Source organism: Syngnathus typhle, linkage group LG7 (assembly GCF_033458585.1).
Source record: "Syngnathus typhle isolate RoL2023-S1 ecotype Sweden linkage group LG7, RoL_Styp_1.0, whole genome shotgun sequence".
In the NCBI taxonomy this organism is placed as follows: Eukaryota; Metazoa; Chordata; class Actinopteri; order Syngnathiformes; family Syngnathidae; genus Syngnathus; species Syngnathus typhle.
In genome coordinates this window covers 11,064,648-11,119,189 of record NC_083744.1, presented here as the reverse complement: position 1 = coordinate 11,119,189, position 54,542 = coordinate 11,064,648, and the positions used below count along the sequence as shown (strand labels likewise).

The window sequence follows — 54,542 nt, the reverse complement described above, 5'->3', positions numbered from 1 at the left end:
GGTGTCTATTTGTTTTGGTGAAGTACTTGCAGGACACTAGGGCTCAGGGGCCATGATCAGGATGGACCCCCAGAGGACAATAAACAGACCAGAGAGATGCTGGGGTCAGGAGCCAGAGTCAAAGGTCAAGGTCTGCTAATTAAAAGGCTATTTCCAGCCATTCCCCGGTGACCACTGGCTGCAAAAAGTGCCCAGAAAAAAAACAACAGTAACGTTCTAAAAAAGAGATGAGTCAGCAAAGGTGCAGAAGAGGAGCACATTTCACTTCATGGAAATGTTACATTGTACATAATGATAGTCTGGAATGTGGAGCAAAAGCAAGCAAATTTCTCCAGCTGAGAGCTCTGATGCAGCAAGAGTTGAATGATTTCTGCCCAGTGAGTGAGTCTCCACATTTTGGAGGGAAAGTCGCTCTGAGCCGTTTATGCTTCGTGAAAGAGTCTGTAAGCGAAGCTTTAGCATAAGAATGGAGACAGGGGCCTGTGAACTCCTCTGAAGCCAACCATCCTCCCACTCTGAATAGTGGGCCATTCATTTGAGCCTTGGCCCTGGCCTAAACTCCCAATCGAGCTGATTTAACGTATCCTACAAGGTGCTCCTCATGTATATACGCCTTCCACACATTTAGTGCCTCGCCTTGTGAGTGAACACAGGCACTGAAAAGCCAAGGGGGGGGCTTTCTGCCATTGGGTATTTGTGCAATTAGGTTTTCTCTCAGATAGTCCTCAATAATCTGGATTCTTTAAAATTTTTAGTAGATTAACTATCTTGATTTAAAAAACATTTATTTGGGTTTGCCTAGGGGAGTCATTGCTTAGTTCTGGCTTGCATTTGAACTCCTGAATGGAGCTAAACAAAACAATCAAAACACTGTTAAATCACAGAGAGGTGTTTATCTTTGTGGGGTCTGATTTTTTTATCCTATTAATTCTGCCATCTTTTCATTAAATACGCAGTCAACAATGTGGGTTCACATTGTTAAAAAAACTGTTGATATTCTACTCAAAAGAAAAAAAAACAGGGGTTTGCAGCACGCATTCAATGAACTTTGAATAGTTCAGATTTTTTTTTTTTAACCCATTTAGTCTGAGGTGCATTATTCAAGATATATTGATGAAATATTATGCTCAAGAGACCACTGTTATGATTGGTTTGGAATTTTAATTATAGTTAATTTGTATTTAGTTTTTACTTTTAATTTTTTTAACGTTAGTTAGTTTTGATTCGTTTTCAGGGTGTCTTTGTTAGTTTGTATTAGGTTTTTTTTTTCAAAAACACAGTTTTAGTTTAATTTTGGTTAGTTTTAGTAATAGGTTTTGTTCTTTCTTAAAAAATGTGTTTTGCTTGTGCGCAAGAATAAAACAACACCATGGTAAGTAGTAGGTGTAGTAAACATTCAACAAAAACATTACATAAAACATTTTGATAATACATATATATACATTTAAAATTGAGCCCAATGGCTCGTGTATAAAATGTATTGCAATAGACGAAAACGAAAACGAAGGACATTTTTGATTCAGTTATAATTAGATTATAATCTAAACAGATTAACGTTTCAGTTAGTTTTCTTTTTTTTTTAAAGCATTTTTTATCATTTTATTTTTTTTAGGATTTTTTCATTCAATTGTAGTTTAAATTATTTTGTTAGTTTTCGCTCACTTAACTAACCTTGCAAGGATTTGGATCTGTGCAAGCTACAAGTTACCGCATGCTAATAGTCTGTGATTGGCTGGCATTCACAGTCAAGAGCTGCAAGCTAACATTTGCACAGCAAACTGAAGGCATGAAAATATATCATGGTCTTTGTCTTTAAAAGTTAAGTTAAAAGTTAAAGTCCCAATGATCGTCACACACACATCTGGGTGTGGTGAAATTTGTCCTCTGCATTTAACCCATCCCCATGTGATTTTGATCCATCCCCTGGGGGAGAGGGGAGCAGTGAGCAGCAGCGGTGCCGCGCTCGGGAATCATTTGGTGATCTAACCCCCCATTTCCAACCCTTAATGCTGAGTGCCAAGCAGGGAGGCAATGGGTCCCATTTTTATAGTCTTTGGTATGACCCGGCCGGCATTAAGACAGTAATGCATACACAAAATGATTTAAGAATATAAAAAGATACTACATGTCGTTATATTTCCCTGCCATCATTTTGAGCCGTGAAAGCACCTCAGGAATTCAAAGGCACATTCCAACAGGCTGGTTTTAGGTCATTTATCATTCAGCATTTATATGGACGCAGGGGACTCGAACCGTGTCTGATGTGTGACTGCTGTGTTAGCCTTTGACCCCAGACTGTCTGGAGGGCCGTGGTGACAGAGGAGTCAAGGTCAAGGGGAAGGGGGTTGGGGAGACGGGAAAGGGGACGGGCGGCATCTGACGAGTGGAAGGGATCTGTGTCTGGGAGTGCAGAAGTCAGACAGTCTCAGGCATCTAAGTGAGGCCAGGCAGGGTCCTTCGTGGACCCCTTTTACATCCAAAAGGCTGCACTTTATCTGCTGCACAGCCCTGGAGGGAGAACTGATGTCTGCACAAAACACAAACACTCACTTATCCTCCTACATGCAAATCAACACAAACTCATTGATTGAACATTAGGACTACAATCAGCTGTGTTTGTCTCACCTTCATCACTGTTCTCCAAGGAGGGTGGTCCGGTTCCATGCTTAAATGCTGACTCAGTATTATTTTCCTTTTACGATGAATTGTCGGATTTTACGGCTTGTGATTTTGCAGGTATACCGCATAGATAATACAAACAATTTGACTGAGATCTGTGCTGTTGTTTGTACGCGTGTATTTTGAGTGGTGAAAAATAGCCGTTGCGGTCACTTTCTGTTTGTGACATGGCAGCACACCCATTCAATTAAGACCTCTTTCTACTCTTAAAATGCATCAGCTTCAAAACTAGTTGTTCGCAATAAATTGCCAGAATGTCAGTTCAACACAGTACAATTTAAATGAGTTCAACGATGTTTATAATTGTTATTCCAATGCTTCTGCATAATTTCCCAATAGTAGCACTGAGTAGTACTTTAGTGTTCTAAAAAGTTCTTATTTTCCCAAAAATATCAAAATAAGATTGTCACTACAAAAAGACCCCAGAAGCGGCTCCGCAATAAATAATAATTGATGCTACTTTTTGAATTTATTTACATAACGCCATCATATACTCCGTCTGCTCTCACTGCATAACTCACCAAAGTGCGCACACACACCCAGTCACAGATATAATGTCACCTCCCTCAGACCTCCTGGGTGATCTGCAGCGGAGCGTGTAGCCACCTGTCAATCACTCCTTCTCGCCCGCCTTAAGAGAGACATTTGGCCTGGGACAACAACAGCCCTGTCCCTCCCCATACATTCTGCCTCTCTTAGCAACCATGGCTGGGTGACTGGGAGGCTTTGTCCCCTCACAACAGGAGCGCGCCATTGAACCCAGATGCCCGTAGCAACCAGAATTAGAGGTTGCCAAAAAGGGGTCTTTTCTGTGAAACTAGGGTAGGGTGAAAGCTCTGTTCTCGTCCATACGTCTGGGATTCATATCACAGGTCTGAATGGAGCCCCCTCCTCTTTTCAAAAGCTGGTGGAACGGACCGTAAGAAGGGGCTTGCAGGGATCGAATAGGATCATGCTTAATCTTCTGTTCCTCGCCACTGTGGTCTGATCGAGACATTTAAACAGCCTCCGTTGACAATTAGTGGAGTGGGTAGATACCTGGGGCACACACAGGTGGGAGCTTTCACAGATTTTGGGTGTGTGTTTCGGGAAAACTAAAGCCTACAAAACACATGGAGCGAAAACAGAAAGGTTTTATACCAAGGGTCCCAAACTCAATGTTGGAGCCACTGGAGATAAGTCTGGCTGTGTCTGGGCCACATCGAGTATTCCACAAAAATTCGGTTTGAGTATGAAAAGAAAAAGTACAGCTAGTCCAATCTTAAACAAATAAACAAACAAACAAACAAACAAACAAACACCCAAGCAACTCCAAGACAAAAAACGTAGGGCCGCATATCATTAAACTTGAATGGCAAGTAGGTGGCCGCAAAATATTATCCAAATGGCCCATGGGCCGGAAGTTTGAGACCCCTAGTTTAAATACCTGTAGTTTCTAAAAAAATGTATGGACTTGCGTAGGGCTTCATCAAGGCATTTTATGGCTCAGTTTGTTAGACTCATAACACAAATCCCTGAAAACATTAACAAGTGCCGTTAAACCTTGGAAGGTTGATCTTGCTAGTTAATAGACACAGTGGAACTTTAAAGTTGAAAACAACCCTGAGGCCATCTATTTCAGAATTTTCCCAACACGTTCAGGAAAAACATGATAGTTGAAAAATTAAAATATCATAACATGCCATTTAGCCAACAGTATCTTAGAAATGTATATTTGTTCAGATTCGTTGCATGGGTAGCACTTAAGTATTTTTGATTCACTCTTTTTTTTTGTTGCACTCCGTTGTTAGAAAAGAAATTTGTGACGGCAGCTTTGGAGCAGACATTGCTCCACTCTGTACGACAGCAATGCATTTAACACTGCTTGACAAGCTCACTCGCCCAAGCTGTCGAAAACAAAGATGAAAAATGTGCATAAATAGGACGCTGCCTATTAATTTGTACAGAGATAGTCCACCTGTCCAAATTCGCCACATTTTATGCGATCCACGGAGGTGGACCTTCCAGGGCTGTGAAGGACCCAGCCTTCAAACCGGCCTTGGAGGATGCAGCCTGTGAATTTGGACGCAGCTAATGTCTGGACCAAGGGTCTGAAACTGCTCACCTGAATGTTTAAGAGGTTCCTCTCCTGCTGATTCAAATGATCAGCTAATCCAATTCTGCAGTAGCCTGATAATGATCCTGACTATTTGAATCAAGCAATTGTGTTTCCACGATTTTCAATAGGGAAAAAAATCTCAGAGGTTGCCCCGCAACACAAGGCAGACCTCGAACGTTCCACTGTACTACTTTTGCCATGAATGGATATCAGCAGGCACCCTCCCACAACCCCCCACAATGTTAATTCTGTCTTTCTATAAATTTCATAGCCATGTGTAAAGGATTACAAACTAATCTCAACCTGCAAACACTATGACTGGCACACAGCGTAAACGGACATTTACTGGCGTGCTCTTTATCAGTAATGAGCGTCTCTGTGGCCCCTTGTTTGGAAGTATGTTTTGTGCACTTTCCATTCTGGAGGCGTTGTTCTGTACTCCTTTCCCACCCTCTCTATATCCCCCCCCCCCCACACCTGTCAATCAAAACATCATGATAGAGCCATTTGAGCCCAAGACGCTCAACTTGGGTCTCATGAGGCCCCTGGGCCTAGTGCACCTGCACCTTTAAGGAGGCTCACTGTCATGTAAACAATGCCTTGAATTAGTTCTGCATTTGTCCTTTAAGTAGATGGAGAATAAACATGAGTCAAGTTGGAGCGGGAACTGGGATCCAATGTGAAGGGCCGTGTGCGTGTGTGTGTGTGGTATCAGTGCAGAAATGTGGGAACCGTTTCTCCCAGTAGGGCGGCATCTCCTTGAATTGGAGCACTTGTGGCATCATTACCTCCTTTACTCAAACATGCTCCTGAAGACAATAGAGGAAGACTTAAGATGGAAGCCCGTTTTTGTTACCACTGAATGTGGAGATAAACTCCTTGCTGCTTTTCATTGGTGGGAAACATCTAAATGAATTACACAATGCCTGTTTTCCGTACTGGTCATCCTCTGTCAGATCGATGGAACGAAACACTGACTTTGATCTTTATTACTTGCTGCCCATTGAACTGAGGTCACATTGAAAAGGCAAGGGCATGTTTAGTCACCATAGTGCCCCTTACATGTGTTGGAGCCTTCTTCACAGTCTGTCTGACCCCTGGCAAAAGTGAGATCTAGGAAATGCCTTTCTTTTTGTGTATAAACCAACATTTTCTTTTAAGAGCATTTGACACAGAGTGGATAGACCTTGTCCATTCGTTGAAAACTCAATTTTGATTCTCAAGATAAATGACTGAATAGAAAAACAAAATCCATTTATAAAGATGTTGAGAAATAGGCTGTGTCCTTATGTCCAAAATATTCTTTATATAATGCACTATATAGGCTTTACGCCATTGACTAAATGTGCAGTGAGAAAAACAATAGTGAACTCAGATTTTGCCACAACATACTTGGAACATTCGTGTGCATCGATGGTCACTCAATCGGTTAATGTAGACCACAATGCGTTGTGAGCAGGAAGTGTGGCGTCAGTGAATAAGGAATTGGGGACACCACCATCGTCTTCACAGACTAATGAGCCTTAAAAAAAGTAATAGAAACATCTCTTGGTGCAATTTGATATAGTAAACTAGTTAAAATATTTCGAAATTCAACACCTTTTTGACACTTGAGCAAAATCAATCAAATCTGGAATTTATAAGTTGCAAATATTTTCTTTACATACCATGAACACACAGCAAAAAAGATGAACTTGTCCAGTGACTCATTGAAGTTGACGATTTTTATACATCCAAAAATAACATTTACCTCCCACAAAAAATCTCACTAAACATTAAAAAAAAAAAAAGTCTCACACGCACCAGAAATTCTCTCACTATACCAAATAACAGGCAAGCAGACAGACTGGCAGACACACAAAAACCTCAAAGTCGTACATCAAAACATCCATGTGAAAAATGAGACGACTGTTTTTAGGCCTATACAGTACTTCATAATTTCAACCCAAAATTTAAAACCATGACATCAAGCAAGTGTGGCTGGATTCGACACACAAAGCGAACCACAAGCGAACAATGCAAACAGCGTTCCAGTGATCCATTCTAATTTTACCCGTCATCACACAAAAAACATTTTATCCGGCATTAACATCATTGCAATCTGGAAATCTCAGACAACAACAAATCAACATTAGATCAGAAAAGATCAGAGTTATTGTGTCCTGCTTGTTTAAGGGGCCAAATTCGTACTGTGAATTCACTTGAGTAAATACTGTCTTGAATTAGACCATGGAAACCATTTAACTAAACAAACTGATCAATTGACCGATTATTTACACGTTAGATTGTTTATCCAACCTAAATTTCTAGAAATATACTCACTGGTTGGACAATACACATTTTTTTGGAATGAACTATTGTATCAGCAAGATTATAAAAAGGGACTAACAGAGACCAGCAAACCACCATCATCAAGACATTGGGTCAGTTCTGCTCCATGGTGAAATTTGACTCGGTTCTAAAAATAAACAAATCAATAAAGGCACATCATTAAAAACACATTTAATAAACACCAATTATACAGTAAAATGTGTCACTTCAAATGTATCATTGACAAAAATAAAATATTTCATATGTCTCATCGAATGAGGTTATTTACCGTCAACGTTGCATCTCCAAGGTCATCTTGTGCAAGTTGCATGCGCGTGCGTGTGTGCGTGCGTGCGCGTGTCCGCGTTCATTTCTACTAAAACCAGTGCTGCCACCAAGAGGATAATAAATGCAACAATAGCACCTCGCTTAAAATATTGTACTAATGTCAAACTAGTACAATTATATTTTAGTGTGCGATTATTATTTTTGTTTTTGGTGCTCAACGTTTATAATTTGGGTAAAACGTTTTTAAAAAGCTTTTTCAGTGTTAAGAACTTGAAGCTGAAGAATATTGCACAATATCCACAAACTATGTGGTGCAGTTATTGAACGATTGAATGACTATATGAATATATTCATCTAACCTGAACATTGTTGGCCTACAAAATAAAACACTTACATATCTTTGTTGAGCATGTGATTGTTGTACTGTAGGACTGGTGGAATACTCTCCTCCTCATCAGGCACCTGCAAACAATTTCAACATCAGTCAGGGGTAGCAACTCTGTTAACTGTCATTTTTACCGGTAAAGTCGGAAAATAGAAATTAATAATGCATAATCACAGCTGCTTTCTTCATCGCATTTTATCATCGATGAAGTTGCACTTTCTGTCATTTGTGCGAGAGCGGAGCTCGTTCCTATTTATTACATCGCAACTTTGTTCTATTCAACTTAACTTAGTGATTTCCTGCTAGTCGTCGCTCCAATGAGGTGAGTGAACAACCGTCGCTGACTCTTGGTTACTATACTATACTGAAATGTGTTGTGACTTGTGAAAGGGACTTATGACATTGGTGGAGTCACCAACCTCCCAGTAGGGTTCATCATCAAAGCAATTGTCATCCGCCGGGTCGCCCCAGATGGGTAATCTTAAAATAGAACCTGTAAAGGATGCAAAGACGTCATGAAAGTGCACCAAAACTATGTAAGGACCTGGAGAGTTTTGCGGTGTATTTAGCTTACCAACCATGATGCCTCCACCCACACCAAAACAAACAGCCACACAGATGCCTGCAGCCTGATGACCACCTTGCCTTGTGGGGGTCATGTGTTCAAAAGCACCCTCAAAGTCAAAGGTGTTGATCAGTCTTTTAAATAAAAAAGAAAAGAAAAGATTCAGGGTGGTCAAAAGTCTGACTTCATCTAAAATCCCATGATGCCGACATGCTTCTCACCCTTTTTTACCATACACCGACTCAGAGGCAGCTGCAGCAGTAATAGCGCCCACAATGCCACCTATGAGCCCTGGCATGGCGTGGAGGTTGTGGATTCCACACGTGTCTTGAATCTTCAGGTGCTTCTCCATAAATGGCTGTGAAAGAAGTGTCACAAAGTGCAGTTCAACAACTATGAAGTCACACCTCTACTACAGGTGACAGCATTTTGACCCTAATCAAAAGTGGCTGATGACCCAGTTCCATGCTAAATTGTATCAATTAAAAATAAATCATATTTTAAAAAAATAGGATTATGTGGACAATTGCATATTTGGGCCTTTTTTTGTTACACTGAACTTTCCCCTAATGAACAACGACAGTGACAAAAGTATTGGTACACCTTTTTAATTAACTGTACGTCTTGTTATCTGAGGGATTCATTGATTTTTTTTCAGAATTAACTAATCCATCAACCCCTTCATGTCATGTTGCTTGCATGCTTTGTACTGGAACAGAAATGGTATTTGCATACTGTTCCCACAAAGTATAGAAGTGTACAATTGGCTCTTGAAGAACCAAGAGAACTGAACTTGACCAACATCAAAATGCTCGTTAAGATCAAATCTAAATGTGAACAATACCGTGAGGAAGATATAACCCAATGTGGAAATGACACCGCAGCAGAACCCAACTATCAGAGACCCGTAGGGCATCAGCATAAATTCTGCTGCAGTTCCCACCGCAACACCACCAGCCAAAGTGGAGTTTTGAATGTGGACCTGTGCAGAAGACAAACAAAAATGTTCGTGAACTAAATTAGATTCTCATCAAGTCCCTCGGGGAGTGTTACCATGTCAAGTTTGCCGTGCTTCTGGAAGAGGCTCGAGAAAGCCACAGTGGTGAGCACTGTTGAAGCCAAAGCCAGGTAAGTGTTGATGGCGGCTCGGTGCTGCCCGTCGCCGTGGTCGGCGATAGCTGAATTGAAACTGGGCCAGAACATCCACAGGAAGAGAGTTCCTACCCATATATATGTATATAATATTAGGAAGAAGTCAGACCAACAACAAAGCATTTGGTGACGCCAGCCAACCTATCATAGCAAAGACATCCGAGTGGTAAACTGAGCCCTGAAGACGACTGCTCTGATCCAGGTTGGGTCGATAGAGCATCCACGAGATGGCAAGGCCATAATAAGCGCCGAATGTGTGGATCACCATGGAGCCTCCCGCATCTCGAGCCTTAAGGTCAACAAGGGTTATTTATTAGTCCCCAAACAGGTTTTTTGATCCGTGCATTCCTTTCAGAACTGAGCCAGACTTGGTTTGCTGGTCAGCCGGAGAGAAACAACCACTCAAACGAGTTTTCCTACTCACGTGTATAACAGTGAGGATGATATATTCCTCCACAGCAAACAATGTGATGCCAAACAGGGTCAAGACCATCAGCTGGACTGGACTGACTTTACCAAGCACGGCTCCATAGGCAATCAAGCAGCCCGCCACACAGAAATCTGCATTAATTAAACTTGAAGAGACAAATAGAACATTGAGGAGTCACTAAAGTTGTAAATACTGATCAGCTTTCTTAAAAAAAATCAAAAACAAATTTGAGAAGTTAACTGTTTTTCTTTCTGTGGAAACAGTTGGTGGAATCCATCAAACATTTATTCGGTATCAAAAAACTACTATGAGCATCACTTGTTTTAAATAATTGGATAATCCAGTAATTACAATTTGGTTGAAAAAGAAATCGCTCTATCGTACTTTTCAACGCCAATTTTGATCTTTCCATCAGTGTAATCCAGGGAGTGGAACCAGCCCTGCATTAGGAGCGCCCATTGGAGGCCAAATGCTGCGATGAGGAAGTTGAAACCCACGGCACCAAAACTGTAGCGCTTGAGAAAAGTCATCAAGAAACCAAAGCCCACGAAGATCATCACGTGGACATCTTGAAAACCTTGACAAAAAAGCTGTGTTAGGATCGGTCACGCACAATAACGACACAATAATGGCACAATAATGGCTCATTATTTAACATTTGTATGACAGGGGGAAGAAAAACGGTCAAAAAAGCCTTTAAAGGGAAAGTTAATCCCAAATTTTCCTTGTAATAATATGTATGTTCCGTGTAGCTTGTCAAGTCAAAACAGTGTTCTGGTTACTGTTTCTTTTGTGGAATATGAATTCAACAGGCAAAATCCACTTGTTTTTACCCATGTCAGGGGGCGGACATTATGCAACTTGCTGGAAGTGGCAAAATGGCAGCCCCCTCAGATACAAATGAATTCACCAGCTTAATTCACATTCCACAAACGCAATATTAATCAGAATGCCGTGTTTAGGCTAATAGGGGGCACATACAACATATTATTATAAAGAACATTTTAGGGTTGACTTACCCTTTAAGGTTGCAATCCTTTGACCCTGTGACAATGATTTTCAAAAATTATTTTCTAAGGAGGAATAATTGTTTGGAAAGGTGACCAAAGTCAACCAAGGTCCTGGACTGGAGTGTGTTGCACTTTATATTGCATGTCTTTAAAGTCAACTTATAAAATGTATTTGCTCGCATTTTTTTTCCTTACAGAATATGAATATATCCTGAAACTTGGTCAATATATATTTAGTTTTTATGAAGACTAAAAAGGTGTGTCTATTTCATAGTTATTTCATAAAATTATTATTTATACATTAGATTTCCTTTTTATTTTTAGTCCGTTTTATTAATACAAGTATTTTGTGACTTTACCTTTGTACATTGGCAGTGTAGATCAGTGATCATTGTTATCTATTTGAAAGGGGATTTTTTTTTAACAAGTCCTGCTATTGGCTCTCTGATGGATACCAGCATCACCCGCTGGTGTCCTTTACAAAAACATGACCACAAACCATTTGAGACATCTACTGGCACAATATGTTGTCACTGTGAAACATTAGGAGACATTAGTAACAGCATAGTGTAAAGTGGAATGCAGGTAAAGAAAACGGTCTTTATTTGCCTCAATAATAATAATAATAATAAACAGTTTCTTGACAATATTACAATACAATTTTACCTATGGTTATTTGTGACACAACACAACAGGTTGTTATTGATCTCATCATGAAAAAAAGAGAGTATAAAACCAGGATGTTACATTTATTTTAGCAAGCCTGGTGATGACGCTAACAAACTAACCTCAAGAGAAATAATCACCTGTTGACGTCAGCAATGTCAACTCATTGAATATAAATCAATTGATTCCAGTCCATTGTAAAAAGTCATTTGAAATTATAATCTAAAAGTAAAATACAGACACTTCATTCACAAATACTTCAAGAGCAGAGGTTGTATTGAACAATTTGTCATGGAAAAAAAGTGACACTGATTGATATGAATTTACTTACTTGGGTATCTGAAGTAGAAGTCATTCTCAATGTCACTTGATATATTTTCTATTTTCCGGTGCTCTATCCAGTGTGCATCGGACTCCTCATCATAACGAATAAAAACTCCAAACAAGATAATCATAGCTGTTTGCCAAACGATACACACTGCTGGAAGACTAAGACGAACATTTGTATTTTTAGTACGATCACAGAATTCTCTGAAGCTTTGAACGCTGCCCATCCTGTTGAGTTTTCTGGGGTTTTTCTTTTGCCAATTTTGTTTAGAAGTTGATTGATTCAGCTTGGATATGCTCAGGCACAGTTCCTAACAAACTGAACGCCAAGCCCATATGAAGGTGAGCAAAGATGAGAGGACACTCCCACAGTTACTCCCTCGACATTTTCTGGAAGGCTGACATGCAGTGCCAGGAGGTAACCGAGTACAAATAGTATTTATGTACTTACAGGAAGTACATTTTTCAGGTATCTGCACTTTGATGCATTGCTGTGTTTATTTTCCAGATGCTTTACTTTTACCCCTGACCTTTGAAAATAAATGTCAGGACTTTTTACTGCTTTGTCATATTAGGCTTGTTACTTCTTTTTACCCAAACTGACGATGAGACAAAATGATGTAAACACAGGAAGGTGAAGTCACATGCTGTTCATATCTTCATTGATTGAGATATTGGGAACTTATAAGGCAGTTCAATAATTCTCCAAATAGAAAAAAAACACGAGGTGTATTTTTCCATTTTGTGTTATAAATTTTAAAGTGATAAAAGAACAACAAATAGATTATTTTGATATCAGAGGTCAAGCCAGCTCGTTAGGTCTTAAAAATTGTGTGAATTGTTATATCGTTTTTCCCTCTTTGTCTCAGTACGAGACTGTGAAAGTTTATAAAAAAGGGAAAATATCTTGCTTGCTCACAAGTTTTCTCCCCTTAGTTTTTAAAACAGGTAGCATACATACAGTTGAATAAAAAGAAATATGTGTATATTAGCAAACAATGGTTCCATCTTTGAAATGATTTTTTTTTCTCAAAAATGAAAGCATATAAACACTATTTGAGGGGATAGTATTGGTTACTCCTCCCACATCACAGTGTGCATGCATGTTTGTGGTGTGTGTGTGTGCGATGTAATGGAGATTTCATGGAGGGGTGGGGGGTTGTTCTCATGACCTCAGTAGTCAGACCCTGTCAAGCATACACTGTAAATAACGTTTCCCACAAGACATGAGAAAGGTGCTTGACAGGTTTGACTCAGTCAACCATTACAGCACCGGGCTCAAGGTGAATACAGGTGACCACAGAACAGTTAAGTTAACACACAGAGTCAAGATTTGATGCAAATCCTGTCATTGACACAGCCAGTTTCACATTTTCACCATTAATTTAATTATTATAAATGTATCAGAAATTGTTCATAATGGGCAGCACACTAGTTGGTGGGTAGTGACGAGTAAACCAAAGTTTAAGTCGTAGTCTTATGATTTCTTTGATCAATTATGTGTTTTGATATTGAGGAAAAACAAGGTCATCATCAGATGAAAACACACCTCGCTGCACTAATCATTTGTGTTGGCATCACTGTCTTGGTGATGTCATTCAAGCACATGATAAAACTCCATTGGGATCATGCTCGACTTTGATTCATATTGGCCTACACGCTGATTGGGAAGATTTGGTCTTAGTATAGAGTCCTGTTATTCAATATATTGTAGGCTACTTTGGTTCATATCATATATTGGGTTTCTGATCAAAAGATGAATGTAACCCAAAAGGTCAGAATTACATCTTGTGATATTTACTGTACACATCAGTATATCTACTTATACCCATCAATCACTCAATATATGTAAATATTTTTTCCCTTTTACTGAAAAATAAATAACGGCCTCCTTAACTACTCTCTCTGGGTTTTATCATTATTTGGGAAAACTGTTGGCATCTTTGAAAGTGACTGCACACACACTCTTGGCAAAGTTTAAATGTGTCATTTATTAATATCATAAGGACTGAGCAGAACTCAACATGTTTTGTCAAATCATTACAGTGTCATTAAATGATGAGTAAGCTGCTTTTCCAATTGTAGGAAATCTTCATGCGGGAGAAGATAACGCTGAATGATTTCTATAACACGTGACTCAGTGGTGAGCTCATAGTCCTTCTTGTTCTTAAATGGTAGATGTCCAGCAAGCTCGCATAGTGCAACATTGAGAGCGGACTCCTCTTTGGTACCAAAACAAGCTACTCTGGGCCACACGGCAATGCGTACGCCTTTTCTTAATAACTTGTCATCATCGTCTTCGCAGGGTGAGGCTCCTCTGGTCATGAAGAGGTTGTGAGGGACATTGGCCTCCACTAGAAAGTCAGTGACATGACAGATGGCACTGGCGACATCCTTCATTCCCTTGGATTCAGTGTAGAATAGAAAACCTGCAGGAAATCCTCCCAAAGTATAAAATCCTTTGTCGGGAATAAGCGGACGGACAGGAATAGTTTCAATACTGAGCTTATACTTCAAGTAATATCCATGAAGATGTAAATGATTGACAGATGCAAATGCTCCGAGACTGTTGAAGCCTACACGAAAAGATGGATCAGAGCTGAGCAGGACCGATTCAATACCAACTTCAACGGCAAACCTAGTGAGGATTTGAGGAAAGCAGCGTGTTGGATCTGGAACAAAAAGACAATGTCCAAACTCCAGAGGACTGACATTGACCAACACAACAGTCTTACACGATTGAGGGCCAATTTCATGCCCTTCCTCAGATCCCTTAATCATCTCAAATATGATCTCATCTGGATTGACTTTGTTAAAATTAAACAGCTCAGCATTGAAATCTTGCTGAATACTTAGGATCTCTTGAGGCTTTCTTCGCTTTAGTCCTCTCTTGATATTTAACTGGGCAACAAAACCACAGGGGCCAGGCAGGATACGTGACTGTAAATCCTCCAAACGGTAGCGAAGGAGCCCCCTCTCCATCCTGTCAATCCATCCAGCTTGAATGGCAGTGTCAAACCTCGATTTCCATGCAGACGTGTTATTGGTACTGACGGGCACATCTTTTATAAAGTCTTGATTCCAGTAAACAAACTGGACTGGCATGGCTGTGGAGGTGGGGTGGAGGGTGTTGACGTTTTACATTGCTTGCGGAGATAAACAGGCTGGCGTCTTTTTGCGTCTAGTGGTATGCCAGGTGTTTGGTTCCAATTCATAGGATGAAAGGACAATAAATATTTCAGTCAAAATATCAACTACAAAGTAAATCATACGTATGATCACGCAAAACAGGTGACTTACATTTGTGCACGTTTAACTAATGTTAAGCTCCTGTCACTTCCCGAATAGTTACGTTGGTTCTTCGTCGTTGGTATTCGTGTTTCCGGTTTGAATTGCCAAAGTAAAAGCTATCCACAGTTGTCCGGCCGTGACTTGACCGTTAACTGTGTTTATTTGTCGTCATCATCACGATAATATGAAGCGAGTAAATGTTTGAATAAGATATAAACAACAGTATTGTACATATATAGGCAAACAAAGCGCGTATCCTGTATTATTTTACAACTGTTCAGCTCCTGTCACGTTTCTATTCTTTCTATCGGTTACACTTGCATTTCCTGCTTGAGGTGCCAAAATAAAAGTATTATAATATTAGTAAGAATGCTATAAATTGAATTTCAACTTTACTGTATTGTTACAGCCCCATGCAATACTCATCTTGTTTATTCACATTGCTAAAATACAGTACAACTTCGGATCTCAACGCTAATTTGTTCTAGAAAGAGTGTTGAGAAGTGAAACAGTTGAGTTCCGAAGCAATTTTCCCCATTAGAAATAACTGAAAACGTATTAATCTGTTCTCAGCCAGCAAGTGTTTACCCTTTTATTATTTTCGGAGCGAAAATGCATAGAGTTGAATATGTCTGCTTACTGTTTTGTAACCCATGGTTTGGCCTAACTTTAGAAGCAGCAGCTGGCCACTCAGTCATCTGTCTATTTTAGCGGCTGAGTAACTGCATGCTTTTGGAGATAAAGCAGACTGTGACTGCTGGAAGTTATATGAGTTCGGCTGCTTGGGAGCACTGCTTCATTTCATTGTATCTCAAACAGCATTAAATTAAATTGTTTTTGTTTGTTAGGTTTTTTTTTTCTTGCCGAGTAAAAGGACAACTACTGTAAAATAAGGATGGAAGCAGGAACAGACAAAGAAGTAAGTCCTTTTTTTAAACTTATGCAAAAAATATAACAACATTGTATGCATTTTAGCTTGTATATTGTTTAGAGTTTGTATCTTTTCATCTTGGACAATAATGCATCTGTTTATTAAAATACCATGCCATACTTTAACACATTAGCATATTAAAGTTTTTCATGGGACCATGTAAGAATTACGCATCAGTACTTTAATTTAATTCACTGACATCGATCTATTTTGTAGACAGGAAATGAAAGAAATGATACAGCTCAGCCCCTACATGATACTTATCCCGAGTCATCCACCTCTGCTATTGTTGAAGGTATGCAAAGCACACATCTAGTCGTCATAAAGTTTTCACTGTAAATTTGATTTATGACTGCATCTTGAAAATATAATTACAAACTCAACATTTCTTTAGACCGTTTAAATCGTTGTGCGATAAAGTCTTACATGATGTTTTATTTATTTGCTTCTACAGGGCAGATGACTGGGTCTGTTGAAAGGAACACACAAAATCCCAAAGACCAGTCTGCTGTCGATACAGCAAAGGAAACAGCTTTAAAACCAACCCTCCAACTGACTATTACTACGTTTACAGTGAAAAACGGTGATGATTTGAAAGTCGAAATACCAATACTGGGTAATCCAGCCCCAAAGATAGAATGGAAAAAAAATGGACAGGCCGTCAAAGAGACATCCAGGCTGCAGATCTCAACTACATCATCGATGACAGTTTTTCATATCAGACACGCTACCAGGGAGCATGTTGGTCAATACTCCATCACAGCAAGCAACAATGCTGGAAGCTACACAGGAGAAATCACAGTGGTCGTTCTTGAAAAGCCTGACCCCCCCCTTGGGCCTGTGAAAATTGATGAAGTTAGTTCCGACTATGTGTCCATTTCCTGGGAGCCCCCCGAATACACAGGAGGCTGTCAGCTTGACAACTATGTCGTGGAGAAACGTGACATTACTAACATGGAGTGGCAAACCGTATCAGCAACGACAGTGCGGACAACAATCAAAGTCACCAAACTAAAGACTGGTAGTGAGTATCAATTCAGAGTGTTTGCAGAAAATAGGTATGGAAAGAGTGCTGCCATCACATCTTCAATTGTACTTGCACAGTACCCATTTAGTGTGCCCGCGGCTCCTGGTACACCTTTTATATCCACGGTGTCAAAGTACAGTATGTTAGTTGAATGGGCACCCCCAAGTAGAGATGGAGGTAGTGCTGTCACTGGCTATCATCTGGAACGAAAGGAGAAAAACAGCATCTTGTGGACCAAGCTGAACAAACTTGCCATACCTGACACCCGATTCAAAACGACTGGCCTGGAGGAAGGCATTGAGTATGAATTCAGAGTCTTTGCTGAAAATATTTCTGGACTCAGTCCATCGAGCAAGGTATCTGACTGTTATGTCGCAAGAGATCCCTGTGATCCACCTGGTAAACCTGAAGCTGTTGTCATTACAAAAGAGAATATCACACTCCAGTGGGCCAAACCTGGCTATGATGGTGGCAGCTCTATTACAGGCTACGTCGTTGAAAAGAAGGAGCTCCCAGATGGCCGATGGATGAAAGCAAACTTCACAAATGTTATTGAAAATCAGTTCACAGTTACAGATCTGACGGGAGGCCAAAGTTATATGTTCAGGGTCACTGCCAAGAATGGTGCAGGTGTCTGGAGCAAACCTTCTGAATGTGTAACCATCTTTGCTGAAGATGTAATTGAAAGACCTTCTGCGATTATGGACCCCAAGTTCAAGAGTACAGTTATTGCTCAGGCTGGGGAAACACTTATAATTGAAGCGGATTACTTTGGAAAACCCCTTCCCGAAGTAAGGTGGCTGAAGGATGGGGAGGAAATTAACAAAGCTACCCCAAGGACTGATGTAAAAAACACCATCACTCATACAACACTGACTATCAGAGACTGTACACGAGTGGACGGGGGATGCTTCGTCCTGAGTCTCACTAACATTGATGGAACAACATCCATGCCGGTTAATGTAAAGGTGCTGGACAGACCCGGTTCCCCAGAAGGACCTTTAAGGGTGAAAGCTGTCAGTGGTGAAAAGTGTAATCTTCATTGGAACCCCCCTTTAAATGATGGCGGAGCCAGTGTTTCACATTACATTCTTGAAAAAAGGGAGACAAGCCGTGTTACATGGACAGGAGTTGATCCTCATGTTGAAACTGTCAGTTACAAAGCAACCAAGCTGACACCCGGGAGAGAATACATATTCCGTGTTTGCGCCGTGAACAAATTTGGTGTCGGGGAATATCTGGAATCAGAACCTTTCATCGCACAAAATCCTTTCAAAACACCCAGTGCTCCTTCTACCCCTGCTGCCAGTGCTGTGACCGGAGACTCTGTCATGTTGACGTGGGAAAGACCTGAGACTGATGGGGGCTCTGAGATAGATGGCTACATCCTGGAGAAACGTGATAAAGAGGGTGTTAGGTGGACAAAATGCAACAAGAGAAGACTGAGTGACTTGCGCTTCAGATGCACAGGACTCACCGAGGGACATTATTATCAGTTTAGAGTATCGGCAGAGAATACTGCTGGTGTTGGTGCACCCAGTGAGCCAAGCGATTATATTAAAGTGTGTGATACATCATACCCTCCCGGTCCCCCTACCAACCTCAAAGTGACAGACCATTCGTGCAGTACTGTCTCTCTATCGTGGTCCAAGCCTATCTATGATGGTGGCGCATCCATTAATGGATTTGTTGTTGAGATGAAAGAAGCAGCAGATGATAAGTGGCTAACATGCACACCAAACACTGAAGATACAAAAGACACCATAAAAGGTCTGAAGCAAAATGCGGAGTACAACTTTCGGGTGCGCGCAACAAATGCCAATGGAGTTGGCGACCCGGTGGACTCACCAGGGTCTGTGGTTGCAGCTGAGAAACTAGAGCACCCCGAAATTGAGTTGGACACAGCTTTGAGAAAGCTAGTTAGTGTTCGAGCCTGTTCAACATTACGTCTCTATGTTGCTATCAGAGGAAGGCCGGAACCTGAAGTCCAATGGTCAAAGGAAGGTGGTGCTCTCAGTGAGAACGCACAAATAGAGGTGACAGGCACCTACACGTTGCTGATGATTGAAAATGTGAACAGAAATGACACGGGGAAATATGTATTGAGTGTTACGAACTGCAAGGGCTCTAAGTCAGCATTCGTCAATGTGCGAGTGTTGGATACTCCCAGTGTACCAACAAACCTCCAAGTGAAAGATATTCAGAGAGATTCTGTGCTCATCACCTGGGAGGCTCCTCTCATTGATGGAGGAGCAGTGATTTCACATTATGCCGTGGAAAAGAGAGAGGAGAATAGAAAGGTCTTCACAAGTGTGTGTAGTAACTGCACAAGGAACTCGTATAAAATTGACAACCTCCAAGAGGGATGTTTTTATTACTTCCGTGTCTTGGCTGTAAACGAGTATGGAAGTGGACAATCAGCTGAAACAAAAGAGCCTGTTAAAGTTTCTGAAGTTTCTTCTCCTCCTGGGAAAATCACACACAGCGATGTCACCAATGACAGCGTAAAACTCTCATGGGAAAAGCCAGATCATGACGGAGGCAGCAAAATTACATGTTATATTGTCGAAATGCAAGCAAAAGGACATGACAAGTGGAGAACTTGTTCTGAGAGTAAAACACCGGAAACAGTCATTCATGGGCTGACAAAAGAAATGGAGTATTTCTTCAGAGTTAGTGCTGTGAATGAAAAGGGGAAGAGTGAGCCCAAGCTCCTGTTGACACCTGTTATCGTGAAAGACACAAGTGCTCAACCCATTATTAGTTTGCTGTCCAGCACATTTAGTGTGAAGGCAGGGAATGATTTGAAAATTGATGTGCCATTCAAGGGTGTACCACATCCCACCGTAACGTGGAAGAAAGATGGCAACATACTCAAAGAGACCTGCAGGGTCAATGTGTGTACATCAGAGACATCATCTCAAATCATAATCAAAGATGCAACAAAGATAGACGTTGGCCTGTATGAGGTAACCGTCACCAATTCCGCTGGAACGACATCTGCTGAGATCCATGTGAATGTTTTTGAAAAACCTGGACCACCGTGTGATTTCACTGTGGAAGAAGTGAGCGCTGAATTTGTGGGTCTGAAATGGCAGCCCCCTCATTATTGTGGAGGATGTCAAATCTCTAATTATGTTGTTGAGAAGAGAGATACAAACAGCACAATCTGGCAAACTGTGTCAGCCACCGTTGCCAGGACCTCGATAAAAATATCCCGTCTGACACAGGGCACTGAATATTACTTCCGTGTTGCTGCAGAAAATCGCTACGGGAAGAGCTCCTTTGTTGAGTCTGAACCAGTTATTGCTCAATATCCTTTCAAGGTTCCAAGTCCACCAAGCAATATCTCTGTTGTGAGTGCCTCAAAGTCTGCGATGGTCATTACATGGGACCCAGCGAGCAGTGATGGTGGCAGCCCGATTATTGGCTATCATATTGAACGCAAAGATCAAAGTAGTATTCTGTGGACAAAATTAAACAAAAGTCCAGTGACAGAGAACAGATTCAAAGTTACAAACGTTGAAGAAGGCCTGGTATATGAATTTCGGGTCTATGCTGAGAATATTGTTGGTGTAAGTCCCTGCAGTAATACCTCTGAGCCTGTTGCAGCGAGAGACCAGTGTGACCCCCCACGAAACCTCACAGTTTCCAACATAACAAACTCTTCAGTTTCCCTCTCCTGGGAGAAACCAAACTATGACGGTGGGGCTAAAATTATTACTTTCATTGTAGAGCGGAAAGAGCTTCCGGATACATGTTGGCTAAAATGTAACTTCACCAACTTAGTTGATACCTTTTGGGAGGTGACTGGTCTCACAGAGGGTGAACAATATGACTTCAGGGTTCTTGCAAAGAATGCAGCTGAGCTCTTCAGTGCACCATCTGAGGCCACAGGACCCGTGACTGTACAGCATGATGTGGAGCCACCTAAAATTATCATAGAGGACAAATTTAAACAGGTTTTGGTTGTCAAAGTAGGTGATCTCCTCAGAATAGATGCTGACATCTCAGGTCGCCCAAACCCTACAGTGTTATGGTCAAAGAATAGTAGAGCCATTGGCACAAAGGGTAGGGTTGAGATTACAACAACCAAGACGCATACGTGTCTGTTAATCCGGGAGAGTGTTCGAAAAGACTCTGGACAGTACACTCTGAGCCTCCAAAGTACTGCGGGTACCACATCTATTGAGTTTACATGCAAAGTCTTAGACAGGCCTGGTCCTCCAGCAGGACCCCTGCAAGTGTCTGGACTTTCAGCGGAGAAACTGAGTTTATCATGGGGACCCCCTCACGAGACAGGTGGTGCAGAGATCATGCATTATATCATTGAGAAGTGTGAAACCAGTCGTGTGGCCTGGACTCTTATCTACGGTGACTTGATGGCAACTACTTGCAAAATAACTAAGCTGCTTAAAGGGAATGAATACCTCTTTAGGGTGAGGGCAGTAAACAAGTATGGCGAAGGGGAGACTTTGGAAAGTGATCCCATCAGGGCAGTCGACCCCTTCAACATCCCATCTGCTCCAATGGATGTTGAGGTCACAAGTGCAACGATTGACGCTATGACTATCTGCTGGAAGAGGCCAATATCTGATGGAGGGAGCCGAATCAGCGGGTACATCATTGAGAAGCGGGACAAGCAAGGCATTCGTTGGCTGCGTGTTAATAAGAAGCCTGTCTACGACCTACGAGTCAAAGCCACCGGCTTACATGAAGGATGTGAATATGAATTCCGGGTTTTTGCAGAGAATGCTGCAGGGATAAGTGAACCCAGTCTACCATGTCCTCTCACCATCGCAGAAGATCCACAGTTTCTGCCTTCCCCTCCCGGAAAACCTACACTTCTCGATTCTTCCAAGTCCTCAATCACTCTGTCATGGAACAAGCCGCTGTTTGATGGAGGAGCACCAATTACAGGCTACAAAGTTGAATTCAGAAAATGTGCAGAAGAAGACTGGTCCGTTGGGACACAAAACACAGATAAAACTGAGTTTAAAGTAACTGGGCTCACTTCAGGGACAGAATATGTTTTTGTTGTTAGATCAATAAATAAGGTAGGCATCAGTGAAGCCAGTCCTGAAACGGATCCTTTTGCGACTGTGGATAGAGTGGAAGAACCTAGGTTTGATATTAGCACTGACATGAAGAAGACCCTCCATGTCAAAGAAGGAAGTGCCTTCACCTTCACCGTGCCTTTCACGGGCAAACCTATTCCCAGTGTGACTTGGGAAAAAGCAGATGTGGATTTAAGAATCAGAGGACTGATCAACACCACAGACTCTGTCACCTCCATCACTGTGGAAAAAGTAACCCGCGATGATACAGGCAAATACATAGTCAAAATGCAAAACGATGCCGGGAATCCCTCTTTGACTCTAAGTGTGAAGGTTCTGGATTCCCCTGGTCCACCAACACATTTAGCTGTTAAAAATGTTACCAAGAACTCTGCCACAGTTACTTGGGACATTCCTGAGAATGAGGGAGGAGCCTCCGTCAAGAACTATCTTGTTGACATACTGGACATCAGCAGAAAAGGATGGACAAGACTCACAAACAGATGCCACAGGTTGTCCTACAAGGTGACTGACCTGGAGGAAAGGGGGATCTACTACTTCAGAGTCACCGCTGAAAATGAATTTGGAATCGGTGTTCCAGCTGAGACGAGGGAAGGAACAACAATGACAGGTAGAGTCTGGAAAAAACAAAACATTAATAATGTTGAGTTACCACCTAAATAAGTTGTTCAATCAAATAAATCTAAGAGAAAGAATTATTACATGCTGTTTTAATTATGTTAGCACTTTGTTTTACTGTATTCCGTTGTGTGATTGATTCTCTTTTTATGTATTTCATTTTAGATTCAACAAACTGGGAGACAAACCCGGGTGCTTAGTTTGTGTTTCCTCCAGAGTTGAGCTGAACACTTCGGCATGTTGAGAAGATTGCTGAGCTATCCAAACTTTGTTCAATTACAAAAAGTATCAGTTCTTTGAATTCACGCATATTGTGCTGTAAGTCAAACTAATATGTTTTTATAGCATTCTTGTCCAAGTTTAATGAAATAAAATAAAAGATGACGTAACAAGTTTGGATTTGAAATTGTAAAACATTAGTAATTTATCTGTTTTAAACATCCAGCCATCCATCTATAAACCCTAATTCCGATAAAGTCGGAACATTGTGTATAATGTAAATAAAAACAAAATACAATGATTTGCAATTTTTTTTACCTGTATTTAATACACTAAGTCAAGATATTTAATATTCAAACTAACAAACCTGAGTTTATTTCACTTTTTCTCTACTATTTGGAATCTGATGCCTGCAATATGTTCTAAAAACGAACAGAGGGTCATGATTATTACTGCTACACCACTTTTCCTAACACACAATTGTTTTAGCTTTGTAGGTGGGATGTCTTGCATTCTGTTTAACAACAAAGTCACTCAGGTGTAAGTTGTAAGACATGCAGAAAGTGGCTTAGCATTCATTGTCTTGCTGAAATAAGTTTGCTTGGTTAGCAGCATATGTTGCTCCAAAACATTAATGTTGCATTTGGTCATGATCCGCTTTGCCTCTAAACGTTACGATTAAAAAAAAAAAAAAACACTTCGGGCGATATTATGTGAATTATGTACACGATGAAAAGACGAATCAATGCGAGAAACGTCTTATGTTTACAAAAACAAATTCCCCATTCCAGACTGTATAACGACTATATATGTAGACAAAGCACCGCGTCACTAACCCTGAGAATACAAATAAATATCTTTAGGGACTTTGGTGACCATAGATTGAATGATCTTTTGGACTTTAGCTAACATCCGTACGTGGAGCTTGTCAAGCATGAAATGGTTAACAAGCTCACCGGAAGTGAAGCGACAACACGGTATTTATAAGACAAAAAAAGTTTAACGTTGGAAACTAACTATAGTACAAGATGGGGACAACAGCGAGTCAACTTGGAAAGGATTTGCTCTCAGAATACCAAGTAAGTGACCAACTATAAAAAACGCGATCCCGTCCTGGCCGATTTCCTGCCAAACAAACACTTGTTCCACCCAGCAACGTTAGCCAACTTAAAGCTATTTTAGCGCAACCCAAAAGAAGCAGCCTTCTACGCCAATTTCCAATTTGAAACAACAGTGGTGTCTCATAATGTTGAATCCGAAATCAGAAAATGTTGCTAACACCATGTACTATAGGATTTCCAATATTTTGTGGGTGACTGTCATTCTACTTTCAGGAGCTGACGTTTTTAACAAAACAAGAAATTCTTCTGTAAGTGACCATTTGCATGCCACACGCTGAATATATTTGGTGTTTGAATGGCCAGGATTAATACGGTAGCTGCATATGTAACACAATATTATGTTGTGGCTATTAATACCAGGGCGCATAAAAGATTCACTGAGCTGCTCATGAAAGATGAGAGAGACCTTCCAAATCCCAGGGTGCCCATGGAGAAGATCTTCACCCTTCCAGAACTCAAGGTACAATGTGTCACTGCTCATATAGCGGAGTCATTCATCTGGTTAAAAAAAGTTTCGCAATGACCCTTGTACTTGTTCCTGTTTCAGTCCAACCCATTTCGAACGAGGATCTGCCACGTCTTTTCAACATCCGAAGCGAAAGATGGAAGCCTCACCTTTGAGGACTTTCTAGATCTTTTGAGTGCCTTCAGTGACTCGGCAACACTGGAAATCAAGTCCCACTATGCATTCCGTATATTTGGTAAAAATGTTGTTAAAGAAACTTAGCATGTGATTGGTTTATTCAAAGCAATAGCATATTTAATGCTATTTTGTCATCTTTAGACTTTGATGATGATGGAACTCTCAACTGTGGTGATCTGGAGAAACTGGTCAACTGCCTGACCGGCGAGACCAATGACACGAGACTAACCCCCGAGGAGATGAGACAGCTCATCAATAACGTGAGCGAGATCCTGCAATATGGACACAACATAATCAAACGTGTAATAATACCGGATGTCGTTTAGATTCTCGACGAGTCGGACATTGACAAGGATGGAACTGTGAACCTCTCAGAGTTTCAGCACGTCATTTCAAGGTCACCGGATTTTATCAGGTGAACATAAAAATGTAATTAAAAATGTGTGTGCCTTTGACAAATCAATTAACATATTTCTAAAATATTCTCCACAGTTCCTTCAAGATTGTGCTGTGAAGACAGAAATTGACCACCTACATTTATTATTGTTTAATCAGTTATATAAAGTAGTTATTTGCTGTAAATTTCTATGGAATTTATTGACTTTACTGTTATATGTAAAACACCTATTTGTAATTTTTAAATCTCTCTTTATATTTCCATATAAAAAGTTTTACAAAGTTGTCAAGCTTTTTATTGAGTGTATACAACGTACTGTAATTCAAGTCTTAAATTGTCACTTTGTACGATACAGTGCAAAGTCCATGTTTAGCAATAGGATACCATAATATTTAAGAGGCAGTTACTTCCTCCTTGACGACAGCAGCAAAAGTATTCCATGCCCCACACGTCACCTCGACAACACGCATTCGTTGTTCACTGAAGAACTCCACACGGCGCGGCTCATCTGAACAGGATGTCTCGTAACCAAGCTGACCGTATTGACCTGAGGAGAAAAACAAGGAAGTTACCATCTCTCTTGTAAATCAAATGTAAATTATGTATGCTGCGAATATTAGAGTTGGACTCGAACTCACCCCATCCCCATGTGTAGAGGTCACCTGTAGCTAAAATGAGAAAGATCACATTGAAAACAGAAGTCCAACCCCCATTCAATGTAAAAAAAAAAATGTCTCGTGTGAGTTTGATGGTTAAGAAATTGTTTGGAAGTCGCAATCTTAAAGAGCGATCTGTGCTCTCTGCATGCTCTGAACCTAGTTTTCACATGTACCTATTGGGAGTAGTAATTTCATGCGGACATAGGGAAGTGACATCATGACTTACATGTCACAGCAGCTGTGTGACGGGAGCCACAGCCAACTGTCTTAATCTCACACGATGGAGTAACGTCCAGTAGTGCTGGGAATGCCTGGATAGATATGAACACTTCTTCGTCCTTCTCTCCCTCCGGTGTGTCTTTACATAAAAACAAGTTGGCAACAAGAGTTGAAAGATCTGTTAAACATAGTTTCATTTGGAAATTCTTATTTTTAAGACAACTATTGTGATACAAATGCTGTTGATATTCTTCATGCTACATATCAAGCATCATGCATGCAAATGTGATTTCAGCAGTAAGGTAAGACAAGTGAAAAATGATCACAACACACATTGGAATGACTGACAGAAAATAATCCAGCATTTTAAATATTTTACATAACCGACCTGCTTCCTTTTGACTTTTTTGATGTTGCTGTGCCCTCCGAGCAGCTCGCGAGGGAAGTCCAAGTTGGCCACTCTCGTTCCAGCCCCACACATACAAGTCACCCCCGTCTGTAAATACATTGCAATACCATTTGTGGGCATCCCTGATTACACTGGCAGCATCACAAGTGGTTCTTACCACTAATGCAGACAGTGTGCCAGCCTCCTGTGGCCACCCAGCTCATGGTCATGCCCCAAAGGGCCTCCACCACTCTGGGCTGCTCTTCAGATGAGAGGACACCGTGCCCTAATTGACCGTGACTGTAAAGTAGTTAAAAAATGATACAATAATGGTGTTCTGCAGAGCAGGGATACCAAATCTTTAATGGGACATTTTACTTAAAAAAAAAAAAGTTAACCGTATGCCATCTCGTTGAATCTGTCTTTGTTCATGTAATTAGGCCAGTGAGGTACACTACTGTTCAAAAGTCTGGGGTCACCCAGACAATTTTGTGTTTTCCATGAAAACTAACATAATTGCACAAGAGTTTTAAAGTGTTTTCTAATCATCCATCAGCCTTCTAACGCAATTAGCAAACAAAGACAATTAGTGTTAGGGTTGACAATTTATTTTGATCGTATGATTATGTTGAAATGTTTATTAGAATCATTCACTGTTAAAACTTTCCACCTTCCCTTGACTCGTTAAAACTTCCCACATTCCCTTGAGTTGTTGAAACGTTCCATGTTGTGCAAACGTTCTTGCTTAGTTTGTTGTCTAAAGATGCTCCACCAGTATCTGTTTATAAAACTTTGTAAAACAAAGAGATAAGACCCTCTGCACTGACTAAATTAGTTTGCAGAGGCGTCCCAGAAACCTGTTCACCCTCACCACCACCCTGTTTTCTCTCAATAAATAGACTCCTGCAAGAGGCGAAAGTCCGACTGCTTTCAGACGCTCTTCTGTGACACAAGAGTGATGATGGCTTTCTCCGCTTGCAAGCGTAAAAGGGGCAAACTGTCTCTCATGTGGTTCTTGCATAAAAGGTAGTGAAGAAAACTATCAATTAGACCACTGGAGGGATGGTTGCTGGAAATGGGCCTTCATACATCTATGTATATATTGCATTAAAAGTCAGATGTTTGCAGCTAGAATAGTAATTTACCACATTGACAATGTATAGAGTGTATTCCTGATTAATTTAATGTTACACTCATTGAAAAATAGCCATTTTATAATAGCCAAAAAAAAAAGAGGACATTTCTAAGTGACCCCAAACTTTTGAACCGTAGTGTACACACTGTAATTATTCCATCTTCTGTGTATCCACTTATTGCTGGTGATTTACTTATTTATTGTCAAAATATGCAAAAACGAGGCTTAGAAACACTGCGCGAGATGACCAAAACTGACAAGTGTCTGAGTTATACCTGCCCAGTCCCCATGTGTACACACTTCCAGAGGCACTGAGGAGAATGCAATGCTCTGCACCCAGAGCCAGCCTGGTGGCCTTCAGGTGCGGAGACAATGGCCGATAGAAGGGAGGTTTTATGGCAATGTAACCATCTGGGACTAAGGGCAGATTCGGGGGCGTACCTGGAAAGCATCAAAGTGTGATTTCAGTGAAGATGTTGATACAAACACCCATATCTATCCAGAGGATGGCGCTATGGTGAATAGCGTCTTCCGTTTATACGCCACAGACTACAGCAATTATTACCAGCGCTTTCGGATGGAGTTTTGACTTCCATGCTCCATACTGGGGTCTTCTTCTCGTTGTCCAGGTCCCATGATTCAATTCTGTTTGGAAAAGCGAGGATTAAGAAAGACTCCCCGACAGTGGCGTCCGTGCACCCTGTCCCACAAATCCCACTCGCAGCGTTGAAACCTGCCAAGCACACACCTGGCAACACAGCAACGTCGAGCCATTTTCAGTGATAATGCATAAACGTAATTTGTCATTTTATTAGCTAAGTGAAACTTTTCATCGGTCGCTCACCATTTGCGTGAAGAGTTGCGCTTCGACTCCAGCTCGCTCGGAGTCCCCTTATTTTTCGACAGCAGCTTCCGTCAACATGACACTTGAACTCAAATGGCGTTATGACTTTAACCCTGTTGGTAGTGTCGTCGTCTGTACTAACAGGTTCACATACATGTATCTGTCCGAAGGCGTTGAAGCCGAACCCAAACCAGGTCATTAGAATGACTTAAGTTAGGCGACTCCAGCAGAACGTCAACGATGCAGCTTCCCACAAAATGACTGGTATTGCGCATGCGCATTCACAAAAGGTCACGACTCACTGGTAGTTTATTGTGGAGTAATCCCCGAACACACACGAGTGTAAATAATAGTTAATAAAAATGTTTTGGGGGCAAAAACCTAAAACATGCAGTGTCAAATTATTGTATAATTGTTTGAAAAGTGGACCACTTTTTTGTGCATTAGTGTACATGATATTACAAATATACATATTTTGATAGTGTGATAAATACAGTACTTTTTTTTTTTTTACCAAAGTATAAAACATTGTGACAAAATCATAACATTAAAATGTCATTGCTGCTTCCATTACTAAATTTAGGAAGTTCTTGGTCTTTTAGGAGTATTTCAGCAGGAAAAACGTTGAAATGGCTGAAATGTTCAGGTACTGGCTATTGCTCTGATTTAAGCTTTAGTTCCTTCCTGCATGTCCTTTCCCTCTTTACTCATGATGATGCCGTACTCCATTGCCTTATCTAGGCAGTTCTGAGCTACCTTTGAGGCTGGTACTGATGTGCCCTGTCTTCCCTTTGTCAAGACGAACAGAATCTCCAGGACTTCACTCTCAATAAGTTTCTCTGCCAGACTCTTCTCAGCTCGCATCATGTTAAAAACAATGACCGCACCGCGATGACACAAGTCAGTTATTTCACTGAGTAGCAGTGCCTGCAGGATCTCCAGCCAGTGGGTGGTCTGGAAAAAGACGTGTTGTGTGAGTAGCAATGTGACGGTCACGGTGAGAGACACGAAGCTTTGCTCACTGTTGTGGTGATACGAGCACAAAGCTCAGGCTGCTCGCCAGTCAGCATGGCTAGTGTTCCTGAAGCGGCTCTTCTCAGCCTTTCGTCGTCCTCGCCACAGTAGAGTACAAGGAGCTTCAGGCGATCGTTGCCAGTGGCAAGGTACAGCTCTTGCACCTGATTATGCACATCAGGCGCAAACACACACCGTTAGGCTCCCGAGTTCAGCTTTTCAACACGTGCATCTGATTGTTTGCCATACCTCTGTGCTCAGGATGAGGTTACACATGCACTCTGTGGCAGCTGCTCGGACCAGGTCGTGCTCCTCAAACATGTAGCCTTCAATTTTTGGCACAGCCTTCTCTTTTATTATCTTTTGTCTGCGGGGGAAAAAAACCCATTTCAACGAAACAGCAACAAACCAAACTAAACTAAATTTAGTTTGATCAAGATACATTTAGAAAATCAAGAGAACACAAGCGGACTAAAACAATTAAAACGGTCTTCCAAACGTTCTCTTGCTTTAGACTGGTGGCAACATTTACTTGTACTTAGTTTGCATAGCAAAGTTTCCTCTAGTCACATTTTGTTGTTAAAAAAATATGATGACTCTGGTAAAGTATACTTTGTGTTCATATTATCAGACCTTTAGGCGAACAACTACAAATGACTGAAAAAATTGAATGAATTCATGTCATTTTCTAAGAAGACACTTCCCCCTAGTGGCCAACCTGAGTCTTTCACTGATTCCAGCCAAGTTGGTCAGAGCCATGAGTGCCTCAAAATTCTGTAGCAGGGTGCATTGAAGATTTAAGAGACTGACAAGAGGGCGCACAACCTCATAAATCTGTAATAACACAAGATCAGTTTAACACCAAAAATATAGTTTTAAAAGCAGAATTACATGAGTGGATTTATTTTTACCCTTTCTCCAGGGAAGGCAATCTCTGGATTAGATGTGATAGTAATTTTGGAAAGTGCCTGTGCTGCTTTGACCTTTCCTACATCAGTGTTATCAGTTGTCAGTGGGATGAGAGCCTATGGTGGAAAACAACATTTGTACATTAGATTACATGAGACCCTAGGTATGGGCTCAACTATAAGCATATCGATGTACACCAATATACCTTTCCCCCACCCTGGGCTACTACTGTGCCTCTGTCTTCTTGTCGCTCCACTAAAGCCAAGAACACCCTGATGTGAATGATGACAAACAGACTGAGTAAATGTACACAATACACACACACACACAAAAATAAAAAACGCTCCGACCAACTTCATACCTGGAGATACATTCTCTACAGGCATCTGTGAGAGCCGGACTCTCATGTTTAACCATACACACTAATGCCGAAACCACTCCAGCCTCCAGCAACTTTGTTAGCCGCTTCTCCACATAGGCAGCTGCATCCTGACAGATGACAAAGTTTCATATGATTTAGTTTTACACAATAAAAACTACAGTATGTATGGAATTCTGTTCAAGCGTTGGATCTACCTACTCACAAACATTTCAGGAAAAGAAGCAGACAACCACTTTTCAAAGGGTATTGAAACGTTACCTTGGGGTGCTCCTCCGGCACATGCTGCTTTGCATACTTAGCCAGCTCGACCATCTGAGGATCAGGCTTTTCCACTTCATAGCTGTTTGTGCAGTTTACCAGAGCGGAGCCTACAGCGAAGAGTACTGTTTTGTCCTCAGACTGCAAGAAAAATAAAGGCAAGAATGTTCACGTTATCCAAGATTGGTACAGTATGTGTGCTATACTGATGGTAGTCTCACATACTATGGAGCAGGAAAAAAAACTGATAAAAAAAATATATATATATATGTGTGTGTGTGTGTGTGTGTGTGTGTGTGTGTGTGTGTGTGTGTGTGTGTGTGTGTGTAACAAGAGATGATGTTTGTGTCTAATATTACAAGTTGAAAACACTTGTCAAATTAAACCTTTGCTAGTTCAAACATGGCCTGAAGAGCATTTCTGTCTTCAACAAAGTCCTCTTTCACATCAGCATCAAAGGTGAGATAGGCGAGGCCTTCCACGGACCATCGTCGGGACGTAGGAGGCAGCGACTCATTACAAAGCCACCTAACGGGAAAGTATTCGACAACCACCACTTAGCAACACAATAGTCCTAAACAGATATTCATCTGTTATTCTTACTTCCTGCATTGTTTGGATAGCTTTAGTGTGGATCCTTCGGCAAACTGCTTCATGCTGAAATCAGTCCCTCCCGCTGATCCAAGCTTGCACAACCCCTGAATAACCACAAAGGGCCATTGTTAGAACTGTTAGAAATTTAGAGACGTTGACGTTGTACACCGGTTTGCTTACCACCAGGGCTCTCACACGTATTCGGTCATTCTCGCTTTTCTTGTAGAGGTCCTTGAGAAGTGCCACACCATTGGCTGTGATGAAGGAAGCTCTCTTAGCTTTACCTGCTGCATGAATAAGAGCCTCCACTGCTATCTGCTGGTGAATCACATCTTCAGAGGCACATAAGGATATAACTGCATCCATCATTCCTGACATCTCCAAGGTTCGGTTGCCGACATCGCTCGGCCCTTGGAGGAGCACAGACACGGTCTGGATGGCTCGCAGCTTGCCTCCAAGGCCCGTTTGGGTAAAGTGTTGTCTAAGCCAAATATAAACAGCAATATGTGAAGGAAGTTACCATTTAGATATCGAGTGCAATTTCTCTGTTTGGTAACACAGTTGATTTGTTTTTGAGCAACCTGGGTTACCAACTCACCGAACGTAGTCTTCACACAGATTATGGAAGTTCTCCCTCTCCTTGTCACTTTGAAGATCGTCATACAGCTTGGTAAGCAAGACTGAGCAACTCATGTGGGAGTTCTCGGTAAGTGTTGGCCCTTCTGAGAGCTCAGGCACTGATGCAGCCACCTCCAAAATCTTATTCAGCCCTGCAAGAGTTGAACCAAGTAAATCCAAGCCACTACACAACATAAAGAAAATCTCTGAAGTTGCCTTTGATAAGGAGAAACCTCTATTTCCTCATTGTCTCTTACTCAAAAGACTCAAAAGGTGAAATATGGTTTTATAGAAATTAAATTTTCTTAAGAAGTGACGTACCCTGGTCAATCACCCATAGTGTCAGGGAGTTGTCTGGGTTTTTCAAGGACTTGCGGGGTACTTGTTTGACTAGAAGGTTGATGGCGTTGTCTCTTCCAGGTCCTGACACGTTTGACGCTGGCATCATCTCCAAGAGGTGACGCAACATCGACCGAAGCTCCTTGGATGGTTCTGTTTGAAAAATCCACACAGCCCACAAACATTGAATCCACTTTACCTGAGAGAAGGCACCTCGTCAAATACAGTAATACTTGAGAAACATGTTTCGGTTGTACTTGAAAATCAAATTCTGAGACTCTAAAATAAATATTAATGAAACAAAAATGACTTGAGTCCAAACTCACCAGGAAGTATAGCTTCCTCCTTTCCCCTGATCTCCCTCTTCATGCCCTGCGTGAGAGCCTCAAACATCACCTTCAGCAGGTGGCAGGTGGCCAGTGAAACAGCAGAGCCTCCCGATCCCATGATTGCACACAGTTGCTCCATGCCCAGCTCGTTCACTATTGCCATCGTCTAGGAATAAAAGCATACATTCCAGCATGAAGACCAGAAATGCGGTCTGTCTTTCAGTAATGCAGATAAATATGATAGTTCAGTATAAGTCAAGAAATTAAAACGGCACAGTTACAGACATAGGCAACAACAGTACACTGCAGTTTTTTCTCTGGATTTTCTCATACAGTTGAAAATGTATGGCAACTCGACAGGCTGTTTTAAATATTTGGGGAGTGGATCTATGCGGTGAATAAACTGCTGGTAAATACTAAAGTAAAAAAAGACATAGGGCCACCCTGAATGAATTTGGCATGTTCTTTAGTTAACTGTCTCATTTTTTGTCAGCTGTGTTAGAGCATCTTGACTGGAATTTCAAGACCCACAGTACTTTTTTCTCCCAGTAACTAACGCTAATTCATAACGTGCCTTGATTGTGGCATTTATTTTAAACGCCATTCGCCATTGACTCCATAAACTGAAAGTGCCTCAATTCTGCCATCTACAGGGATCTGCTCATCATAACAGTGGTTTACAACCTTAATTTCATAGTCAAGCCTGTGATTTAACTGGGACCCAGTCCAGGGTTTAGCCGAACTCTCCCAACTAAGTCCAGTATGACAGCCTCAAACAAAGACAATCAGTACAGAAATCGGCTGAAAGGAAAATTGTTGAATTTACTCTGGACTGATGCTCGGTACACAAGCCAACCAGAGTCCTCAGAGCAGAAAGGACAACATCCTCTAGCTTTGAATGAAGAAGCTGGTCAATCAGCTTCACTCCATCATTACGGAAGATCTGCTCAGCGCCTGCGTCTTCTCGAGATAACACCACCAGATTTTGGGCAGCCTGAAATCAGTCAGTTGACCCATATTACTTAAACGGTAGAAACACATCATATCATAGAGTTTTCCTGGGAAGGCAAACCTACCTTTTGTCGGTCAGAATCTTTCACAGATGTATCCACAAGGAGTGAGAACATCTGTTGCACACGTGCATCTGTGGAGTTTAACTGTAGTGACTACAAAGATTAAAAGCAAAAAATGCTGGTGAGCACTGCCTTTTTTCGGAAGATCACAGAATACTCCTAAGGGTATTTTACATCACCTTTTGATGGATCTCTGCCCCCAGCTGTCTGAGGAGATCCTGGAATGCTTTGTTTTTGGGCTCAAGCTGGGCACATGTCTGTGCATCCACAAAGGCCTGGTCAAAACGTCCAAGTTTCTGGAAAGCCTGAGCCCTCCGAAATCTGGCTTTCACATCGCTTGGGTCAGTATTGAGAGCTAAAAGACAAACAAACAAAGAATCAAATAACTTCAAGAGGCAACTGTGCACACAGAAACACTGGCTATACAATTATATTCATATGCAAAACCTAATGCAATCCAGTATCGGGTCTGTACTGTATATTAAAATTGACCTCTACCAAGACAATTATCCAAAGTTTTGACATAGAGACATATACATAGTGCAGTATACTATATCAGAACAGGGTCAAATTAAAATTATTGTACCAAAAGCATATGAGGTTGTCAAACGTGTTTATTGTACTCTCACCTATTTTTAAGCTTTTAACTAGGGTGGTTAAGTTGTTCAGCTATTGAATCGTGGGTTTCAGATTTTGAAGTGTACCAAATGAAGTGCCCAGTTTAGTGGGTGTGTCATTGAGGGCAATCTCTTGTAACTACAATTGTCTGATAGATTTTCCATGAATCAGCGTAAAACATCTATACGCCATGAACAAGAACCGTATTACATTTGGAGGCATCTGTCTCTGCCTTGTTATAGTCCTCCATTTTCAAGTAGCATGCAGATCGGTTGCGGTAAAGTACAGCGCTTTCTTGTTTGTTGTCACTCAGCTTCAGTGCTCTGGTGTAACAAGACACAGCACCCTGCAGATCGCCGGCCTTGAAAAGCTTGTTCCCCTCTTCCCTCAGGGCTGCAGGACCCTGAAAGCAAAAAAAAAAAAAACGGCCAAAAGAATTCAGCTCACCACTGTCTCCGATGTGACTCAAACAATGCGTCTGGTGTTTCGTGACCCAAATTTGTTACCTTCTCGTTTTCTGTTTCGCTCATCTTCAAAATGTTCCACACGGTTAGGCGTTGAGTATTTCACTTAAAGCTACTCATAAAAAGTACTCGCAAACACTTCTAGTAAATTATTAACGAGCTCCACTTCCGGGTGTACGGCGCGTAACGATGACGTTTGGTGTCGGACGCACCACCTCCATAGGCTGCAATACTATAAAAGGAAAACAAGCACGCTCGTACAATGTAATCAAATATTTTGGTTGTGGTTACATCCCCATTGTCTGTCCTCAATATATTCTAACCCAGATAGTTTTCATTCTTTTTGTTGACACGAATTTTGTTTGATAAATAAACATCTTTGATGAGTAGGGTAAATAACCAAAAAGCCATTGGAGGTCATTTAAAACCGTGTAAATAAAATAAGCATTCACACTCACATTCACACAAATAAAGAGTCTTCAATGAACCTAACCTGTGTTGAGAATGTGGGATGAAGTCTAAACAAAGAAAAACCCAAGCATGGGGAGAAGGAAAACCCAAGCATGGACAGAACATGCAAATGTCAGAAAGGCCAGACCTTTGTAACCCACCCTATTAAAATAACATAATTCAATTAGTAAGAGTAAGTGTTCCTTGGGGAAAAAGCGACTTATTATCTGATGTAAACAAAACATAAACAAAAAAAGCAGGTAAAAATATACAAGATGAAAATTCAAATATTATTTTGCCAAATGGTGAGTAGGCCTCCAAAGACATCTCACAAACAAACCATGTGCTCTTGATCACATTTTGTATTTAGAGATATACAAATAAATAGAAATCAAGCCGTTTTCAAATTTTGGGTGTTGATTAAATTTACTGGTTGAAGTTATAGATGAAAGGGAAGAAAGAACGAATTCGTTCACTCTTATTCACTGAAAAGAATCGTTCTCTTTGAACGGATCGTTCGCTCACGACCCAACACTAGACGACACCTGAATGCGACATAATGACGTATTAAGTGCGCGCCCAAGTAGCACCGGAAAACACTTTCTCTCCTGAGTATAAATGAACAGTCGAGTTCACAGTATAAATAATCCCTTTATTGTGATTAATAAGTGAATATATTTGAACACAGCCTGTGTCTGTCATCTCTTACTATCAGGTCCCGGCCGGTAGAACTTCTCGTGTTATCCGAGCCGAATACAAGCTAAGCTAGCGCTGCAAACATTGCAATCATCACGGAATTTTCAATTTTTTTTTAAACGGAGCTGATTAAACGCTATAATGACTCGCCACGGAGAAAAACTGCCCCGCTAGAGCCGTCTATACATACATAGCACGAGAAAAAGAAAAATACAGAAGAGAAATGTGTTATGATTATCAGTTACTGTTAGCGACATGGATTGTTCCCAGTGAGTGATTCATGATATATGAAAGGAAAAAAGTTCACTGAAAAGAGTCTTTCTTTTTGAACGAATCGTTCTTTCACGAGCCAACACTAGTACTCTCCTCCAAGCTTTTGCAGCAGCTAACGACGCAAGCTAGCTAGCTAGCTGCTCACGCTAGCGTCTACTATCATCGGTTAGCTGTCAGCCTTGCTGTGACTTGTATGTAGCCTGAGGCACACACGTACACACAAGGGGCGCTCCTCGCTTACGGTCCACTTGCCCCATTGACAGGTAACGTCAGAATTCCTAATTTTAAACGTCAGAATCCTCTAATAAATCACGAGAATTTCTTTTGCACGGGATTAGACGAAAACTAATAGGTTAGCTTTACTTCACTCGGGTAAGGTTATTGCACGTAAACCACAAGCCAACACTTGTCGTGGCAAACACGTTGATGACGATTGTTTTGCTTCATACTTTAATACTGTGAAATGTCTCTATAATCCCGCTATGATCGTAAATCAGCGTATTAAGTCATTACAATTGTATACCTAGTCACTGAGTGCTAGTTTTTTGTTGCTTACAGGTTCGTTCAGCAGCTGTGCGTTCAGTTTCATCGACGTGCTTTCTTGTCTAAAACTCGTCAAAGTTAAATCTTAACAGAGCTGCAGCCTTCTGTCAATAACATCGAGTTTGGTGGGGTTGTCATTGTTTACACAAGCCAGTAGGCGCATTGCTCAAACTGGGTAAATACTACGTACGTGATTGTACTTAGTCTGCCTTTGGTGAGATGACATTTGGTGGTATGGACATATCATATCAAGATTATTGTTTGATAATTTTCTAATAGTCAGCTCCGAGAAGTGAGCCGATTAGTCTTGTTGGATTGCACACTGTGCTGAACCGGGAAGATCCGTTAGAGCTTAGAGGAAGTCCACCACCCACCATCTGCTTCCTCACTGTTTCCCCCTTTCTTTTTTATCGTGTATCGCATTTTCTCACCACTCTGTTCCTGTCACGTGTACTCAATGGAGCATGTTAGTTTTAATAGCCTGATTACAAAATGTTGCACGCACCATTAATCTTTTTTTTTTAATTGTTTCAGCAGTTAAGGAAGATTTCCTCTTGGCCACTGTGATCAAGCACTGATTACCTGCTATTTTCAATTTGATGACAGCACTGTGAGGACACCTTTTCCCCCGGAATGCCTGGAGCTGCTTTTGAAGAACCAGAATCAGCTATGAAACAGACAAGTGATCGGACCTGTTAAGGGACAGGAAGAAAACCTATACTGACTGATTAGCTGCTGCTGCTGCGGCAGTGGGGGACTGGACCAGTAAGTGCCGGCCCACTGGGAGTCACCTGATGTAGCAGAGACACTAGACTTCCTGTTGGATCTCTTCCATTTGTTTTGAGCTTGTTTTCTCTGTTCCTGCTGTCTCATAGATTTGGATCATCGAGCACAACGACCATTTTAAAGCAGCCCACTGGTGGCTGTGGCCTGGCCAGAGCTGATGGACTTCTTGCCAGCTATTGCTGATTTATTCACTTAATTCACATCCACTGCAGCCACTGCCCACTTCTGTGTAGTCGCCAGTATCATGAATGGAGGCTGGAGGACACATTTGTGAGGAACTAAACCCTTGGGATTTTTTTTTTTTTTTTGCCCAATGAAGGGGTGTTTTTTATTTTGAGCCCCATTTTCTGTGTTGCTTGAAAAAGCAGCTGTGGTTCCTATAGAATCTGTAGAAGAGCCTGTAGAAGATGAAACTGAGGAAACAGGTGACAGTGTGTGGAGGGGCCATCTTTTGTGTGGCTGTGTTCTCACTTTATCTCATGTTGGACCGCGTCCAGCATGACCCTGCAAGGCGACAAAATGGTGGAAACTTTCCACGGGTAAGAATAAATGTACACGGCTCTTTGGATTTTTTTGCATGATATGTAGTACATTTCATTTAGTCAATCTCTTTGGGATTGATTGCTAAATTGACCTTTTGCACATTGACATTAGGCAGAAAGTACAGAAGAAGATTCAAAGTGTCAAATAACACATTGTCTTGTCATTTGTAAATAATAAATATTGTCAATTATCACCATTTAGCCAAGCTAAGGTTTTAAAAAACATCTAGGAGCCACCATGAGCCGTATTGTGGTTCCCCTGCCAGAACCGGCACTGGCTCTAGGCATACTTCATATAAGATTCAAGATTCAAGATTCAAGAGTTTTTTATTCGCCATGTTTGAGCGTGCCAAACAAGGAATTTGACTTCGGTAGAAACACACCCTCTGTTCAACATTTAGGTGACTAACAACATTCAGGACATGTGAATAATGCAAAAACAGTGTAGACAAATTCAGTATCAGTGATGGTTTCCGATTTATTCAGTGTCTTTATACTGTATTATTTAAGCTTCTAAAAGAATCAAGTATGCATTATTTTCAAGTACTAAATAATGCTGTTATAGCACCTGTGACTGCATCTTTTTCATGGGTTTTTGACATAGATGCGTGGTTTAGAAAAATGGATGGGTAACCGAATTACATAGCGTTAGCAGGGGCCAGTGGTGGGTCCAAAGACTGAAGAGGGATAAACATGATGTCCTACAGCCGTAGTGTTGTCGGGTTCCGTATGGTAGGCATGAATGACAAAGTCGGCGGCCATGACAGCATAGAGTGCCAGGAAAACGGCTCCTGTTATTGCCTGGGCGAGGCCATCAGCAACGTAGTTGTCTTTGCCAACCACGTGGATGTCTGTTATGAACACCGATATGGCAGCAAGCCGTCCCGACCAAGGCTCCAAGGTCTTCGCCATGGCGAATGTTAGCAGCTTGTCGTCCATGAAGGCACTAAACTGATGGCACGCTAAGTCAGTGGTTCGGGTGTGAGAATGCTTACTAGGGGGTGCGAGGATACCCTGGGGGAATTTTTTTCGGGGATAACCAAAAAAAGTGAAAAATTCTGGAAATCAAGAAGTCATTGTGTTAATTGGCATTATGGATAATGCTAATTAAAGATTAAAGATCAAATTCCCAATGATCGTCACACACATCTGGGTGTGGTGAAATTTGTCCTCTAGCTTTTCAGGGAACATGAATATGGTTGTTACGTTAAATTCAAGTGCCCTCATGTTACCTTGTTTTTTGTATGTTATAGAGCCAGATTTCAGTCCTGCAGAACCGGATAGAGCAGTTGGAGCAGCTGCTCGAGGAAAACCATCAAATCATCAGTCACATAAAAGACTCTGTGATGGAGCTCACAGACACAGGAGCAGTGTCTCCCAGTGGCCACCTGCCCTTTAGGAGTGCCAATGGCTCCTGGGTCCTTCCCTTTGACAGGCGCCCCACTTTCCTCACTGTCAAGCCCCAGGACTGTCAGTTGGCTGCAGGCAGTCAGAGTCAGGCAGAAGTTCAGGTGAGCTTACTGCAATTTGGAACAAATGCATACATGTCACTTTATTCAGTCAAATGTAATAAGAACCTGTTTTTGTGTGTCTGTATGTTACGTATTCATTTTCAGATGTTGGATGTATACTCCCTTCTCAAGTTTGACAACCCGGATGGTGGTGTGTGGAAACAGGGATTTGACATAACTTACGATGCTGATGAGTGGGACAAAGAACCTCTGCAAGTGTTTGTGGTCCCACACTCTCATAATGATCCAGGTAATCACCTCAGGCCCGCCTGAATTAAACTGATCAATTTTCCATTTTATTTTATGGAACATTTTTCACCTGTGGTCTGGATTGGTATTCTTCAGAGTGGAGTATGAATACGTGCAATATTGCATTAGAGGTGCCACATATTAGGCAAAGTTTGAACGAGTCTGCTCACTTAGTAGTTCCCGTCCCCACAATCAGACTATTTGTCTGTAAAAATGATTGTTCTGTTTGAGTGGTGTAAAGATCAGATTTGTCCCCCAAATTTTGGTTTATTTCTTCATTTGTTCTGTCTCTTATTTTTAAACTCATGCATTTATTGTGGCGCAAGCAATGTAAAGCAGGAGCTGTTGGGGGCGGAGAAGTTACAGTTGAAGAAAAAAAAAAAAAGATACGTACTTCGATTGCATGTTTTTTCTTAAATTGTAAGTCAACTTGTTACCAGATAGTTCTAAATTGTACTTTGCCATGTATGGAACTAAAGAGTGCATGGAACGTGTGACTCTGCCAATTAACTCTGTGGACAAAATAGATTGAGTTGTAAATCATGAGCCGTATTTTATATCCGTTTCTGCTCTTTTCCCTTACTGTTAGCGTACCTGGATTTTTCTTTCTTTTGTGGTGGTAACAGAAATCTATCTTCTTGTTAGGTTGGGTTAAGACGTTTGATAAGTACTTCACAGACCAGACACAACATATTTTAAACAACATGGTGGTGAAGCTGACTGAAGATCCTCGCAGAAAGTTCATCTGGTCTGAGATTTCCTTTTTCTCCAAGTGGTGGGAGGGTGCAGATGCACAAAAGCAGGAAGCTGCACGCAAGTGAGTCGGTGCTCCATTATTTTTCCACCAGCAAAAAAACTAGCCCAGATGTCTTTAAAGCAATGACGCACTAGCAGATTGTGAAAATAACTTTCTATCTGGGTAATGTGATTTCTGCACATTGGGGCAGGATTCTATCTTCTCACCTGCTTTTTTTTTTTTTTTTTTTTTTTTTAAATCTCTCTGTACAACAGACTTATCCTCGAAGGACAGCTTGAGATTGTCACAGGAGGCTGGGTGATGACAGACGAAGCCAACGTTCATTATTTTGCCATGATAGACCAACTTATTGAGGGACATCAGTGGCTGGAGAGAAACATAGGTGCATCAGAAACTATCCGTGTTACTCTGTGATGGTTAATGTATTGTATTATTATTGCTTTATAATGTGTTATAATGTCGTTAGACTAAAGTTAAAATGGTTCTAACCTTGTCACTGTCCCATCATGAAATCTTCCAAGGCCACATTCAGTTTAAGCCTCAACAGGTGATTTAGGATGAAACAATATATAAATTAGGGATGCCCAGCCAGAGCAATGAGGGTTTGAACTGTGGACTTATGAACACCAATACCTTTTGATACTTACTGTGTATATCTTTCCAAATCTGTACAAAAGAAATCCACCAGTTCAATCCGACTGATATTTGTAGCTTGACCTCATTAGATCTATTTACATCAGACATCTCAAGAGCGTTACTGAGTGTGACAGTTTTTTTGAGGAATAAGCTGAAATCCATCCTCATCTGATTTGTAACTACAGGAAACGTCTGGGGGGAGGATATTGCTGCTAAAGAAAGCAAAACCAGTTACCGTATTTTTCGGACTAAAAGTCGCTCCGGAATATAGGTCGCATTAGCCATAAATGCACAATAACGTGAAAAAAGAAACATATATAAGTCGCTCCGAAGTACAAGTCGGATTTTGGGGGAAATTCGTGTCACGGATCGGCGTGGAAATGGACCAGGGCGACCAAGTGCAGCTATGGACATGATCGGGGACGAGTCGTGACAATTCGCTCCTCGGTATAAGTCGCCCCCCCACCCGAACTATGAAAAAAAAACGCGACTTATAGTCCGAAAAATACGGAATATAAACCAACGGTTCATAACTTTTTCCTCCCTGCATTGTGAATATGAAACGTTATTTTTACTTTTCCAGGGGCAACCCCCCACAGTGGATGGGCAATAGACCCTTTTGGACATAGCTCTACGATGGCCTATGTGCTGAAGAGAGCCAACCTGACCAACATGCTCATCCAGAGGGTTCACTACTCAGTCAAAAAGCATTTTGCTGCCACACGCAACCTGGAGTTTATGTGGCGGCAACCCTGGGGTGAGTTAAGCACAGAAAAAGATATGTTGTAATGTAATACAAACCCAGGGAGTTAAACTGTCATTGTTCACTCTAATAATAGTAATGTGACAAGTGTCCGCCATCTTGGAGAATTTTCTAAAAACAATGGAACAAATGCTTCCCACGCTTCTAAACTCCTCCATAACAAATACATAGAAAACTATTGAGGGTTCTCGTTCTTCACCTATTGATGTTTCAATTTTTAAAATTACATTAATAATTATTTGTGTTGTTACTAATAATGTGTTCATTATTAAATGTTAAGGTAAATGTTCTCAAACTTGTTAAAAATTTGAAGTCCCCCTCAACATTTTTTTGTGAACTGTTTATTCTAAAAGCAGTTCCTTTTGCTTTAAGATGCATGTTCTCACTGGGCGGCATGGTGGCGCACTGGTTAGCACGTCCGCCTCACAGTTCAGAGGGTCCGGGTTTGATTCAGCCTTTGGCCCTCCCTGTGTGGAGTTTGCATGTTCACCCCGTGCCTGCGTGGGTTCCCCCCAAGAACTCCAGTTTCCTCCCACATCCCAAAAACATGCTTGGTAGGCCGATTGAGCGCTCTAAATTGCCCTTAGGTGTGAGTGCGAGTGTGGATGGTTGTTTGTCTCTGTGTGCCCTGCGATCGGCTGGCAACCGGTTCAGGGTGTCCCCCCCGCCTACTGCCCAATGACAACTGGGATAGGCTCCAGCACGCCTGTGACCCCAGTGGGGACAGGCGGTATAGAAAATGGATGGATGTTCTCAATCCAAGATATTTGAATGCTTACTTGTATTCTCTTTCCAGACACTGGTTCCAGTTCAGACATCTTATGCCATATGATGCCCTTCTACAGCTATGATGTGCCTCATACATGCGGGCCTGACCCAAAGATCTGCTGCCAATTTGACTTCAAGAGGCTACCAGGTGGCCGTATCAACTGTCCATGGAAAGTGCCACCAAAAACTGTGGTTGAAGCAAATGTAGCAGAAAGGTGCGTTATACTGCTGTAAAATCTTAAGGGGATACTCTATTTTTAAGCCATGAACAAACGTCAGAGAGAGGGCATACAGGGAGGAAGGTAACTATCCAAACAGATTGTTCTTCAGGCCTAGTAGGCAGATTTTAACAGCCATAAATAACATCTGACTGCACATTTTACTGACTAATGGCAAATGGCTCTCACCTATTGTGACCCTGCTATTTCCAATGTTGTAGTAATTTTCTTAGAAAGCTGGTATTGAAGACTGCACATACTGTCTACATCAATTCAGGGCACAACTCCTCCTGGATCAGTACCGGAAGAAGTCCAAACTTTACCGTAGCAAGGTGCTCCTCATCCCTCTGGGGGATGACTTTCGCTACGACAAGGCCTTGGAGTGGGACCAGCAATATACCAACTATCAGAAGCTCTTCGATTACATGAATTCTCACCCTGAGATGCATGTCAAGGTGAGAAAGGAATTTGGCAACTGTCACAACCACTATTCTATTTTGGTTAGTTTTCCATGCTCCCTAGCTTGTAGTGAGTATTTGAGTGGACAGGACAAACTTTTATATGGTAATGAATTCTATTTAACTTGCTGAGGGAACACAAGACATGTCATGGATCAGTGTTTAATTCAAAGCCCAGAAAGTCTTAGGCATAGGTATCAGTATCTTTTTGTTCTGTTCTGCGTTTCGGTTTTAGCAATGTTAAGGTTGAACTTTTCCCGCATCTCTGCTTACATCTCCAGGCTCAGTTTGGAACTCTCACCGACTACTTCAATGCTTTGTATAAATCCTATGGATTGGCTCAAGGATCCCGACCTACGGACTTCCCCGTGCTCAGTGGGGATTTCTTTGCCTATGCAGACCGAGAAGACCACTACTGGACTGGCTACTTTACATCCCGGCCCTTTTATAAGAGCTTGGATCGTGTCATCGAATCACACCTCAGGTTTGGTCATTCCATTCTCTCATCAGTCTTACTTTGCAAAGTGTGCTTTGTGTGTTAACTGTTCAACAGGGAACTTTGGTCTTCTTGGCATGCACTGCAAACAAGCTCACATATCAAATATCCCTCACATATTCCTTGCTTACTTAGACAGACAGACTAGATGATATGACTCTGGAAGTTCCCTTTCAGGGCTATGCAAAATTCAAATTCAATTCACAGGATGAATGTGAATTTGAATTGACGCCATCCCACACAGAATGTTGACTTGCAAGTAATTACAAGTGTTATGCGTGTTTCAGGGGAGCTGAGATACTTTACAGCTTAGCGGTCGCCAACGCCCGACACCTGGGCATGGAAGGACGCTATCCGGTCTCAGATTACGCCCTGCTCGTTGATGCCAGGCGCTCTGTGGGCCTCTTCCAGCATCATGATGCCATCACTGGTACTGCGAAAGAGAATGTTGTTGTCGACTATGGCACCAGGTAGGGAATGACGGTGGCCGTGATAGACAAATTAAGATGAGATGAGTTCACTCAAGAAATAAAGATAAGAGAAACATTTTGCCAGGCCGGCATTGTAAATGAGAATCCTTTTTCAATTGCCTTATCTGGATTAATTAAGGTTAAATACGTTTTTGTATGAAAAGGATCATTTAATCCTCCTTGTTTTACAGGTTTGATACCCAGTCGAAAAATAACACGGCATCTGATGTTGATTGTGTGATGATTGTCTCCTGACATCCATAGATTACTACGCTCACTCATCGGTTTGAAGAGAGTTATCATCAATGCTGCACATTTCCTCATAATGAAGAACAAAGAATTCTATCGCTTCTACCAAACAGAGCCTTTCCTAGAGACGGTAAGAGCAAACACTGGAGGTGATTTCTAAGAGAACAATAAACAATTTACATACAGTAGCATTTTACTGACCTGGAGCCAGCCATGTGCTCAGTGTCAAAATGGGTGCATATTTATTTTCATGGGAAAAGTTTGATTGACCACGTTGCGCCTCTCTAGGCCTGTTTTTTTGTTTGATAATCTCCTGCACTAGTCCCATTGAGTCAATTTCTGCTTCGGAGATGTCGAGGACTGCACTCATTTTAAAGGGAATGAGGGGAGCTATTTCGATTAGCTGGGAGCCACCTGCATTCCATCCCATGACCATGCAATTGCCGAGGCACCGGGGAACACCTTTTTGTACCTATGCTTGTCTGGCGAAATACCAAATGAAAAAAGTTAGACTGCGCTTTACACTAGGCAAAATAGGGCACCCAGTGTTTTGTTCCATAGTGACAATGGTTCAAATGTAGGTCTTGCTGTGTGGTGTTCTCTTCACTGTGTCCTTGTGTGGGTATTTTCTGGGTATGTCCTCCTAGTCCAAAACCATTTGGTAGGTTCATTGCTAAAATTTCCTGAAATGAGAATGTGAGTGTGCGGGGGTTGTCTGCTCTGTAATTGATTGTCAACTTGGATAGAATCCAGCTTCCTTGTGACAGACACTGAACAGGATGCGAAATTAGGTTGATGGATAAATATTGGTCTTGTGTGCGTTTGATGACAGGATGACAGACGTGCTACTCAGGACTCCCTTCCGCAGCACACTTTAATCGAGCTGGATCCGGCAGGGCCAAGGTGAGGCCCATGTCATGTCTAAAATGACGCCCCCTTTCCTTCAGGTCCTTCATTCCCAAAAGACTGAATGCTATTTTCCATTTTGCTGTCAGATACCTGGTCCTGTTTAACCCACTTGAGCAGGAGCGGCTATGTGCCGTGACCGTGTTGGTCAACACTCACAAGGTGAGGGTGCTCACTGAAGACGGACAGACTCTCCCCGTGCAAGTGAGCGCTCAGTGGAGCTCATCCAATCAAATGAGTGCTGAAGTGTTTGAGGTGAGAGATGACTTTGCATAAATCTTAATGATTGCACTCGGTAGTACAAAATACTGATTGAAACATCACCACCTATTTCTACTACCGCAATCCTTTTCACAGGCTACATTCATGGTGCGTCTACCATCGCTGGCGCTCACGGTCTTCCATATGTATACCTCTCCGGATTCGCCCATGACTCTGCGCTCGGACACCCTTTTCCGGCTGCCGCGAGGCGCCCTGACTGCCCACGCTTTGGACCCCCTACCTGTTCGGTCTCAGCAAAGTGACCCTCAGACCTTCTACATCCGCAGCCAGTTTCTGACACTGGGCTTCTCTGGGACCACAGGCTTGCTGGAGGTTTGAGTCAGAACTACTCGTCTTTGATCTCAGTGATGCTCACTTTCCTAAATCTGCCTCAACCTGCAGACTATCAAACACAAGGAAGATCCCCAGGAAATGAAGGTTCAGATGCACTTCGTTCTGTATGGAACTCGTCCTTCTAAGGACAAAAGTGGTGCTTATCTTTTCCTACCAGATGGAAAAGCAACGGTATTGACTCATTTTCTGTGTTCTAAACCCCACAAAGCTTCTCTTGCCCCTATAAGGAGTAGCCCTTTTCCTTCTTGCTGCTTTCAGCCCTACGACCACCAAGAGCCACCCGTTGTACGTGTGGTTGAGGGACCTCTCTTCTCTGAAGTAGTGGCAAACTACAAACACTTTGAGCAGGCAATTCGTATCCACAACGTGCCAGGTAACAAAACTGTTATGGGCTCTTTTCAAATTGCAAATGCAGAAGCTGTCGTCTGTTTACTTTATGAAACTACTAGGGCCAATGTGTTCCGAATAATAGGACACTTACACCCCATTAAAATATGTTTGTAAAGTCTTACCTTTCGCTTTTCACATTGTGTTTCCAGGTGTGGATGGTCTCTCTGTGGACATCACCACCACAGTGGACATCAGAGATCAGACCAACAAGGAGCTGGCCCTGCGACTGGTCACTGACATCCAGAGCGGAGATATCTTCTACACAGACCTCAATGGCTTCCAGGTCAGTGTGATAGTGTTTTGTTAGATATTACCTATGCATATTCTGTCGCAATCTCAAAATGTTAAGAAGCTGTCACCCACCTCTCGTAGATGCAGCTTCGTCGCCGCCACCAGAAACTCCCCTTGCAAGCTAACTTCTACCCAATGCCCAGCCAGGCCTACATCCAGGACAACCATCACAGGCTTACGCTGCACACGGCACAGGCTCTGGGTGTCAGCAGCTTGGAGAATGGTTTGCCTTTTATTTTATTTTATTTTGTTAATTGTTTCTCACTCACTCTCCTATTATTGTATGAGTCGTAAAGGTTTGAATGTGGAGTGTTACTCTACGATCTCCTCTAGGCCAGCTGGAGGTCATTTTGGACCGCCGACTGATGCAGGATGATAATCGTGGGCTGGGTCAAGGCCTAAAGGACAACAAGAGGACGATCAACCGGTTCCGATTACTTCTGGAGAGGAGATTGAAGGGAAACAAGGTAAGATTCAAGATAGCAGATAAGGGGGAGATTTTTTTCCTCCTTTAACAGCTTCACGTACACTGAACGGACAAAAGTATTGGTGCAATTAAAAAAAGTTTTTCCACCATTAATGTTCAGCTATGACCTACGTATACATCTCAATTGAAAAAAAAAGACCGAAGGTGAAGTATGCGTCTATGACCAAACCCAGAAAAAGTGTGAGCCATGACATTTTCAAGCTGAGCCCTTAGGCACTGTGATGTCATTTTCAATCGCCAGCCAGTGGCACTCCATGGAAAAATGGCAGCCCCCTGAGATGGATAAAAGCAGGTGGATTTTTCTGTGTAATCCACATTTCATTAACATCAAGTATTAATCGGAAGACCTTGATTAGTTGGGGTGTATAGAACGTATTATCGTCAAGAAAAGGGATTTTATTTAATTCTGTATGTATGTCTTTATTACCAATGGTATTATTATTTTGTTTACATGTTCAAAATAGGTCATCGATTCTGTTCTGTCTCTACCATTGTCATCATGTTTTCCGCTCGGTTCACATTTCATGCATTTGTTTTCCATCTCTTTCCCTTGTGTTGCCTTCAGCCTGATGGCTTCTTTGCAAAACTCTCTTCCTTGTTTCACACTCTCCTCCGCAAAATGTTGAGTGACAGAGTTGAAGAGGTAATGTTGTCATGGCAACACTGTTGATCATCGTCCCCTTAGTTTGTGCTCTGTTGCTCTTGTTTTCCTTTGTCATAGGTCCTCATAGCTAAAAGTAACAAATGGTACTTTTGATCAAACAAATGGGAATGAAGGACGTAGATTTTACCGTGTAGCTCTTCAAACCCGCTCATGATTCTTTTGGATATAGTGTCTAACCTTTATAAGTAGACTTCAACCACAGCCACTGTGAATTGATAGTTGTGTCTAAAATGAAACAAGAAGCTACTGTCTATCACGCTAATCATCATCATTCCTTATTTTCTCTGCCCTTCTTCAGATGACAGACAACTCCATGATGATGAGCTTCCCCTCTCTGCTTGGTCACATGACCAACGCCATCTTGAATCACAATGTTCTGGCGCTACCTGTCCTGCCTAAAAGGCGCGGCGTGCCTCCTCTGCAAACCTTTGCGCCACTCAAGTCAATGCTCCCCTGTGACTTTCACCTTCTAAACCTTCGCAGCATTCAAAGCCAAGTAAAGAAGCCACCTTGAGTCTTAAATTTTATCTATTACAGCTTAGCTTTTATGACTGGACATGTATTCATTCAAGTATCACCATTTCTATTTGTTTGCACTCAAGTGACATGATTCAGATATGTATCACTGGCAGCGTTACCTGGAATCAGATGCTTTAATCTTCTGATAGGAATTCTGTTTCTTCCTAATGTGACAGGAATCAAATATGCAGTGAAGCGTACTTTGTCAGAAGGGACATACAGTATTTTTCAGACTAAAGGTCGCTCCGAAATATTGGTCGCATTAGCCATAAAATGCACAATAACGTGGAAAAAAGTCGCTCCGGAGAATAAATCACATTTTGGGGCAAATTTATTCGACAAAATCATACACCAAGAACAGACATGAACGCGCAACAACAGGCTAAACGATAGGTATGATAACGTGACAGAAACGAAGAGCTGAGGACGGGCCTGACGTAACATTTAGAGTTATTCAAATAACTATTACATAAATAACACGTTTATAAAACCATCTGTGTCACTCCAATTCATTAAATCCATCGATTGCCCTTTGTCAACAATGGGTGCGCGCCGCATTTCTGCTTTACAATGTCACTTACTCTGTGCAGTTAGTGAAGATTTCATGGTAACAGGTTGACCATGGCACAGTTTTGTGTTTCTGCAACAGCATAGGAGCAACATTATTTCCAACTCCAGACAAATAGGAGAAGGACCAGTGTTATGAGTTTGATTTTATAGGTTACACTGCTATTTTTCTTTTAAGTGGAATATTTTGTGTGCATGTGCAGGACCCCAATGCTCCATCACCATACACAGCTTTAATTCTTCACCGTCTTGGCCTCGACTGTGCTTTGGATGTTCCAAGCTTGGGATTCAACTGCACCACCACCCAAGGACAGGTGAGGAGCCCCTGATAAAATCCAGTTGTACCTTGAATTACCATTGCCCCAGCGTACAAGGTAAACTTTTTTTTTTTTTTTTTTTTTGAGCCTATGAGCCTGTCTTGCCAAAATTGACTATTTGCACCTTGGATCAGACACGACCACCACTGTAATGGTGTTTGTTCCATTATGATATATTTGTTTGTTAGTAACCCCCCCCCCCCCCCCCTAAAAAAAAACCTACATTGATATTTTTGAAAATAATGTCTAGTTTGATCATTTTGTAGGAATTTTATTTGCAGACACACGCTTTTTCGCATGCATGGTATGGTTGCTGCCCATATTGGTGTCCTCTACCGAGTAAAGCAAAACAATGATGAACAAATACTAGCATCGGGGAAAGAGTCCAAATACCTCACAAAACAGCTTTTGGACGTACTTTTCAATTAAGTGATAAAGAAAGAAAGTAAGAAAGAAAGAAAGCAAAATTTTTATGAAAACGGTGTCTCATGAGAAAGCTCACTGGTGTGTCTGGCAATAGACGACGATTGAAAAAAGTGCAGTGCCTATCATATTTCCTCACAAGGAGGCTAAATTGGAGGACCAAAAATGGCCAAATAGAAAATACATAGAAGAACAAATAAAAAGTATTAATAAATAAATAAAATTAATTGAAATTAAAAAAACAAAATAATGAATACTAGCAGAGATTAAAAATTAAAAATAGAAAAACAAATAAATGAAGAAATAAATCCCAAAATATGAAAATAGAATTAAATATCAGTCAACATCAGGGTAATAATGTCTGCCTTTTCCATTTGTCCTCTTGTGTGCAGCTGAATGTTTCCAGCCTCTTCAAGAACTTGGACCTGCAGCTGCTGCAGCCCATGTCTTTGACCCTAATGTACTCTAGTCCACCACTGGCCAACCATTCCACAGTCAGCCTGGATTCAATGGAGATCTCAGTCTTCAAGCTCAAACTGCGCTAGGAGCTAACGTGATCCTGCAAGCTCAGACTCTTTAGACCCACGACTGAAGCTTTGGGCCAGAACAGGGCACTCTGATTTGGCTGTGATGAACGCATTGTGCAGAACCACAAACTCTCATGAGAACACAGCCGCAGTGGGTTCTACTGCGTAAGAATGTGTTTCAGCCTGGAACTGAACTACTGAATGTAAATATCCCAATGATGTGCAAGTGGTAGTAAGAGGGAGGAGATGGTGGGGTTAAGGGGTTCATAAAAAATGTGTGCCGCAGGAGTGCAATTTCAAAAGCTTTATTTGTTGTATTATGAGCTTTTTTTTCTTCTTAATTTCCTATGCTCACACTGATGTTGGCACACATTGCAATCACTTTTTTTTTTCTCCCCAATTTAATGTTACATTTCTTTGTTGCCTCAATGCAACAAAGACGATATCCTGTGTGGATATTCAGAGATGCAAGTGGGTCTCCGCTCTGTGCAGTAACAAGTAGATCACGTAAGCGCGCTGCTCATCCTTCAGAGCTTCCTTGACATCGCGGGCGAACATTTGTTTTAAGCCTTGTGTTGGCGTGTCACAACTGAGTGGCTGTTGTATAGTTGTGTTTCACCAACACTAGACTGTGTGTGTGTGTGTGTGTGTGTGTGTGTGTGTGCGTGTGCGTGCGTGCGTGCGTGTTAGGGGCCACCACTTGGGACATGTACAGTTAGCGGGATGGAGCAAAGAAGCATCAAGATAGAGATGACAGGATTTTTTAAATCTTATTTTAGTCACTGGTGGCATCAATGCAAATTTTCATCTTGCTGGAATTATTATGGCCATGGCTCACACAGTGTTTGGAAAGTCAAAGTGCACTTCTGTATTATGAGAAATACAGGGGATTGTCTCAATAAAAATGTAAGTGCACTGACTTTCTGTACATCCTGTAGCTGTATGTGATTATAGCATTAACAAATCTAAACCAGTGCCCTCCTCCCATTTTTCCACCAGTGCCCAATTTATGGTAGTACAGATTTTTTGACTGACTGGCAAACATTGAGTGGTGACTGTGGGGGTGGTAGTCTTGTGTCATTGTGAATTCGTGATGGGTTTGGGGGATCCCATGTATTACTGATCGGGACGTATATGCTCTGCTATGAAAGCCCCCAGCCAATTTATCTGTGCGGCCTGATGGTTGGGGACTACTGGATTAAACAACAAATCTACTGCTGGCGTATAGATTTTTATTTTATTTTTTTTGCAAAGTGCTATCATTTTTGTATGCATGGAGTATGTCAGGGAAAATTTGTGATGCTGTAACTGCAGGTTCAGCTCGGTAGTTGAATGCAAAATGATTTCGATTTCAGCCATTCGTTTCTAATCCGTAGAAGTCAAACTGAGGTTTTTGCTGTTAACTTCCCGGGTTTGCTGTCTTTAAATAATGACAACCTCACGCAGATTTGCAATAATTAAGAATCCTATTTTCAGTTACAGTTTACATCAGTAATACCCATCATGGCGAAATCCTATTGACTAAGTTTGGTCAAAAAAACGACATGTCTGAAAAAGGACTTTAAAGAAATGTCTTGTGAAAATTCCAATGGCCTGTTTTTCCAGCTGATGGTTTTATCAACTTTTCAAAATTGGGAGGCTGAGTTAAAGTGTAGTGACAAAGTGTAGGTGGCTGATGTGTGGAGCACTCTGTGCTACATACAAAATTCCATTTGCATTTCGAATTGCATTTTCTCGAGGCTGAGTCTGTGCTCAGCATGAAGCTGTGGACATACATACTTATGATTGGGCATTAAATAACTGTTTGGTTAGTTCATTTCCCTCAGGAGGTCTGTCACACCATGTGCTGCTCTGGCTTCTATTAACATTTCAATGTGACCGCATTTCAGTTCCTGCTCTTTTGTCCCTTGATCTCTAGCTCAGCTCTTTCACAATGTGTCACATGAAAATTGTGGAAATTTGTCTTAATAAAATAAAAATGGTTTAGAAGTAATATATGGTGGCAGGCTATCTTCCGTATTCAGTGTCTGTGGAGTAATAATGTGGTGAAATTTAAACCTAAACTAAATAATTTAATAAAATGTAGAAGGGGGGGGGAAGCAGAAGATCGAGATTAGAAGAAAACACAAAAATGAAAAAAAACCTCCTTAAACTACAACTTGCCCTGTATACAAAATAGAGAAAAGGAGAGAATCCTGTTTGTGCATTTCTACTTGGGCTTCCTGCTTCTGTTAGATTATGAATTAAAATTATGAGTTGAAATATTGAACTGTATGAATTACAATGTTAATGATTTGAAAGTATTTATTTACTCGAGTCATGGAACTGCACCTACATGGAGTCAATTTCCTAAACTAGTTTAATGACTGGTCACCCTGCAGGGGGCAGCATTGAGTCAGTTCAAACGCTGTCCACTTGGCTCCGGCAGGAGCTACACAAAGCTGAAGTGATAAAATGGATAAGCATGTATTTCCCTTAGAGAGCATATTCTATTGCTTTGAAAATATAGTATCACGAAGAAGTATGCTCTTTCTAATTTAAAATTAGTATTTGTCCATATTTTATTGTGTAAAAAGGTCAGACAAATATAACCGAAGTAATTATAAAATGCACATTGTAAATGGTGACTTAATTAAAGGGGGTATTCAAAGCTAGCGGAAGAGGCTGGCAAAAAATCACATTCATAGCAGAGAATAAATAATCTATGGACTGACAAAATGAAAGGTCAATTTTTCGGTATATCTATCATACTTGAAAAAGAACATCGTACAGTCAAACATGGTGGTGGCAGTGTGATGCTCTGGGGCTATCTTGCTACTTTGGGACATAAGACAATGGATTCTCGGTGGCTCGTCGTTTCTCGATGTGTCAGTTATAAAATTGCAGATCCTTTATTCTTTGTCCTTTAATTATATAAATTCATTCTGTCTCAAGCCTGATTCCTAATGGATCAGTTGCTCTGCAGTTGCAGTTTCCCTTATATGCGTTGTCCTGTTATGTCCAACTTTATTCTGTCCTGATCTCTTACAGCAGGGGTGTCAAACTCATTTTTTTCGCGGGCCGCATTGTCGCTTCTTCCGGAGGGCCATTATGACTGCCAACCCAAATAAAAGTATGAGCACCTCATATTATATAGAGTAAAAGCTACAAAACAAACTGACAAATAACTCATTTTCAAATCAGACGAGTAAAAACTGGTCAAATATTTTTTTTAAAAGTTATTAAAAGTGAAAACAATTTGCAATTCTAGTAATGACACACAAATTTGATGCACAATTTGTCATCGCGGGCCACATAAAATGATGTGGCGGGCCGTATCTGGCCCACGGGCCTTGAGTTTGACACCTGTGTCTTACAGTATGTAAGCTCGGGTTACTCTGTGAGAAGTTGTCAGTGCGTCAAGCTTTCTTCCAGCTAGAATGTCTAGTTTTCTTGAGTGCCCAGCCCTGCTTTCTGTTGATACTTGATAAAGACTTTTACTTTTCAACTTTCGTTTCATGTCTGCTTCTGGGTGCACACGTGACATTTGTGTTGTCAAATATTTACATTTGTTTGACAATGGGAATTAGTGAAGTGTAACAAACAGGCAAAAAGAAAATTGAGTGAAGGGGAAAACAATTTTTAACACCACTGTAAATGTTTTTTGTTTCTGCAAGATAAAACGGTATAAAAAAGTGAATGGTGGGAGCAAGGTCATTGACAAAATATTTCAGTGTAGAGCTACATTCAAATAGCTAATTCAGACAGACAGACAGACAAACAGATAGATAGATTCTGATATTACCTCACCACACATCATTGCACAACCAACTCCAGATGGCTACTAGTTTTGACACATGCCTACTAATTGGGTCTCATAGTATCACTGGTGCGGTTTAGGAGTTTACTAGTAA

General features: G+C 41.4%; 7 protein-coding genes across 12 annotated transcripts; 3 read left to right on the top strand and 4 right to left on the bottom strand.

Moving 5' to 3' along the window:
* Positions 1-6,392: 6,392 nt before the first annotated feature.
* rhcgb (Rh family, C glycoprotein b) lies at positions 6,393-12,299 on the bottom strand. Its single transcript, XM_061283848.1, has 11 exons — positions 11,915-12,299; positions 10,292-10,484; positions 9,902-10,052; positions 9,619-9,766; positions 9,379-9,545; positions 9,170-9,307; positions 8,547-8,683; positions 8,335-8,459; positions 8,180-8,253; positions 7,770-7,837; positions 6,393-7,235 (listed from the first exon to the last, which is right to left on the bottom strand). The coding sequence occupies exons 1-11, from the start codon at positions 12,135-12,137 to the stop codon at positions 7,202-7,204; spliced, it is 1,458 nt and encodes a 485-aa protein (XP_061139832.1). The 5' UTR covers positions 12,138-12,299; the 3' UTR covers positions 6,393-7,201.
* Positions 12,300-13,882: 1,583 nt separating this feature from the next.
* Positions 13,883-15,504, bottom strand: gdpgp1 (GDP-D-glucose phosphorylase 1). Its single transcript, XM_061283970.1, has 2 exons — positions 15,211-15,504; positions 13,883-15,091 (listed from the first exon to the last, which is right to left on the bottom strand). The coding sequence occupies exon 2, from the start codon at positions 15,013-15,015 to the stop codon at positions 13,951-13,953; it is 1,065 nt and encodes a 354-aa protein (XP_061139954.1). The 5' UTR covers positions 15,016-15,091; positions 15,211-15,504; the 3' UTR covers positions 13,883-13,950.
* Positions 15,505-15,927: 423 nt separating this feature from the next.
* On the top strand, positions 15,928-23,375 carry LOC133157442 (titin-like). Of its 2 annotated transcripts, none has more exons than XM_061283962.1 (4): positions 15,928-16,120; positions 16,349-16,427; positions 16,587-22,847; positions 23,021-23,375. In XM_061283962.1, exons 1-4 carry the CDS (start codon positions 16,097-16,099, stop codon positions 23,053-23,055), a joined length of 6,399 nt encoding a protein of 2,132 aa, XP_061139946.1. In that variant the 5' UTR covers positions 15,928-16,096; the 3' UTR covers positions 23,056-23,375. The 2 variants fall into 2 exon arrangements, with proteins under 2 accessions (XP_061139946.1, XP_061139945.1); XM_061283961.1 differs by having other exon boundaries at positions 16,349-16,429; positions 16,580-22,847.
* Positions 23,376-23,999: 624 nt separating this feature from the next.
* LOC133157448 (calcium and integrin-binding protein 1-like) lies at positions 24,000-25,519 on the top strand. Its single transcript, XM_061283971.1, has 7 exons — positions 24,000-24,153; positions 24,409-24,443; positions 24,556-24,655; positions 24,743-24,896; positions 24,980-25,098; positions 25,165-25,253; positions 25,331-25,519. The coding sequence occupies exons 1-7, from the start codon at positions 24,103-24,105 to the stop codon at positions 25,350-25,352; spliced, it is 570 nt and encodes a 189-aa protein (XP_061139955.1). The 5' UTR covers positions 24,000-24,102; the 3' UTR covers positions 25,353-25,519.
* Positions 25,508-28,779, bottom strand: LOC133157445 (RCC1 domain-containing protein 1-like). The gene is made up of 8 exons (XM_061283969.1): positions 28,481-28,779; positions 28,202-28,384; positions 27,912-28,077; positions 26,680-26,801; positions 26,502-26,609; positions 26,121-26,252; positions 25,874-25,903; positions 25,508-25,782 (listed from the first exon to the last, which is right to left on the bottom strand). The coding sequence occupies exons 1-8, from the start codon at positions 28,677-28,679 to the stop codon at positions 25,628-25,630; spliced, it is 1,095 nt and encodes a 364-aa protein (XP_061139953.1). The 5' UTR covers positions 28,680-28,779; the 3' UTR covers positions 25,508-25,627.
* unc45a (unc-45 myosin chaperone A) lies at positions 28,772-35,280 on the bottom strand. 2 transcript variants are annotated; one of them, XM_061283967.1, is made up of 19 exons: positions 35,121-35,280; positions 34,825-35,017; positions 34,176-34,351; positions 34,000-34,089; positions 33,750-33,917; positions 32,921-33,089; positions 32,577-32,747; positions 32,236-32,407; positions 31,818-32,118; positions 31,647-31,741; positions 31,430-31,571; positions 31,044-31,184; positions 30,765-30,892; positions 30,609-30,675; positions 30,406-30,519; positions 30,213-30,328; positions 29,744-29,861; positions 29,503-29,658; positions 28,772-29,434 (listed from the first exon to the last, which is right to left on the bottom strand). In XM_061283967.1, the coding sequence occupies exons 1-19, from the start codon at positions 35,142-35,144 to the stop codon at positions 29,147-29,149; spliced, it is 2,829 nt and encodes a 942-aa protein (XP_061139951.1). In that variant the 5' UTR covers positions 35,145-35,280; the 3' UTR covers positions 28,772-29,146. The 2 variants fall into 2 exon arrangements, with proteins under 2 accessions (XP_061139951.1, XP_061139952.1); XM_061283968.1 differs by lacking the exon at positions 35,121-35,280 and having other exon boundaries at positions 34,901-35,017.
* A 1,298-nt stretch (positions 35,281-36,578) lies between these two features.
* Positions 36,579-52,644, top strand: man2a2 (mannosidase, alpha, class 2A, member 2). 4 transcript variants are annotated; one of them, XM_061283966.1, is made up of 25 exons: positions 36,579-36,760; positions 37,578-37,805; positions 37,916-38,365; positions 39,622-39,879; positions 39,985-40,129; positions 40,774-40,945; positions 41,140-41,267; positions 42,105-42,278; positions 43,081-43,267; positions 43,548-43,725; positions 44,010-44,212; positions 44,512-44,694; positions 44,959-45,073; positions 45,776-45,846; positions 45,939-46,104; positions 46,207-46,443; positions 46,513-46,635; positions 46,723-46,837; positions 47,004-47,137; positions 47,227-47,368; positions 47,479-47,612; positions 48,198-48,275; positions 48,595-48,792; positions 49,586-49,696; positions 50,515-52,644. In XM_061283966.1, exons 3-25 carry the CDS (start codon positions 38,234-38,236, stop codon positions 50,665-50,667), a joined length of 3,537 nt encoding a protein of 1,178 aa, XP_061139950.1. In that variant the 5' UTR covers positions 36,579-36,760; positions 37,578-37,805; positions 37,916-38,233; the 3' UTR covers positions 50,668-52,644. The 4 variants fall into 4 exon arrangements, with proteins under 4 accessions (XP_061139950.1, XP_061139948.1, XP_061139947.1 ...); XM_061283964.1 differs by lacking the exon at positions 48,198-48,275 and having other exon boundaries at positions 36,580-36,760; positions 37,647-37,805; XM_061283963.1 differs by lacking the exon at positions 48,198-48,275 and having other exon boundaries at positions 36,580-36,760.
* Positions 52,645-54,542: the final 1,898 nt, after the last annotated feature.

What these genes read in the sequence shown, in the direction of transcription:
- rhcgb (XM_061283848.1), bottom strand. Translation starts at nt 12,137, where the DNA reads ATGGGCAGCGTTCAAAGCTTCAGAGAATTCTGTGATCGTACTAAAAAT. An exon ending in AGCACGGCAAACTTGACATG is followed by an intron (nt 9,308 to 9,378) that starts GTAACACTCCCC and finishes TCTTCTGCACAG; the next exon opens with GTCCACATTCAAAACTCCAC. An exon ending in ATGATGAACCCTACTGGGAG is followed by an intron (nt 7,838 to 8,179) that starts GTTGGTGACTCC and finishes AATTGTTTGCAG; the next exon opens with GTGCCTGATGAGGAGGAGAG.
- gdpgp1 (XM_061283970.1), bottom strand. Translation starts at nt 15,015, where the DNA reads ATGCCAGTCCAGTTTGTTTACTGGAATCAAGACTTTATAAAAGATGTG.
- LOC133157442 (XM_061283961.1), top strand. Translation starts at nt 16,097, where the DNA reads ATGGAAGCAGGAACAGACAAAGAA. An exon ending in CCTCTGCTATTGTTGAAGGT is followed by an intron (nt 16,430 to 16,579) that starts ATGCAAAGCACA and finishes TATTTATTTGCT; the next exon opens with TCTACAGGGCAGATGACTGG. An exon ending in GGAAGGAACAACAATGACAG is followed by an intron (nt 22,848 to 23,020) that starts GTAGAGTCTGGA and finishes ATTTCATTTTAG; the next exon opens with ATTCAACAAACTGGGAGACA.
- LOC133157448 (XM_061283971.1), top strand. Translation starts at nt 24,103, where the DNA reads ATGGGGACAACAGCGAGTCAACTTGGAAAGGATTTGCTCTCAGAATAC. An exon ending in TCACCCTTCCAGAACTCAAG is followed by an intron (nt 24,656 to 24,742) that starts GTACAATGTGTC and finishes TTCCTGTTTCAG; the next exon opens with TCCAACCCATTTCGAACGAG. An exon ending in TGAGACAGCTCATCAATAAC is followed by an intron (nt 25,099 to 25,164) that starts GTGAGCGAGATC and finishes GATGTCGTTTAG; the next exon opens with ATTCTCGACGAGTCGGACAT.
- LOC133157445 (XM_061283969.1), bottom strand. Translation starts at nt 28,679, where the DNA reads ATGACCTGGTTTGGGTTCGGCTTCAACGCCTTCGGACAGATACATGTA. An exon ending in TACACATGGGGACTGGGCAG is followed by an intron (nt 26,802 to 27,911) that starts GTATAACTCAGA and finishes ACTACTTTACAG; the next exon opens with TCACGGTCAATTAGGGCACG. An exon ending in GCACACTGTCTGCATTAGTG is followed by an intron (nt 26,610 to 26,679) that starts GTAAGAACCACT and finishes ATGTATTTACAG; the next exon opens with ACGGGGGTGACTTGTATGTG.
- unc45a (XM_061283967.1), bottom strand. Translation starts at nt 35,144, where the DNA reads ATGAGCGAAACAGAAAACGAGAAG. An exon ending in GCGAAACAGAAAACGAGAAG is followed by an intron (nt 35,018 to 35,120) that starts GTAACAAATTTG and finishes TTTTGCTTTCAG; the next exon opens with GGTCCTGCAGCCCTGAGGGA. An exon ending in GGAGGAAGCTATACTTCCTG is followed by an intron (nt 32,748 to 32,920) that starts GTGAGTTTGGAC and finishes TTTTTCAAACAG; the next exon opens with AACCATCCAAGGAGCTTCGG.
- man2a2 (XM_061283966.1), top strand. Translation starts at nt 38,234, where the DNA reads ATGAAACTGAGGAAACAGGTGACAGTGTGTGGAGGGGCCATCTTTTGT. An exon ending in GTCATCGAATCACACCTCAG is followed by an intron (nt 44,213 to 44,511) that starts GTTTGGTCATTC and finishes TGCGTGTTTCAG; the next exon opens with GGGAGCTGAGATACTTTACA. An exon ending in GTTGTCGACTATGGCACCAG is followed by an intron (nt 44,695 to 44,958) that starts GTAGGGAATGAC and finishes TGACATCCATAG; the next exon opens with ATTACTACGCTCACTCATCG.